This window comes from Cajanus cajan, chromosome 6 (genome assembly GCF_000230855.2).
Source record: "Cajanus cajan strain Asha chromosome 6, NIPB_CcT2T_4, whole genome shotgun sequence".
Classification (NCBI taxonomy): domain Eukaryota; kingdom Viridiplantae; phylum Streptophyta; class Magnoliopsida; order Fabales; family Fabaceae; genus Cajanus; species Cajanus cajan.
Genome location: NC_138522.1, coordinates 56,452,576 through 56,523,791, shown reverse-complemented (window position 1 = coordinate 56,523,791; position 71,216 = coordinate 56,452,576). Strand labels below are relative to the sequence as shown.

The 71,216-nt window shown below is 31.9% G+C and overlaps 7 protein-coding genes across 11 annotated transcripts; 3 read left to right on the top strand and 4 right to left on the bottom strand.

Moving 5' to 3' along the window:
- The first annotated feature begins 9,514 nt into the window (after positions 1-9,514).
- Positions 9,515-17,232, top strand: POL (Protein phosphatase 2C family protein). Of its 4 annotated transcripts, XM_020355713.3 has the most exons (4): positions 9,517-12,315; positions 13,324-13,437; positions 15,991-16,255; positions 16,957-17,232. In XM_020355713.3, the coding sequence occupies exons 1-4, from the start codon at positions 10,165-10,167 to the stop codon at positions 17,070-17,072; spliced, it is 2,646 nt and encodes an 881-aa protein (XP_020211302.1). In that variant the 5' UTR covers positions 9,517-10,164; the 3' UTR covers positions 17,073-17,232. The 4 variants fall into 4 exon arrangements, 3 of the variants coding, with proteins under 3 accessions (XP_029126955.1, XP_082933852.1, XP_020211302.1); XR_002239637.3 differs by lacking the exon at positions 16,957-17,232 and having other exon boundaries at positions 9,515-12,315; positions 13,324-13,507; positions 15,991-16,129; XM_029271122.2 differs by lacking the exon at positions 13,324-13,437 and having other exon boundaries at positions 9,515-12,315.
- Positions 17,233-17,366: 134 nt separating this feature from the next.
- On the top strand, positions 17,367-19,297 carry LOC114915859 (germin-like protein subfamily 2 member 2). Its single transcript, XM_029271196.2, has 2 exons — positions 17,367-18,531; positions 18,695-19,297. The coding sequence occupies exons 1-2, from the start codon at positions 18,414-18,416 to the stop codon at positions 19,198-19,200; spliced, it is 624 nt and encodes a 207-aa protein (XP_029127029.1). The 5' UTR covers positions 17,367-18,413; the 3' UTR covers positions 19,201-19,297.
- Positions 19,298-26,030: 6,733 nt separating this feature from the next.
- LOC109797435 (putative expansin-A17) lies at positions 26,031-28,576 on the bottom strand. The gene is made up of 3 exons (XM_020357473.3): positions 27,243-28,576; positions 26,762-27,083; positions 26,031-26,618 (listed from the first exon to the last, which is right to left on the bottom strand). Exons 1-3 carry the CDS (start codon positions 27,373-27,375, stop codon positions 26,309-26,311), a joined length of 765 nt encoding a protein of 254 aa, XP_020213062.1. The 5' UTR covers positions 27,376-28,576; the 3' UTR covers positions 26,031-26,308.
- Positions 28,577-33,620: 5,044 nt separating this feature from the next.
- On the top strand, positions 33,621-37,394 carry LOC109797032 (mannan endo-1,4-beta-mannosidase 1). Its single transcript, XM_020356920.3, has 6 exons — positions 33,621-33,779; positions 34,147-34,535; positions 34,645-34,839; positions 35,736-35,858; positions 36,221-36,426; positions 36,733-37,394. The coding sequence occupies exons 2-6, from the start codon at positions 34,158-34,160 to the stop codon at positions 37,079-37,081; spliced, it is 1,251 nt and encodes a 416-aa protein (XP_020212509.2). The 5' UTR covers positions 33,621-33,779; positions 34,147-34,157; the 3' UTR covers positions 37,082-37,394.
- A 2,575-nt stretch (positions 37,395-39,969) lies between these two features.
- On the bottom strand, positions 39,970-46,949 carry LOC109797536 (glucose-1-phosphate adenylyltransferase large subunit 1). The gene is made up of 15 exons (XM_020357597.3): positions 45,703-46,949; positions 45,069-45,191; positions 44,787-44,960; positions 44,581-44,673; positions 44,338-44,421; positions 44,201-44,256; positions 44,025-44,118; positions 43,811-43,923; positions 43,273-43,345; positions 43,032-43,112; positions 42,851-42,937; positions 42,657-42,761; positions 42,455-42,561; positions 42,133-42,193; positions 39,970-40,500 (listed from the first exon to the last, which is right to left on the bottom strand). The coding sequence occupies exons 1-15, from the start codon at positions 45,937-45,939 to the stop codon at positions 40,399-40,401; spliced, it is 1,590 nt and encodes a 529-aa protein (XP_020213186.1). The 5' UTR covers positions 45,940-46,949; the 3' UTR covers positions 39,970-40,398.
- A 688-nt stretch (positions 46,950-47,637) lies between these two features.
- Positions 47,638-59,556, bottom strand: LOC109798040 (metal ion-binding protein). Of its 2 annotated transcripts, XM_083077724.1 has the most exons (19): positions 59,167-59,548; positions 58,969-59,088; positions 58,783-58,854; positions 58,614-58,684; positions 58,420-58,519; positions 58,231-58,329; positions 57,615-57,741; positions 56,471-56,604; positions 56,332-56,391; positions 55,922-56,157; positions 54,283-54,712; positions 52,940-53,263; positions 52,217-52,819; positions 51,952-52,125; positions 50,802-51,029; positions 50,409-50,692; positions 49,553-49,825; positions 49,148-49,270; positions 47,638-48,413 (listed from the first exon to the last, which is right to left on the bottom strand). In XM_083077724.1, exons 1-19 carry the CDS (start codon positions 59,317-59,319, stop codon positions 48,281-48,283), a joined length of 3,744 nt encoding a protein of 1,247 aa, XP_082933850.1. In that variant the 5' UTR covers positions 59,320-59,548; the 3' UTR covers positions 47,638-48,280. The 2 variants fall into 2 exon arrangements, with proteins under 2 accessions (XP_082933850.1, XP_082933851.1); XM_083077725.1 differs by lacking the exons at positions 47,638-48,413; positions 49,148-49,270 and having other exon boundaries at positions 49,677-49,817; positions 59,167-59,556.
- Positions 59,557-64,083: 4,527 nt separating this feature from the next.
- LOC109797052 (cathepsin B-like protease 2) lies at positions 64,084-69,972 on the bottom strand. Its single transcript, XM_020356951.3, has 11 exons — positions 69,690-69,972; positions 69,556-69,615; positions 69,298-69,378; positions 69,036-69,192; positions 68,908-68,912; positions 68,742-68,816; positions 68,438-68,563; positions 68,012-68,230; positions 64,740-64,853; positions 64,600-64,635; positions 64,084-64,513 (listed from the first exon to the last, which is right to left on the bottom strand). Exons 1-11 carry the CDS (start codon positions 69,753-69,755, stop codon positions 64,373-64,375), a joined length of 1,080 nt encoding a protein of 359 aa, XP_020212540.1. The 5' UTR covers positions 69,756-69,972; the 3' UTR covers positions 64,084-64,372.
- Positions 69,973-71,216: the final 1,244 nt, after the last annotated feature.

The following is a 71,216-nucleotide window of genomic DNA, read 5'->3' as shown; positions in this document are numbered from 1 at the left end:
TGTTTTTCATGGAAGAATTTTATGTATTTTTTTAAAAGCTTTTTAATACAGTGAGAATCAAAGGGTTTCTGTCTAAAAAAGACGTGTGCCTCACACGTAACACAGAATCAAGTATAGGTCACGTCTTACATAAAACAAACAAATGAAACTTGAAACATGGTTGCATCAGTGACGTGAATTGTTTCATCCAAACAGCTTTGATTAGTGGATTCGTTGGGATAAAATTTAACACACGTTTGTTGGATGAAAATATTTAATTATTATTTTATTACATTTTAAAAATTGTAAACCTTTTTTTTACGTTCTGGTTGTTTAGTCTTTTAAATCCCAGCTTTGATCGGGCAAGCTAGTTTTCTATGATTTGGAATCATAGATGGATAGATATCTTGTACGCTCATAATTTTGGACTATTTTTAACATTAAATAATTCATACTAATATCATAATTAATTTTAAAAAAGAATATTATTATGTACATAAGTGAGTGAGTGTATGTTTATGGTTATAATAAGTTTGAAAGATAAAAAAGGGAGGCACTGAGGTTGTCTGATAGTAGTGGGTTTGGTTAGTCGTGGCATTGTGGAGTGGGGAATGAGTTACACTCTTTTCTTTCCATTTTAGTATCATCAAATATTTTGCATTTTAAATTGCACTCAACTCAACTCCAATGACCATGCACCGTCTGTTCATCTCATTTCTGTTCAGTTCTTTCTGCTCATTTTTGGTCGGCACGCCAATTATGTTCATCCAAATAACCCTCCAAGAACAAAAATAAATAAATAAAACATATATGTGGTTGAGTTCAATACCTCATAATTTCTCCTTTTCTCTTCCTTCCATCAATGAAAAACAAACATGACTCGACAATTCACTTCCACCGACCATGCCATTGCCTGCACCAGCAATTTCAAATTCTCCTACGGCACACAAATCTCGGATTATGCCACTTCTCATTATAATTTTCAACTTTGAATTGTCAAATTCCTAATATAAATAAGAAATAACGAATGCGAAAGGGAAGTGTTGCGAATGACTCATACATGGTCCCCTAACCTAAGAGATCAGAATGAAAGAAACCATGCAGGTGCAGTGGTTACTGGTTTCTGTTTTTGTCACTAGTGCAAAAAAAGGTATTTACGTCACCTAATTTACGTTGCAAACCACAAACACCGATGTTATAAAAACGCGGTGGCAGTTTCGTAAATAAGTGGAGACTAATTTATGTCAGACCCCTCGTAGTTCGACGTAAATTAAGTAATTTACGTCGGGCCCCTCTATTCCAACGTAAATTTACGTCGGGCCCCCTAGTCCGACGTAAATTTACGTCGGGCCCACCTTAGTCCGACGTAAATTTACGTTGGACCCCCCCAAGGCCGACGTAAATTTACGTCAGAGCAGCATAATCCGACGTAATAATTTCACTATATTCCCCCAACTTATCATTTTCCATTCCCGCGCTCACCGTTTATACGAAATCCTCTGAATTTCTGAGTCTCCCACATCGTTTATTGCTACATTCAACGTATCCAAGTCTCTAAGTGTCTGCACGTTGGTCGTTTGAGGTTAGTTTGTTGTCCACGTAATTTTTTTGTTTTTTTTTGCTATTTGTTCCTCTGGAACGGCCCGTTCTCCGTGCAGAACGGGTCGTTCTCCATGCAGAACGGGCCGTTCTGCTTAAATTACTGGCTTCGTAAATTGTTGATCTGGAATGGCCCGTTCTGATTTCGGTACGGGCTGTTCCAGATGCATTAAATATTGACTTTTTTAGGATTGACCTTTAGTTTACCATCGTATTAGTAGAAATATTTATGGATTTTATCCGAAATTATTATCGATTTTTTAGGTTTGTAGTTTAGGTTAGAAAAATTATGAATAACTGAGTTAACAGTTAATTTGTGTTAATATATAGATAATGAATCGAAGTTGGATGAATGCAAGTCGCATTAGTCAAGAGTACAGAAATGGAGTTGAAGAGTTCTTACAATTTGCAAGAGAAAATGGGAAACCCATCAAAGGGGCATATTATTGTCCATGTGTTCGATGTTTGAATCAGATACGTCAAGAAGTTGGAGAAATACGTGATCACCTGTTTATATATGATATTGTGAAGAGTTATACAGTATGAACATGGCACGGAGAAATATTAGACATTCCAACAGTGTCAACAACTGAAAATTTTGAAGGGATAAACGATAACTTAGAAGAGATGATACGTGATGTTGGTGAAGAAAAATTTGAAAGAGCACATGTGTATGATACCTTAAAGTCTGATTTTGAGCAACCATTGTACCCAGGATGCAGTATGTTTACAAGATTATCAGCAACTTTAAAATTGTTTAATTTAAAAGCAAGAAATGGCTGGACTGATAAAAGTTTCACAGAATTGTTGGAGTTATTGAAGGAGATGCTTCCAGAAGATAACACGTTACCTAATCGCAACTATGAGGCAAAAAAGATACTATGTCCAATGGGTTTGGAGTATAAGAAGATACATGCGTGCCCTAATGATTGCATATTGTATACAAATGATTTTGCTACACTGAAAGTGTGTCCCACATGTGGATTGTCGTGGTTCAAAAAGAAAACTGATGGAAGTAGTGGTGAGGAAGAAATAGAGGGTCCCCCTGCTAAGGTCTTATGGTATTTGCCAATAATATCTAGGTTTAAAAGATTGTTTGCCATTAAAGAGGATGCAAAAAATCTCACATGGCATGAAAATGGTAGAAAATGTGACAACTTTCTTCGACATCCAGCTGATTCTCCGCAATGGAAGATGATTGATGAAACATTTCCAGAATTTGGTGCAGAGTCAAAAAACTTGAGAATTGGTTTAGCTACAGATGGCATGAATCCTTATGGGAACTTAAGTAGTAAACACAGTTCATGGCTAGTTTTGTTGGTCATTTATAATTTGCCTCCTTGGCTATGCATGAAGAGAAAATATATTATGTTGTCTATGATGATGTCAGGTCCCCGACAACCAGGAAATGACATTGATGTGTATCTTAGTCCATTGATTGATGACTTGAAAATGTTGTGGGACACAGGAGTGGAGGTCTTTGATGCATATCGTGAAGAAAAATTTACCATGCGTGCAATGTTATTTTGCACAATAAATGATTTTCCAGCATATGGTAACTTGAGTGGGTATAGTGTGAAGGGTCATTATGTATGTCCTATATGTGAAGAAAACACAAGTTATACCCAATTGAAACATGGGCAAAAGACTGCGTACACTAGGCATCGTAAGTTTCTTGTTCGTAGTCATCCATAACGTAGATTGAAGAAAACATTTAATGGATGTCAGGAGGGTGAAATTAAATGCCAATTACAAGGGTAACTAAATTTTTTCATTATGTTTTAAAACTGTAATTATATATATTGGCTAACATTTGTTTTTATTTCAATTAATTAGAATCGTGTCTGGAGCTAATATTTTAAGTGGAAGAGCCAGTTCATCAAAGTCATTGCATTTCATATACCCTAAGGTTAGCAAATTAATTCATACAGTCAATAATATTTAAATTTATTGACTTTGGAAATAATAGTTATTTGTTTCTCATTTTAGTGTAATAAGCAACAAGACTCGTTTGAATGTGGCTATTACATCATGTATTTGATGAGAGCCATAGTTTTTGCGGGTATTATTGATTCTTAAGCGCAGGTAATTCATATCAAAATTTATTTAACTATATTTACCTTTAGGATAATTAACATTGCATATTAATGACACTTAAATTAATGTTTCAGGTCTTTCAAGATCCATCTTCATTGCCCGAAGATGAGTTGCTCAAGATAAGAGAACAATGAACAACTTTTTTTCTAAGTTTAGTTAGTTAGATATTATGTTTATAGTTTGATAGTTAGTTAGTTTAGTTAGTTAGATAGCATTGACAAACATATGTTTTATAGCTTTTTTAGGATAATAGGATTTACATTGTCATAATTTATGTTTTTTAAGATTTATATATTATTTTCTTTTTGTCATTCAATTTTGAAATATAATTTGAATTTCTATTCTGGACTGCCTGATTTAGATTTGGTATTTTGGACTATATTTATATGCAGGTGTTGGGTATATCAAAAATTTATAAACGTTTTAAAAAAAAACTGCCACAATTTACGTCGGACATGGCTTTGTCCGACGTAAATTCACCCAAAATTGGTACGAAATGAGAAAAAATAATCTCTCATCTTTTTTAACTTTTGTTGGGATACAAACAAGTTCTACATCAAACAAGTTCTACATCGATAAAATAAAACAAAAAAATAACAACTTATATAATACAAACATACTTCAATGATTGAGAGATTTTTTTGGTAATGACCAAAAGCAAAACCGTGAGAGTTTGAGCCCAAAACGACAATATCTCATTATTATAGAATATGCTTGTGTAATAATCTTATAAAAATAATTTTCATAAAATATCTCCTCAGATAAATACTATAAAATAACTCCATCAATGGTATCTAAGCCGCTTGGTTGGATGCGGTAACAATCCTTATAATCTCTCATAACTCATAACATAACATATAATGTAATATATAAAGACAGATTCCACTGCATGAAAGGTTAGGTCCCTTGTTTGAAGGGAGGATTGTTAAGATACAAACAAGTCCCACATCGATAAAATAAGACAAAAAAAAAAAACAAATTATATAATACAAACATACTTCTATGATTGAGAGGCCTTTTGGATAATGACCAAAAGCAAAATCGTAAGAGCTTATGCCCAAAGCGGACAATATCTCATCATTGTGAAATATGCTTGTATAATAACCTTATAAAAATAACCCTTATAAAATATCCTATTAGACAAATATCATAAAATAACCCCATCAATTTCTTAGAAAATATTTTATAATAAATAATTCTATTTATAAGAAACAACAATAAAGTACAAACTAACATATATATATATATTTATTTATTTACTTCACTCTTTATTTTACATATCGATTCAAATAAGTAATCAGAAGTTTCTATACTTTTTATTTTTCATTTCTACCGTACACATTTAACTTTTTTTTTAACTTTGTTCCCCTTTTATATTCATACATATTTATTTTCTTCATTTTTTTTTAAATTTCATTCCTAATCCATATTGAGCTTTAAACTTACCCCTACTTTTTCGCCTTTTTTCATTTAATAAACTATCTTGGTCATACAAGAAGCTATGAGTATGAATACATTTAGTTATATCCATACAACAAATGGACAGTGAAAGGGTTACCTAATCTGATAATTAGTTTAAGCATGTTATTGGATCGATTATGCAACTAAATGAATACAAGTATAGGCAACGAATTCAATCGATTTAACGTAAGTTTGTAGCGTAACATTTCATAGATAAAGTTTGCAGGTTTAAATATTATTTTTGTGAATGTAAATTAGTTTTTTTTTTTCTTGTAGTCTCTTTAAAAAAATGTTATTTCATTCTTAGCATTTTTTAACATTTTAAAAATAGTGTTTATTTTTCATTTGTTTTTTTTTTTAAATGTTTAACATGATTAATAAAGTGTATGTTTATATTCATCTTATTTCACTTAACTATTGTTATAAAAGGTATATTTTGATACTAGTTTAAAATTATGTTCAATAAAAAATACGTATTTTAATTTAAAAAAGAAGTAAAAGTCTCAGTTGAGTTTAACTTAATCAGTTCTTAAACACACTCATAATTGTATTCTTATATATATATATATATTTTTAGATAAAAATACAAAATAGACATTTTACTTTAAATAAATCAAGTTACAATTAAAATTAAAACATAAAAGAATAAAGTGAAGGGGTCATTTTGAATTATACACATGTGAATGTGAATTTGAGACATTAATTATAAACTTTGTTTTCACCTTATGTGCGAATGTGCGACAAAATGTAGTCCCGACATTGGGGTCTTGCTATTAATGACGAATACTCGTAGGGATAAAGAATTTAAAATGAAATTGAGTATGACGAAATATTCAAATAAAGGAAAGAAATATTTTCAATTTATTAGAACGGAAGATCCGAGTGTGAAGCAGAAAGCAACTTACATGATATCCATTCTCAAACTCTTTCCACTTTCTCAATTATACGAAGCCACAAGTCAAAGAAATAGAAAAATAAAAGTATGATTACATTTTCTTTTCAAAGGTCCTCGGATTCATTGGCTCATGTCCGTAATTCGGGACTATTCTCGTATTTTGTCAAAGATCGAAAAATACCATTCATAGAATTATATTTACGACACGTCGAATCAAACACGAAAGACCATTCCTTAAATAATTTTTATTACTAGAAGATATAAAATTTATTTTAAACGTATGCTTGCGTGTTCACAAAAAAATAAAATAAAATAAAGTATGATCATGTTTTTATATTGTCTTTAGCCCCTACCAATTTTGAAGTGGGAAAATAGCAAATATAATTTTGAGTTAGTTATCTTTGTGAATATTTGAAATATAAAAATGTAATTTAAAGAAATAGAAATTGTTCCTGTATGAGGATACACACTTTACTTGTCCTTGCTGTTGCGGGTCTGATATTGGATCTAGGTCTTCTCGTTCTTTTCTGGGTAGTCCGAAGTGAGGGAGGTGCCCGCAAAGACACTCCAATACTCAGGTAAGTGCTCAGCGTATTAAATGCGGTAGTTGAAAGTTAGTTACGTACCTCATTGGAAGTCTATTTATAGTGATTGTTATTAGGTCGTGATTAGAGAATGAGCTTCAAAAAATTAAGAACTAAATCAGTGTATTAGATAAATTAATCTCTCCTTAATTGTTCTGGTATAACTCCGTAACTTAGTCGACCAAACTGACTACCTCTTATTCAGACTAAACGGATCCATGTGTTCGGTAAGATCGATCGGGTCGGGTGTTCGGCCTTGGTTACCCTCCGGTATAGAAATGATGTTAAAAAATTGTGGGCGTATGGGCCAGTGGATTCCCACCCATCGAATTTGATTGATGAGAGTGATGATTGGGCATAGCTAATTTATTGACTTCAACAGCACCAAAAACCAGCAATCATTCGAATGGAAATATATATTATATAGGGGAAACTTTATATTATATAATCAAACAAGAAAAGGACCAAACCCAATATGAATATACAACACCTCACCCCGTACTCTCATTTTTTCAACGCTATTATTATTATTTATTTTATTTTAAATTTGTATTTACCCCCCCAAGCCATCTGAAAAACCTAAGGAAAGAGACCCTACTTATGGAACTCATATATTTGTTTCTTATTTCATCGTAGTCAAACCAAATCCCTACTCCTACTCCTACTCCTACTATTACCTTTTTTTTCTTCTTTTTGATGAATTAATGAAATACTCCTAGTTGTAGTTGGAGACTAAAGTTATATTTTCTTATATAATGTTATTTTAACAATTCATTTGATGCGTGACTTCTTCTTCTTCTTTTTTTTTTTTTAAATAATTACAAACAAACTTTTTATGGATGAATCACTTTTTTCTTCGAGATGAAATTTATTATGTTTGATTAAATAATAGCAACTTTTATCAATTAATTTACACACTCTTTGATAAAATAAACATGTCTTTATCTGATTTTAAAATGAAAAGTTGTGTAAAGTGAGAAGAGTATTTTTTTTCTTTTAGTTATTATTAAATATACATCCATGTAAAAGAGAAATTCATTTACTTCAATATCAATAAACTTATTTCATTTAATAACTCATTATCTATATTGAATTTCAAAGATGGAATCATTATATTAAAAAAATTTAATGTATAAATGAAGACTATGAATTTTTTTAAAAAATTTAAGAATTATATTATACATTATTTTATTAATTCAAATCAATGGATGAAATACTTTAATGATTATCCGTTAATTTGAATTACTGAAATGAAATATCAAATAATTTTTATTATTTAAAAAAAATCATAAATTTTATTTATGCATCAAGAATTTTTTATTTGACAGTTAAATTGTTAAAATTTAATATAAATAATGAATTATTAACTAAAATAAGTCAACCAAAATTTACTCTTACAATAAGAAAATTTATCCTTTCTCTATTTGTATATATTATAATTTTATTAATAATATTAAATTCACATCTTTAAGGTTATATCTAATGAGGTTTTAAGTATAGTTCTTTAAGAACAAGTTCTTACAAATTTTATCATTAGAATAAGGTGATGTGGATGTTATGTGTAAGAATTATTGTTATATAAGAACTTAAAAAAAATAATAAACAATAAAGTAGTCTTTTTTAAATGTGGAGTCTATTGTTTAAATTACATAAGGTGAATTAAGATCCAAAGTTAAATTCTTCTATCGGGAAAAAAAAAGGAAAATTCTAAATTTTTACTCAACGTTAAAAAATAGTTTTAAGAACTTAAAACTAATTATACCACTCAAGATGCTCTAGTAGTCTTTATTTTTCTTCCTGCGGCTCACTTAAAATAGTTCCAATAAAATTCATGGACCTTTGAAATAAAATATAGGATAAAATGTTTTTAATTGTTCAACAATTTTTAAAATTTGATTTTAGTTTATTAATTTTTATCTGTGCTATATTGGTCTCGTTAATTTAAAAGATACTACTTTGATCCTCAAAATAATTTAGATAATGTTTTAAAAAAATATATAAAAACATCATTTAAATCATTTTAAAAATCAAAAGTCATATATTTTATAATTAAAGAGACTAAAATAATATATATTTTTTAAATTAAAATGAAACTTAAAAAAATTTTAAAGAAAAAAATTTTTACTTTAAAATATATGATTAACTTAATCTGTTTTAGAATAAATAAATAATATGTATGCTTTTACTTAATTTTAAATTATCATATAAGACAAACTTATTAATTTTTATAACAATTATTTCAATAATCATATAAGGATTTGTACATTTTTTAATCATAAATTATTATATATGCTATTTTTTATTTATTTATTTGATAAAGAGGTAAAATTTGTTTATCTAGAAAGTCAACTCCTATAATAAGAAAGTAGTACATATTATCATGGTTTTACACCTAAAGTAAAGATCAAACATCTAAAAGAATAAAGTGATATCTCTAGTAATCACATCATATTTAACACATAAATCAAATAGTTATAAAAATAAAATAATATTTTTAGTCATAATTTTATACTTAATGTAAGAATTGAACTTCAATTTTTTCTAAGTAACACAAGTGTTATATGAACTAACAACTCTATATATAATAATAATTAGAATAAATAAATTTATTAACTTGTATATTAAGAATTAAAGAATGTACCATAAATAAATTTTACATAATTAATTAATTAAAAATTATATGTGATAAATAATAATTAAATGATGGTATAAACTTGTTTTATTAGTTGAGTAAATTATCATTAAATAATTATAAAAAGAAAATACATGCCGGTACAGAATTGGAAAATAATAAAAAAAAGAAATAATTATGGTTGCCTGTTGAACTAATAAAATGAATGATTCGAGTATTTGATGCGGAGCCATTAATATAGTGGACAGTGCAGACTGATCTTAGGTTAACGAAACGAAAGTAAAAGACTAAAATTCAAGGCAAAAACAGGAAATATAATTTTTGCATCTAATCTTAAATTGGATAGGAAAACAAAAGAAACCCCACACTCTCCCATCCTTCTCTGGTTAGTCAAACACACACTCCAATTTCACACCAATTCATCTTCATGATTCAATTCGAGCACGCTTTCCTCCATGTTCATTTGTCAGATTCCGCGCAGAAGAAGGAAAAAAACTCCCCCTTCTAGAATGCCTCTCTCTATTCCCTTCTGATGCACCGTGTTTGCCTCTCTTAGATCTGTTTGTGGCTGTGCTCGCTCCACCGCCTCAGCCACTGCCCACGAGGTTAGATCGCAACATTTCTCCGCCAAAACCGCCTTCCCTTTGCCGCTGTTTGAATTTTTTACTCACACCCACTTTGCAAGACGCTCTTTTTATGTCACTTTTGCTCCAAACGGAAAATGGGTCGCATCGCTTTCAGCCTCCGAGTTTGACGATGACGGTGCATGGTGGTGACTTGTGTAGCCATGGGGTTGTTAATAATTAGGGGTATGTTAGGTTTTCGACTGGTTTGTATTTGTATCTGGTAATGGTGCTTGGGTTCGGAAGCCTTGTGTTGGCATCTCTGTGTCAGGGGTGTTTGCATTTGTTGCAATAATGGGCAACGGCACTTCTCGTGTTGTTGGCTGTTTGGTGCCGTTTAATGTCAAAAGTGGGGTTGATTTGGAGTTTCTAGAGCCTTTAGATGAAGGGTTAGGCCACTCTTTCTGCTATGTGAGGCCATCTATTTTTGAATCTCCTGCCATTACCCCATCAAACTCTGAGAGGTTTACTGTTGATTCTAGCACCCTTGATTCCGAGACATTGAGTGGGTCGTTTAGGCATGAGAGCATTGAAGAGAGGCCTGGTAAGAATGTTCCGGAAACCACGTTCAAAACGATATCAGGGGCTTCGGTTAGTGCCAATGTTTCCACTGCCAGGACTGGTAACCAGAATGCACTGCTTGCTAGTGATGTCTTGGAGCCTGCTGCATCATTTGAGGGAACCTCTTCGTTTGCTGCAATCCCTTTGCAGCCTGTTCCCCGTGGTTCTGGACCGCTGAATGGTTTCATGTCGGGACCTCTGGAGAGATTTTCCTCCGGTCCTTTGGATAAGGGTGGTGGTTTCATGTCTGGGCCAATTGAGAAGGGAGTTATGTCAGGTCCTCTTGATGCCACTGACAAGTCCAACTTTTCAGCGCCGCTTGCACGCAGCCGCCGAAGGCCGCACCTCCAACGCCTCATGAGAAGTGTCAGTGGTCCTATGAGAAACACTTTTTCTCGGACTTTTTCGAAGCACTCCGTGGGTGGCAGTTGGGTGCAGCGGCTATTCCTCCATCCAGTGTCTCAACTGGCTTGGAATGCCAAAGAGGTGAAGTTTCGATCTGAAGTTTCTAGAAACTGTGCTGAAGTTGGATCGTCCGAATTGGAGTATACACATACACAAAATTTGCAGTGGGCTCATGGTAAGGCTGGTGAAGATAGGGTCCATGTTGTGCTTTCTGAAGAACAAGGGTGGTTGTTTATCGGCATATATGATGGTTTCAGTGGACCAGATGCACCTGATTTTCTGATGAGTCATCTTTATAAGTTTATAGACAAGGAATTAGAAGGGTTGCTCTGGGATTATGAGGATAATTCTGTTGATCCACCTAAATCTGATGTCCTTAAAAATGGAAATGATGTAATTGCTCTAGAATGTGGTAGGGAGGAAATGTCAGATGCTCTTACCATTTCTAATGAAGAAAGTTCTTGCTGTTTAGAAACTTCTTGTCCAGTAATGGTCAAGGATCAATCATCTAATAGTGAGATAGTGGAAGTAAATGTTGAACAGAAAAATTGTGGAAGTCCCAGTATTGTTCATACTGTTCCTGCATCTGTTCCAATTGGACAATTGAGTGGTCAAGGCAGAAGGAGTGTGCGACTTTATGAGCTACTTCAGATGGAATCTTGGAATGAACAGGTGACCGAACAAGGCAAGGACTCTGTAGTTTCTGGGGAAATAACACAAGGGAAGCAGATGAGATTCTGGTCACCTGATGGTAAAGAGGATAGATCTAGACATCAGGATGAAGGTCCCACTACTTCAGGGGAAAATGGAGGTTCTGGGTTTAATTCGACCAACCAGGAGCCAATAGCTCCTCTTTCTGTTTCAGGACAAAGGCAGAATACAAGAAAGTCATTTATTGCTACAAAAATCAGAAAAATGTACAGGAAGCAGAAGTCCTTACGAAAGAAACTTTTTCCCTGGAGTTATGACTGGCATAGGGAGGAAACTTGTGTTGACAAGAAATTAGTGGAATCCTCAGGACCCATTAGAATATGCAAATCTGGAGTAGATCATAATGCAGTTTTAAGAGCAATGTCTCAGGCTCTTGAAAGAACAGAAGAGGCATACATGAAAATGGTGGAGAATAATCTGGACAAAAATCCAGAGCTTGCCTTAATGGGATCATGTGTTTTAGTGATGTTGATGAAGGATCAAGATGTTTATGTTATGAACCTTGGAGATAGTCGTGTAATTTTGGCTCAAGAACGGCCAAATGATCGTCATCCTAATCCATGTCTCATCAAAGATGACATGAGGCATAGGAACCGATCTAGAGAGTCATTAGTGGGCATGGAGTTGGATAGAATTTCAGAGGAGTCCCCAGTGCACACAATAAATAAGCATGTTCACAAGATAAACAAAAACAGAGAGATAAGCATGTGCAGATTGAAAATGAGGGCTGTTCAGCTTTCCACAGATCACAGCACAAGTATCGAAGAGGTGTGTTTCCTCCTTTTTTGTGGATTGATGATCTATAAATTAATAAATTATTGTCAAATTTTCTAGTTCTAAAGTGTGATCACCCAGGCTTACATAGATTGTGAATTGTGTTCTACTTCTTGGTTCTTGCATGTATATGTTGATTTATCTTGACTCTGCATGTGTTTTTAACTATTCTTCGTTTTTACATACATGGGAGTGCTCAAATCTGAACTTTTTGCCCATTTAAGTTCACAGCTTCACGCATCTTAAATATTGATTAGTACATTTACCAAGATAGCAAAAAAATGTTTATTTACACAATTTTCTGAGTGCATTGGCCAGTACAATGGACAATAATGTGTCATTTTGGTATAAATGGAATACAATTTATATGAGAAACCCATTTATGAATAATCATTTGCTGAGAAGGTGTTTTTTTTTTTTATTTATTCACTGGCTTCTAATAAAATATGAATTAAAATATAGTTCCTAAATGGAGAAACAATGTTTCGGTGTAGTTGTCTCAATCAGATCAGGTCTGGTCAGATTTGTTGGCAACTTTATTTGAGGATTTTTCTAATTTTCAACTGAGTTATATTATCTAACAAAAAATTCAGTTGAATAGCTTCAGTTTTTCTATATTATCTATAAAATTCTAAGTACTTTATTTACAATTAATTTTTTTTAAAATCTCATTTGCCCTTATTTCATATTTCATCAGTATAAGATCTGGACTTAGCATATTTTCACCTATTTCCTTTTGTAGGCAACCTCTGCCTATTTTTACATCTAGTATTTTCATATACAAAATGCGTTGTTGTCAAGGTCCAGAGAGATTTTCTTATTTTTAGATCAGATATTTCTCTTTTGAAATTCAAGAGAAAAACTCAAGAGATCAGTAATTTGGGGGAAAAAAATTGGGTAACACCATATACAAACGTATTGAAATATTTATCTCTATTGGAAAGAAAGCTGAGTGTATTTGTTAAAATAGTTTTACACAATATTTTCCAATTTTGCTCGCAGGAAGTTTTTAGAATAAGAGAAGAACACCCTGATGATAATCAGGCCATATTTAATGATCGAGTGAAAGGACAATTAAAAGTTACCAGAGCATTTGGTGCTGGATTCCTGAAGAGGGTCAGTTGATCTTCTGACTTTGGCTATCTGAATTTTAGTTTGCTCCAGTCCTTTAGTCCATAGTTGATAGGTGGGATTCTATTTGTGTTAATACTTTTTCTTTTCTTCTTTTTCATAACATGGAAAAAAGGTATATAAAATATAATAAGCTGTGAATGTGACAGTTTCTTCATTACTATTTCAGATTTGAGCCTAAAATACATATTTTCAAATTCACCCGGTCTTCGTTTATGTGTATGTGTGTATATCCTTGAAAGAAAACTTATAAACATTTGGCTTGCAAGAACGAGTATCTACTATCAATGCATTAAGAGGGTTCCTGTTAGTTATCTATCCCATCACACCCTCTGATTTTCTTTCATTTAATTATCAAAACGCCAACCCAAAAAATGCGGGTGACTGGGTGGATAAACAGATGATGCAGTCAACGGTGACTTAGTTATATTTTGACTTGTCAGGTCTAATCTACTTTAAAGGGGAGATAAAACATGTTAGAGAAAAAAACATATTCTTGGAACCTTACATTTTAAACTTTCAGTAATTTGTTCACAGTTTTCAGTGATAGATTGGTCCCTTAAGCATAAAAAGAAAGTAGCATGTTGAATTTAGTTATAAACTTATATTGTACATTGTGCTATTCATTCATTTACTTTATGCATGTTGTGTATGACTGAATTTGAATTATTCTCCTGTATTAGTGTGATCATGCCACGGTTTATAAAGCTAGTAATTTTACTTCCAAATTGTGGCAAGATCAGCAGTTGGGTCTTCTCTATAGCATGATATTAGGGTTGCAAAGTTTAATTGTATTTGATACTATGAAGTTGAAAATGCTAGCCACACACTCTCTATTACACTCTTTTAAACACTTTTTTTCTTTAGTTGGAATTTATTGAAATTTGAAAAACACAATTTGTGGGCTCCACACCTTATTTAATGACTCTTTTCTAATTTTTTAGTTTTCAATAAATTCTAACCAATAAGAGTGAGTGTTTTAAGAGGAGTGTGTTAGAGAATGTGTTGCTAACACTCCTCTATTAAGTTTGTGATCAATGAGATGATGATTATTCACATGAACAAAAAATGTATAACTGCATTTTGGCTAATATACGTTTATACGTGAAAAAACTCAATATTCATCATTGTTGAAAAGTTTACACCAAATGCTCTGTAAACACCTACCACGTCTCACATATCAATGACTTTTGATTTAATGAGTGAAGTGTATATTTCCAACCACATCTTTCAATAAAGTTTTTACAATTTCAGTCCATTTACTCTGCTTTTGATTTATATTCTTGTAATTTACATTGCCAGTCATTGTTTTAATTTGTTTCTCTTCTCATGTTACTTTCTCTTTAAGTTTCAATTTACATTTCAAGCAACCTTACATTTCTTTTCGATTCAAGTTTCCTGCACATTTATATTTCAAGCACATTACTTTGACATGCACTCTTTCTTTTTCTTCTTTCTTTTCTTCTCTTCTTACCCAAACTCTCTTTTAAATTCAAGTTCTTTAAATTCCATTGCACATTTAACAATTGTTAATTTAAATCGCTTTCCTTCAGATTTTGACGCATTTAATCTTTGCTTCTTCCACTTTTCCTTAATTGTATGCATCTACTTTTTAACTTTCCAAGTTGACATGCTTCATTTTCATTTTCATTTGAATCTTGATTGGTCTTCAAGATATTTTTGAATATTGCATGTTATTTTCCTTAACTTTGCGTGTCTGTCAGATGCCTTTGTCCATTTGATGAATTTGAGTCATTCAACTGGAAGATAAACGTTGCTGGAATAAAAAATTTGTTCCCATGAGTTCAAATCCATTCCATTCTCTGCTACTAATCCAAACATGGCTCAAGTGAAATTTGATTTTAAGTCCTCAATACCATATCATTTAGAAATTTGAACCAAACAGTAAATAATACATTATGACTTTGAGTTGAATTTCTAATCCGAACAACACAAATTGAAAGAAATTTCATTGTCAACAATTAAAAATAAAATTTTGGTTGGGACTAATAATAATCGGCTGTAAAAGGTTTAGAAGCATACGTGCTATTGTTATTTGTTACTGAACTAACTTTCCTCCTTTCTCTTTTTTCTAGCAATACTTGGCATGTATCACTAATGACCATTCATCAATGAAAAAAATATCTGAAGTCTAACAATGACTGAATTATATAACATATGCAGAAGAATAGAAGTTAATTAATGGAAGTAGTCTATCTTTGGCATGCTGCTGCTTTTTTTGTTTAGGGATACTCTAAGAAATTCATAATATTCCAGACTAGCTTCATCAAAATCTATTTCAGATTTTTACGTTAAAATGGATGATAATTTTCCACTGCTATCTCATCTCCTTCAATCTAATGCCATAATAATCAAAGGCCTTGAACCCTTGTTAAATGTACATGTCGATAGGTAGTTAGTTTTGAGGAGCATCTTTCCTGTTTTACTAATTTTTTATGATGACAATAATCAATAATACCTCTTTCCCCCCACATTGTAATGTTTCAAACCTTTTCTAACTTAAATTGTATGATTTAGCCATCTTTTAATGAACCGCTTCTGAAGATGTTTCGAGTTGATTATGTGGGCAATGCTCCTTATCTAAGTTGCACATCTTCTGTTCTTCATCATCGACTTTCCTCAAGTGATCGGTTCCTGGTGCTCTCCTCTGATGGGCTTTACCAATATTTCAGCAATGAAGAGGTAGTTGCCCATGTCACGTGGTTCATGGAAAATGTTCCCGAAGGTGATCCTGCTCAATACCTTATTGCAGAGCTTCTCTTCCGTGCGGCTAAAAAGAATGGTCAGTTTCACCTTCCTAGTCCCTTTCATATTATTATGCCATTTGATGATAAAGTTAGATGGAAAATGCTTGCCATTTTGTGAAAAGGGAAAAACTAAAAAGGAAATGCAAGGTGTGAGTTTGTTGACTAGCTTGGGGGAGATAGGTCCTGATTTAATTAACTTCTCCAATAAAATGAATTGAGATTTTGTGATATATTAAATCAACCTACGTGTACTTAACTTTCAAGTTATTATCTATCTTTAAAAGAATCACTAGGGTGACTAGTGAGGAAGATGGGATAATATGTACAATGTTTGAAGTTTGAACTTTGTTGTTGTCATTGTAATATTTTTATGGCTAAAATAAATAACTCCTTAAAAGCTAAGATACAGTTACATGTCACGAACCAAATGATTCGCCTCATATTTCCAAGCAACTTGGTTCTCATTCAAGTTTCTAAGTAAACACTCCAACCCCTGGCATCTTTTTTAATGGAGTTCTTTTATTTTTTTTTATTACTTTGGTAGCCGTGTAATGTTGATGGTAGACAATAGATTTGAATTGTTACTCACTTGCTCTATCATATTCCTTTACAAAGAGAAAGGGGCCATTGTGGGATAGATGATGTTTGGTGTTTCTAATTCCTTTGCTTCCTGCCATTATTAGTTATGATAGTTTAATCCACATGGATATAAGTTGCGTTTGTTTTGTTTCTGCAGGAATGGATTTTCATGAATTGCTAGATATTCCTCACGGAGATCGGCGTAAATATCATGATGATGTTTCTGTTATGGTGGTTTCGTTGGAGGGAAGGATTTGGAGATCATCGGGATAATTTATTTATTTCAAATGACTCTTTAATTTTTGCCTAGCTGTCTTCAAATTTGCATGTTGCCTTCATAATGTAACAATTTTGGCCTACAAGTAAAATGATTTTAGAAATCAAAATTAGGCTCTCAAATATTTTGAAATGGAAGTTCTTTTTTTTCTTCCTATGTTGTCCTTTTACCGAAGGAGTGTTTTTTACTTTATTTTTGAAAAATTAATTAAAACGTGATAACTAAATAAAAAAATAATTCAAATCTTCAAGTCTAATAATTCAGCGGTTTGAATATTTATAAGATGGAAAATACTGCCATTTCCTCTGAATAACTTTTATAACTTTGGCAGGTTGTTTTTTTGTCGTTTTATTCCAAATTAATTTGTCAACTGTAAGATATGGACAACTTTGAAGTTGACTCTGGATTGGACAGCAATCATCTGTCGTTGCTGAACGAAACTGTTGACTGTTGTCCAGGGGATGGTGATTGGTTGTGTCTGGATATGTATTTTTAAAATGATTTTGAATTAATGTTTGATCTTATAAAATTAATTTCAAGTAAATGTGAGTTTTGTAGTAATAATGTGATTTATGTCCAGATATTTTGATATGTAATGTTTTGAAACTTGTAATAAAAAATAATTTTGATATATAATTTTTAACATGACTCGAGTCTTATATAACTAAAAATATATATGAAATAAATAATATAACTCAATTTAAATTGATGTAAAGGTTACTTTTAATAACTTAAATGGACTTGAGTCTAATTAACACTACTAAGCAGAATAATCTACAGAAAAATTGTTTGACTGTAAACCCTGTATGCTTGATGGTGAATTGGACACGTAAAAGTTGACAGCAACAACTGAATCTTCTTCTCAACTTGTTGAAGGTTGTTGAGATTTGGTACCACCCAGAATTCGTAGTTCAATTTCTTTCTTTTTACTTTACGTCTTTACCCAACCAAGAAAAGGGAAAGAAACCCTTAATACAGGATTTTGCTGGTCTTTTTTAAAACTAAATAAATAAATTTTGGTCAGGTCTTTTTAGATTTACGATTCACGAATGTGTTTGGTCAGTCTTCACTGATTTAAAATAAATGGTATGTTTGTTTTGCTTTGCAATTAAGTTGAAAGGCTTTGATTAACGAATGCTTAACCCTCACACCATTTGCTCGTAACCTCCTCCTCCTACGTACAAAATTGCATTTATATATAAAGATATGAAGCAACTAGCCTTTTGTCACCACCACCCAACTCAACATTACTCCTCCAAATTGGATCCTCTCTTCCCTTTCCTCAATTAGCCACATATCAAACTTACTTCATCTTTAAACGCGTTATCCTTACAACCATGTCGCCTACAAACATCTTTGCAATTTTGGCAATCATGATGAGCAGTGTCGTCTCCATTGCCTTAGCTTCTGATCCCGACGCACTTCAAGACCTTTGTGTAGCTTTTCCCTCCTCGGGTATACCAAATATTTGACATCGTATCTCTCATACTTTCTAATACTATTAATTAAAACTAAAATTTGCAATTTTCAATCAATTTCAACGTGTGTTAAACAAAGTATATGTATATAGTAAAGAGTTATATATGGATAGCCCTAGCAAGTTATTACGCGCATGCAGGTGTGAAGGTGAATGGATATGCATGCAAGGAGGAGGCAAATGTAACAGCAGATGATTTTTTCTATGGTGGGCTACCCAACCCTGGAGTTATCAACGATACAATGGGATCAGTAGTGACTGCAGCCAACGTGGAAAAGATTCCCGGGCTTAACACATTGGGCCTGTCTCTTTCAAGGATAGACTTGAAAGCTGGTGGGCTAAACCCACCTCACACACATCCACGTGCAACTGAGATTGTGTTCGTGTTAGAAGGAGAAGTTGACGTGGGTTTTGTGAGCACAGGCAACAAACTCATCTCGAAAACCTTGAAGGAAGGTGAGATATTTGTGTTCCCAAAAGGTTTGGTGCACTTTCAGAAGAACAAGGGGGAAAATCCTGCTGCTGTTATTTCTGCGTTTGATAGCCAACTCCCTGGCACCTTCTCTGTTGCTGCGGTTTTGTTTAGTTCCACACCAACTGTTCCTGATGATGTGCTTGTTAGGAAGTTAGTTGAAAAGAAGAGCTAAATTAGATTTTTGCCAATTTAGCTCTATAGATTGTAATGTGTATAAATACACTTCATTGTGATAATAAATCAGATTTTCTCATTTTTCAGCAATTACTTTCCAACAACTGGTATCAAGAGCAAGGTTCGATCATTGAGGACCGGGATTGTAATTGAATGTGGTGATCAATTTGCAAGATCTTCAAGATTCCACGAGGTGTTCATCATTCTTCTCATTGGTCCGAAATTCTGATTAAAGTTGGTGAAAATGGAAACTAATGGTAATGGATTTGGGGGAAATCTTCTTGGTAATCTACCCGTGTTGAATGGCAAGAACTGGGATAGATGGCAGGTGCAGATGAAGGTTCTCTTTGGGTTTCAAGATGTGCTTGAAGTCGTGGAAAATGGAACTCAAGAACTTGTGAAAGATTGTAAAGCCCTTTTCCTCATTCATCAATGTGTGGATGTGGCTCATTTTGAGAAGATCTCTTCTGCCAAAAGTGCAAAAGAAGCTTGGGATAAGCTTGTTCAAGTTTATTCAGGAAATGAAAAGGTCAAGAAAGTTAAGCTTCAGACCTTGAGAAGGCAATATGAGTTGCTCCAGATGGAAGAATCAGAATCTATCAGTCAATACTTCACAAGATTGCAGAGTTTAATCAATCTTATGAAGGGTTGTGGAGAAGAGATAACAGATCAAACAGTGGTAGAGAAGGTTTTGAGAACTCTCATCTCAAAGTTTGATCACATAGTGGTAGCGATTGAAGAGTCAAAGGATCTTGCAAAGATGAATGTCCAAGAACTGCAAGGTTCATTGGAATCTCATGAACAAAGATTAAATGAAAGAAATGGGGAAAAGAACATTATGCAAGCACTACAGACACAGGTAACAAAACAGAAGTTTGATAAAAAGAAAAATTGGAGTAATAAGGGTAAGAAGGGAAATTGGAAGAATAACAGTGATGGTTCAGTAAAGAAGGAACAAGGTGAGAGCTCGAATCAGAATGAGAAAGGGAACGATAATCAAAAGCTAGCATGGAAAAAGAAGATAGAATGTTATAATTGTGGCAAAAAGGGTCACTTCAGTAGAGAGTGCTGGTTCAACAAGAATAATAAGGGCAATCAGAAGCATGAAAAGGCTAATCTGGCAGCAGGAAGTGATGACTCTGGTGAAGAAGAAATTGTGTTGATGATCACTACTGATGTAAAGGCTTGTGATGAAGATTTCTGGTATCTTGACACAGGATGCTCTAATCATATGACAGGAAATAGAAATTGGCTGTTTGATGTTGATCCAACAGTGAAGCATAAAGTCATGTTTGCAGATGGAAGTTTTACCAAAACAGCAGGACTTGGAAAAGTTGCAATCAAGAGGAAGAATGGCAAGCCAGCTGTGATAGAAGATGTACTTTATGTTCCTGCAATGAAGAGTAACCTGATCAGTCTTGGACAATTGACTCATAAAGGTTTTGAATTTGGTACCAAGAAGAAGGTGCTGAGAGTGTATGATGAAGAACACCATCTGGTTTTCAAATCAACTCTTACAGCAAACAAGACCTTTAAAGCAAAGCTAGATGTGGCTGATTTCCAGTGCTTGATAGCAACTCATCATGATGATGCTAAGTTGTGGCATCTCAGGTATGGACATCTCAACTATGACAGTTTGAGTAGGTTGCAAAGAAATGATTTAGTAAAAGGGCTACCCATGATTAAAACAGAAACTAGAATTTGTGAAGGATGTTTGCTAGGTAAACAACCTAGAAAGAATTTTGCCAAAGCTGTAATTGAAAGAGCTACTAAGCCACTTGAAATAATCTATAGTGATGTTTGTGGTCCCATAGAGCCTGCTACTGTGGGAGGAAACAAATATTTTGTATCATTTGTTGATGAATTTACTAGAATGACTTGGATTTTTCTAATCAAGAAGAAGGAAGAAGTATTCAGTGTGTTCAGGTTATTCAAAGTGGCAGTGGAGAAACAGTATGGATATGAAATTCAAATTTTTAAAAGTGATGGAGGTGGAGAATATACATCAAAGGAGATGGCGAGTTTCTGTCAAGAAGCTGGAATCAGTCATGAGATCACTCCTCCATACACACCACAGTTAAATGGCTTGGCAGAAAGAAGAAATAGAACCCTGCTGAACATGACAAGGAGTATGTTGAAAGCAAAGAAGTTGCCCAAGGAGTTGTGGGGAGAAGCAGTAACAACTGCAGTTTACTTACTGAACAAGTCACCAACCAAAAGGCTGGTGAATAAAACACCAGAGGAAGCACTCACTGGTAGAAAGCCATATGTTGGTAACCTGAAAGTTTTTGGATCACTATGCTACAAGCATGTGCCAACAGAGAAGAGAAAGAAGCTTGATGATAGAAGTGAAGCAATGATTCTGGTAGGTTTCCATCACACAGGAACCTACAAGCTCTTTGATCCAAGAACTAGAAGGATTGCCATTAGCAGGGATGTTGTTTTTGATGAAGATGGCATATACAATTGGGAGCTGCTAGAGGAGAAAAATGTGAAGAATCAAGTTTTGCTTCCAATAGAAAACAACACTGAAAGTGAAACTGAGCAGAATTCTTATGAAGTTGAAAGAAGAACTGGAAGGCCTAAAAGAACTAAGAAGCAATCAACAAGGTTGGAGGAGTATCATGTCTTTCCAGATAGTGCTATCACTAATGAAGGAGAACTGGTTGAAGAACAATTTCTGGAAGATCAACAGCAGCAGGAAGAACAAGTTCACTATGTTTTTCTTGCTGATGTTGAGCCTATAAGTTTTGAAGAAGCTCAAGAAGATCAGGTCTGGAGAGATGCAATGAAGGAAGAGTTAGCCTCAATTGAAAGAAATGAGACTTGGGAACCTGCATGGTTACCAAAGGGGAAGAAACCAATTGATCTAAAGTGGGTGTTTAGGATAAAGAAGAATCCTGATGGTACTATAGCAAAGTACAAGGCAAGATTGGTGGCTAGGGGTTTTTTACAGAAAGAAGGAGTAGATTATGATGAGGTGTTTGCTCCTGTAGCAAGACTGGAGACTGTGAGAATCATCACTGCAGTGGCAAGTTTCAATAGCTGGCCAATGTATCAATTAGATGTGAAATCTGCTTTTTTGAATGGATTTCTAGAAGAAGAAGTGTATGTAACTCCTCCACCAGGTTTCAGTACAAGTGAAGATGGCAGAAAGGTGTACAAGTTGAAGAAGGCCTTGTATGGTCTTAAGCAGGCTCCAAGGGCCTGGAATAAAAGAATTGACAATTTCTTGCAGAAAATTGACTTTGTTAAAAGCAAAGTAGAGTATGGAGTGTACACACTGACCAAGGGAGATGATGTTGTTATCATTTGTCTATATGTAGATGATTTACTTATCACTGGTAGCAATGAAAAATTGATTCAAGAAGTAAAGAAGAAGATGATGCAGGAATTTGAAATGACTGACCTGGGAAGAATGTCATACTTCCTGGGACTTGAATTTAAAGATACTGAAGCTGGCCTGATACTTCATCAAAAGAAGTATGCTACTGAGATGTTGAAGAGATTTAACATGTTAAACTGTAATGCTGCAGTGACACCAATGGAGACTGGATTGAAGCTCGTGTCAAATTCAGAAGAAAAGCAGGTTAACCCAACTCTTTTCAAGCAGATTGTAGGGAGTTTGAGGTATTTGTGCAACAGCAGGCCAGACATTTCATTTGCTGTTGGAATGATCAGCAGATTTATGAGTGATCCAAGACTCTCACATTTGCTTGCTGCTAAGAGAGTCCTAAGATACATAAGAGGAACTCTGGAATTTGGTTTACTGTTTCCAAAGAAACATGATCAACAAAAGGTTGAGTTGGTTGGCTTCTCAGACAGTGATTGGAGTGGTGATGCAGAAGACAGGAGAAGCACTACAGGGTACTTGTTCAAGTTCCTTGGAGTACCTATCAGTTGGAGTTCAAAGAAGCAATCAGTGGTAGCCCTATCATCATGTGAGTGAGTACATAGCTGCTGCCTCAGCAGCTTGTCAAGCAGCATGGATCAGATTCTTGTTGAAGGACTTGAAGGTGAAGCTCAACTCTACTGTGAAGCTTCAGGTGGACAACAAATCTGCTATCAACTTAGCTAGTAATCCTATTGCACATGGGAGGACAAAGCACATTGAAACCAAATTCCACTACATACGAGATCAAGTTGAGAAGAAGAAAATTGAACTGCAATATTGCAGCACAGAACAGCAAGCAGGAGATGTGCTTACAAAAGCACTTGGTGGACAGAAATTTAAGATGATGAGAGAACTACTTGGAGTCATAAACATGGATAACCTGAATTAAGGAGGTGTGTTAGGAAGTTAGTTAATTCAGGTTAGTTAGAAGTTAGTTGAAAAGAAAAGCTAAATTAGATTTTTGCCAATTTAGCTCTATAGATTGTAATGTGTATAAATACACTTCATTGTGATAATAAATCAGATTTTCTCATTTTTCAGCAATTACTTTCCAACAGTGCTCACACTCGCCTTCCAGATTGACGCTGAAGACGTTGACAAGATCAAGAACAATCTTTCCTCTAACAAGAATTAGTATGCAACCAATAATACTACTGCACCACACCCCGCAATATTTTGGTCTTGTCAGACGTTTTCTTTTTCTTTCTTTTTTGCTACGATAATTCTGGAAGGGTTATTGCTGTTTTGAAATCACTTTTGATTTTTCTGTTTACCCGTTGATACGGACATTGATTCTTTGTAACGACCATACGTGCTGGGAATACTCAAATTTGATTAGATTTTTTTTATCTCTTACTTTTAAAATCATAGTCTTTTATGGGCATGGCTTTCAAGGAAAAAGCATCTATTTGTTAATTTCTGTTAATGATATATATTCATAATAGGAGATGATTAATTAGGAAGACATTAAAAGGTTGCAGAATTAATACCTATCATCAACACCCAAACCAAGGACTTTGGCTTACTCAAAAATACTTTTGGGTATTGAAGTCACTGAATCTAATTGTGGTGTTTCACTGTTTCTCAAATAAGACATTGTTAAGGAAACTGACATGTCAGACTGCTGCAAAGCCCATTATCACTCCTTACTAATGTTAAACTTCTTCCTAATCGGAGGGAGCCAGCCATTAACTGATCTAGGTAGGTATTTTTAGTTGGTAAGCTAAATCATCTTTCTATCAATCTATCACTTATATCTAGATATTTCTTTTGTTGTTTCCGTTGTGAGTCAATTCCTCTGGTGACCATGAAATACTCATTGGAATGTGGTTATTCGTATTATGAGGCACGTCAAAGTATCTTCTGGTCACAGTTTATTGTATGAAAATAAAGGTCATTTTCATGTGGTGATTGTTGAGATGCTTATTGGGTTGGATCTCTGATAAGCATTGTTCCTTGGGAGACTGTGTTCTTGTACAAGGTAATATTGTCTCCTAGAAAAGAAAGAAGCGAGAGGTTGCAGCTAGATCTAGTATTGTGGATGACTTCATGCTATCCCCTTCATCACATCACATGCAGGGATGATAAGTAAATCCATATATATCTGATCCATATTTGTAAGTAATATTTAAATTTATCCCGATTTTAATTAATATAATTTTATAATTATTATTTTATGTTAAAATTCTTATTTTTTTAAATATTTAATTAACTTTAAGATCAGGAGTACAAGTATACTTGATATTCGAAGGAGATAAAGATGAATATACAAATTCCATATCTATCGGATAAGAATAGTAAAATTTGTACACATCTTATTTCATTGTCATCCTTAATCACACGTGAGCTAATTATTTGGATCAAGCAACCAATTTATAAATTAAAATTTATAGAAATCACTCAAATGATGTTATTTTGTGATAATCATCTTGTTCTTCATATGCTTCTAACCTAATTATCAAACATATTAAAGTAAATTATCATCTTATGAAAGAAAAAGTTCTTTTCAAGTGTATTGCCACTAATTATACTAGTTCTAATAAATAATTAACTTACATTTTTTTCAAGTCTCTTTTGGGGTTATCAATATGTTTATTTGTAACAAGTTTGATGCATGTTATATACTAATAATATCAATGTACTCCAATGGATATTGAATCCAACTTGAGAGTAATATTAATAGTGAATATTGAGTCCATAAGTTCATTTGTATGCATGTGTGTTTGTAACCTTATTTTCCAATAAGAGACTATTTTAATTTTTATTTAAAAACTTTAACATTTTAATTATATACTAAGTAATTTTTTTTAACCAAAAACTTATTGCATGTGTATTCTACTCAATTTTTCGTGGCTAAATGCTGTGTTTTTCACACCATGCTACTTCTTTTTGTTGGTAATATACCTTTTGTTACTCTAAAGGGACTCCCTGCTTAAATGTATTTATTATATATTGCTATATAAAAAATAATAAAAACCATTTAAATATGTTTTTTTTAACATTCTCTTTAATTATTATGTTAAGTAAAGTTTTTTAACGATTAACGATCCTACTAATAAAAAATGGATGTTATTGAATATTGCAATGCAATGACGCAGAACAGATGAATTCAGCTAGACTGTTTCGGGATACGAGAACGCCACCATGTAATGCGGAGCTAGAACATGATATTAGCTCCATATTTGGCAACACAATATATATCACCCATAGCTAGAATTAGAAATCCGACTCCTTTTCAATGACATACCATCGATTCTCTCTCTCACTCTCTTTTTCGTTAATCCATTACGTACTGGCATCATGTGTTTGACTTTATAAATTATAGTGATCTATGTTAACAACAAAAGGATATATAGTACGATATGTAAATGACTAGATTTGCCACGGTAAATGGTTGATATCCCTTGTGAAGCAATTTGGATGTTGAATGCATTATTAATGTTCAAAATAAATGAGAAGATATCGGAAAATGCTGCGAGATATGTCAGACAATGTAAGCTGCGAATATTTCAATATTGTTTCCCGCTTATATATATGTAATTCATAAAATAGTATACCAAACTTGGTGGGCTTCATCGCAAAATGATACAATTGCTGAGCCACAACCACATAGATGATAGATCACAACATATAGTAGTAATAGTTATTAAAGGACGTACGGAATAGTAGAGTACTAAATATATATTTATATATATGCATTATTATTCCGTTCTCAGAACTGAACATTGCTTATGAAAGACTGGCCAAATCTCCAATTGGAAGGTGCTACATTATTTGCTGTGCGAGTCCTCCCATTGCTGAGTTGAACTCTGAAAGACATGCTCTGACCATTCAGATATCTCGAGCTTTGCCAGTTAGCACCCCAATTCCTTGTCATGGATTCCCAGTTACTCATTTTTGATCCTTTGATCCAAACCCGGGAAATCACCCCAGCACCACCTACGTTGCTTATAAGCACCAATTCGAAATAATCTCTCCCATTCACAGTAAATCTGATGCCTCCACTTCTTTTGCACCCAACTCTGCACACATTCACACCAAATTTGCATAACATAAACATTTGTTATCCTGATTTATCATATGATATGTCAATTTAATTTAGAGTTTAAAATGTGTCAGAAAACTCGTGATGAAAAAAGAGTTTAAGGCATATCACATAACATACTTCCTGTACAAAATTGGTACGATTCCAGCTTTGTATTTGGCTATTGTCTGAAAGGCAGGTTGAGACATGTCGAAGTGTGGTCTAGGAGGATTACACCAACCACCATTGTCATTAGGGAGTGCATAGTTTGGGGGACAGAAATTAGTGGCAGTAACAACTATGGAAGTGCCCCTAAGGCACCATTGGGGTACTTGATTTGCATCACAAACTATTCTATAGCAACCACCACATGACTTGCCATCATTGAACAAAACAGTACTCAAGGCAGCTGTCTTTGTACCATAACCATCTGTGAAGAGATTTCCATAGCCACATGCCCCTCCTACAAGTAAAAACAATTAACTGATCAGTTAATTATTCGTGATCATTTCTTCACTTGTACGTAAATTTATTGAGGGGTGCTTTAGATTTCAATTGGACTACAGATATGATGAAGGGGGAAATAAATGAGACAAAAACTAAGAAGTTGCGTTTTAATTACCCATTGTTCCTGAGGCATCACTTCCACCATAGAAAGTTGCATGAGCTCGCTGCCATACAGCGGATGCTACTCCAAGTTCTGTAGTGAGTAACGCCACAAACAATGCAAGACCACTCAAAAGGAACTTTTTCATTTTCTCTCTCTCTCTGACTAAAGGAGTAATTGCTTAATTTGCTGCTAAAGATGGCTGATTCCTATGATGAATTTATAGCTGCAGTTAAGGGGTTTTAGCCCACAGAAACAACTAGTTGTTATTCAAATTGTGGGAAAAAAGTGTTGACCAACCAATTTGTCTCCCGTCATCATGAATTAAATATTGTCTCATATTTTTTCCATACTGCCAACCAATCATAGGATAAAGGTTTGGAGCCCCATATTCTTCGGCTAATTAAGGAAATCCATGTTACACGTTTGACGGGATATCCGTAGTACGTGAATGGTACCACATGCAATTTCCGCAGCCTGCTTTCCACATACAACATGCATTGATATTATAATGATAAATAGTATAAATTATAGGCCATTTGAATGATAGGCTATCAAAGGAACAGATAGAAGGTACTTATGCTCCGTACTTATATATATATAATATTTGAAAAGTCAATTCGTACAGGGAAGAGAATGGAAGAAATGATGGATACTGTGCACGAATATTTAATTAGTTTCATAGTTGTAGTAACATGCAATACCTAACTATGTGCGATGACCTTATTTGTTTATCAAGAGATGAGCTTTGATTCACACACGTTATAATAAGTATTTTCATGGCTAGATAACATGTATCATGTCACCGCCCACATGGCACATGGCTCATGTTATCTTGTGGCTATGTAGAACCAACTACTGCTTCACACACAGGTTCAGACTTCGTTATTGAAGAACAGCATACCAATTGGTATAGAAATGAATCATAGACACTCACAAATTGGAATACAGATAGAAAAATAAAGAAATAAAAGAGAAAAAAGTAGAAAGAAAACGAGATAGAAGAGAGAAAAGTGTATGTATAATATGGTACTTGATAAGTTAAGATGAGTGTTATAATAGAGTACTTTGCACTATTGAGATCTTCATATATTATAACTTCTGTTTTAATTTTGTAAAATCGTCTTAAGATCGATCATTGAATAATAATAAAATATGAATGAAATTAGTTAAAGTTTTATAGTGCTCAAATTTATTCTTTGTTGGATTTGGATGGAATGTAAATAAGATAAAAGCTAAAAATTTTGCATAGAATATAAACCTTAATAATATATGAGTGTTGTTTGGTAATTTTCCCAATTAATTCTTATATATTTTGAATCAATTTAAAATTATTTAAATGTTTATATTTTTATTTTATATGTTTTATAATATTTTTAATATTTCAAAAAAATTATTATTACAAATTTTAAAATTAATATCAATTATTTATTATTAATATTTTAATATAATTAACATCAAATATAAACTTAAAATTATTTGTAATACTTATTTATTTATTTATAAAAATTTCACAAATATTTATGAATTTCTGTGAATATTTATAAAATTCACAAATATTCATTTAATAAGTATTCACATGGATACGGAACAAGTTTTTATTTAGTAGAACGTATAACTTATTATTTACCCTCACAAAACTTTATTATCATCCTTCATTCGATTATCGTGAAATTGTTGATTTGTATATGTATGTAAACTAAATTTGATTAAATTAATTATATTGAGAGTATATGAATTTTAAAAAAAATACCATTATACGATTACAAATGGTTATAAGATGGTTGATTTTTGTAAAAATTGTTTTAAATTTTTTTTATACTCATAGTGTATTAAAATTAAATGATATATATAAACTCATTATATTTATATTAGCAATTTAATTTTCATTAGATAGAGATGGTACTGAACAAAGGTTAATCCGACACTTAATAAATGACAAATTTTTTTATTATAATACCAAAATCAATAACGCAAAGGAAATACCAATTTATGCATGTGAACAAGGAATTCACGATCAAGGTTAACAATCCTAGAATAAAGATGGTAATTAATAGAATTGGAGAATAGTAATGATCAGTGTTTACTCCGATAAGGCGATAATATGTGTTTATATATTTAATTAATTATGATCCGATTAATATGTACATTAACATATATTATAGGGGTGAAATTTCAATTTTTATTAGATAATAATACTAATCATAATTATAATATTGTATCTAAATTTTGTTCAATTTAGATAGAATAATACTATATCTTTCTTTCTTATCAATAAAGAATATTACAGTGACAACAATAAAATAATACAAAACTTTTTTATATTAAAAAAATATTAATTAAATGTTATAAGACTTTTTAATAATAAAAAACTCTTTTAAATTTTTTTAAAATCCTAATTCAATACACTCCTTAATATTTTCATATTAGAACTCTTTTAAGTACCAAAAATACTTATACGAATTAAAATTTATCGTTACCTAAACTTTAGTTAAATAATATGTGTTTTTGCTTGAACGAGTCTTTTTCCTAACAAACTAATAAATAAAATTATTATTTTATGTAAAAAATTAAATAAAAATAAAAGTCAATAAAACAAAGAAATTTATTATATTAAATTAAAAGAAAATAAAGGATAAAAATGAAAAGTAACTCTTTTAAGATATTCTTAAAAATAACTTGATCTTCCCCATAATAAGTATATAAATATAATTAAGTATTATAAATTTATTATATTAAATTATATTATACGATAATTGCCAAACTAATGAATACTAGGTAACCATATTCATACCCATTTCAGTATTAAAAATATTTATAGCCATTTAATTTCTTGTATTCATAAAGTCCTATTGTGCTCCTAATATATGTAGTGAGAAAAATGAAGGGTACATTTTGTGTCACACTTATATTGGTTCTTATCCCAATAGTGTGAAGCACCAACTCATATAACTACACATTTAGTATATAATATTTTTATTTTTAAGTATTTGTGGGAGACATGTCGTAAATATATTTAAAATCTCTCGAAAAGATTGAAAATTGAGTAAATAATTTAATAAAAATATACTAATAATGAGTTTTTTACACGGTCATCAAATTATAGGATGTGATATATAATTTTTTTTTTATAAAAAAAATCTCAAAAGTCACTACAAAATTTTTAATTTAGTTAATAATATTATTTTTACAGTAACAATATATGATAATTAAACTAAAATAATTAATTATTTTTTTCGATATGTTGGGACCATTTTGGGTTTGTTGATAGAATTTTCCTTTTTGTTGTTGAATTGGGTTTGTTGATGGATGATTCTTGAAATTCCTTTCGGAAATGACTTCGATCGACATTATCATTCACAAGGATAATTGTAATGAATTTGTGTTTTTTCTTTTTTCTTTTTTATTTTTTGTGTGAAAAGGATAATAATGAACTATTGGTCGATGTTGTTGAATATACCAAATAATCAATGTTTACAGAAAAGACATGTTGAACAGTATAACTAAAAAGTTTTCAATAATATCTTTCTAAATTTGCATGCAAAGCTAACATCTAAATGAAATTTTATCACGTCACGTTATCTTTTTATGTATTACTTTTACGTTAAATTTTTACATGCTATAAGTATTTTGAGCAGTGTCTGTGTCTCCAGCGTAGAGAGAAAAATAAGTATATAAAAATTATAAAAGATTATAATTATATTTATAATTAGAAGGGCAAAATAAAAGGGTTATATATACTAAAAGGGTATGAAATAAGTACATAAGTGAAAGTAGAGCAAAAGTATTAAAAAAATAATCGGAAACTACATATATATCTCCATTATATTCAAGACAAATAAAATTAATATAAACGATAAAGTTATTTTTTATTTAATATTCAATCTCGATCATATAAATTAAACTAAAATAAGTTATCAAATTTTATAATATTATCTCGTGCGATCTATGCATTAATTAGGTAGTAAATAATAGTTAATTAATTGGTAATATAATTTATAAACTCATATGTAAATATTTGAATTAAACTAATAAACATTGCACATACACTATACCTTATCAAATATTTTTAATTATTTAAGAATCAATGAATAATTTTTTTAAGTATTACAACTTCTTATTTAGTTACTGTGTTTTATAAGAACACAGTCATCAGCTCTATCCCTATGACATATATGACTGTCACTATTTATCGCGTCATTTTCCGCAAAGGAATAGGAACGATGCATTCCTAAATTCCTTGAATCATATCTCATCAAACGTGATCCCTTACAGTACTCCATTACACACAAAACCTAACTAATAAAATTAATGAATGAAGATTAAAAAAAAATGTATGAAATGATATGCATTATATGAAGAGGCTTATCTCCATTATCTCTGTGGAGTGTGGAGGATGTTCATTAATTAGTTTCGTCCAATCACAAGTGGGACCAAATAACCCAGCTGTTGACAACCTGCATGTTATGTCTTCTCTCTCTCTTTCTTTCTTTTTAATTTCTTTCAATAAATGACTCGTGTGGTGGTGGGGGCGAACTCCACTCTTATCCTTCTTCCAAACCCTTGTTTCGATCTTCAGACGCAATATTTAGCTCTGGAAAAGTGTTAATCTCAGACATTTGTTCTTATTTTCTTTATCCAAAATATATATCAAATTATTTGACAAAGACAGAGAAATTAAAGAGATTCTTTTGTATTGGATATAAGGATAAGTATAAATGATGTGTGATTATTATGGATAGATATGAAAATAATTCTCATTTTTTTATACTTGTTTTACATTTTTTTTATCACATCATTGCTCATATTTATCATTTTTAATTTCTTTCTTTATTTTTTTTAAGAGTTATTAGAGACCTTAAATGGACTGAAGATAAAACTATAATATTGCATATAAACGAAGAACAATTTTACTTTATGATTTTGTAAAAGTGACTTAAGCTCCTAACTTCTTAACTATTTAAATTTCTTTATTTTTATTAGTTAAAATTTTTGAGGTCGAAAATATAAGTTTTTTATATATTATATTCTCTTATACTAGTGTTAAAGACAAGGTAAATAATTAATAATCTTACTGACAATCTTTAAAATAAATTAGTGATTAACTGTGATACTATATAAAGTCATTATTTATGTTAATTTAAGCCTTATGTTAAAATAAAATAAAAAAAATACACCGCCCATGTGTGAAAAATACCATTTATTACATGAAAATACGTTTAACTCACTCTGATGTAACACTTCCCAGCTGAGTCAGTATATGTACAAGAATAGTCTTGTACTCTCTGTCTTTCTACAGTAACAATGCTATTCAAATAAAAATAGAAAGCTCTACGTACTAACTATTCTACTCAAACTTATTTACGAAGTGGCCAATTACAAGGATGAATCGATAACTCCCAGAACTTAGCATGCATATAGCCATATAGGTCAAGACTACTTTAATCAAAATCCCGAATCTTTATTTTTTTATATTAATTTTTATTTTTATAAGCACAATTAATTGGCACAAATTGTCACCACTAGAAATTCGCTAGTGAAATATAAAGATTAAAAATTAAGCTAATTTGGAAATAAAAGGACTGACTAAAATTGAGGTAAATTGTAGAGATATAAAATTATATTTAAACAAAAATTAATAATAATAATATAAAAATATTGTATTATCTTCATGCACTCTTTGGTGACCCAAAAGAAAATAATTTGACGTACATTTCATTTGGATACGTGGGTGACTATAAACATAAATGTTAGTTTTGTCTCACACCGGTGAAAAATAAGTGAGCATATGACCGTATATAACAGTTATAAGGTAACAAAATTTTTTGTAGAGCAAGTTTTCACTCGCAAGAAAGGTGTAATAATTTGAACATTGTGTTAAAGAGAAACTATGAAATAGACATGTTTCTAAAGATGCAAAATAGCTGCATCAGGATAAAAAAATCCTAAAAAGCTTTAATATTGTTTTCTTAGATTGGCTGGATTTTTCTTGGCACATCATTATATCAACTATTAATGTGTGGTTAATAATGTGATGCGGTATTTATTGAAATTAATGTGTATAATATTGATTGATTTTGTCTCACAAATGATTGATAGTGTTACATATGTTACAAAAATATCTAAAATAATTAACCACTTATAAAATGAAAGTAAAGATATTTATAAAAGTGATTAACTAAGTGTACGCTACATATACAGTAAAACAATGTATGATAATCGGTGCAATTTTTACTTTAATCATCTTGCACTCTTTATGAAGCATGAAATGAATATGCGACAAAATATAAAATTTGAAATTGTTAACTCAAACTTGAAGGTCTTGAATAATGACATGTACCTAATTTCTTAAAACTGTTGCAATGCATATCTGGAGTATAATCGTTGCGATACCTGTGTGGCTGTGTCTATAAAAAGCAGCAAGAATCAGCCATTTTCCACAATTCTTCAGATTCTCCTTTGTAAAAAAAAAAGCATATGCTCTGCCGTCCAACCTAGTCGTGCTCGCTGTCGTCTCATTATATTCTTCGCTTTACAATATATTAATTTTTGGTAAGTTACTACGTACATTTTATCATATGTGGCATTGGTTTGGTGGTCACTGATTTTAGTGATCCACTGTCACTATTTTAATTAGTAATAATGTTATTAATATATACTTCAAGTCTTTATAACAAATACGGATTACACCAAAAAAATTATGCATAAGGGACAGCGCCCGATAGGGAAAGAAGAAAGAGAAATTGATGGTATGAAAGAGAAAGAGAAAAAAAAAAAACCTTTAACTAATTGAGTAAAATTTGATTTCCACAAATTGATATGCTATGCGTATATATGTAGTTAGTTTTGTAAAATAGTAGATATATAGAAGACATCGTTTATAGAAATTTGGTGGTGATATATTTTGTGATGTTCTCAGCACCAAGAGATATGGGTTGGAATGGATGTCTCAAGAACCTGGTCATCATGACTTCTTTGATGGTGGCCATGATTGTTGTTCAACATGTGGAGTGTGAGGAAGGTGATCATGTTCATGAGTCAGCCAGCATGTTAGTTCAGCATGGTGGCTTCGTTCAACGAAGTGGCACCAATTTCGTTCTGAATAACAAGCGTTTCTACTTCAACGGATTCAACGCCTACTGGTTAATGGTTATGGCTTCTGACCCATCCACAAGGCCCAAGGTCACTACCATTTTGCAACAAGCTTCAAGCCATGGTTTAACTGTTGCAAGAACTTGGGCTTTCAATGATGCAGGTTACAGAGCCCTTCAGGTCTCTCCCGGTTCCTACGACGAGCAAGTATTCAGGGTAATGCATCTTCAATTAATATATTATTTTCGATTGTTGCAGTTTAGAACTATGTCATGTTTGATATTTAGTTATACCGTACATATATGTTACGTGGTTGCATGTGTAGGGATTAGACTTTGTAGTATCAGAAGCGGGAAAACATGGGGTGCGTTTGATACTGAGTTTGGTCAACAACTGGAAAGATTTTGGTGGGAAAAATCAGTACGTGGAATGGGTAAAGCAACATGGTGCGTACGTGAACAACGAAGACGATTTCTTTACGCATCCTGTTGTTAAGACACTTTACAAAAACCATATTCAGGTGAGTCAATCCAATATGTAACCATGCATGGCCATAAAAGGACCTCTCGTGGAAAAATTATTAGGTGGTATCTTTATATCATGTGTAATTAATTATTATTAATTTTTTTATAAATTCAAAAATTTAAATATATATGATATAGTTATTGATTGATACTATAATTCTAAATTATCTAATAAATTTTCCTCTGGTATACCTAACTATTTGCGTAGTTTATGCTGATAGCACATCTCAAAAGTGTCACTTCTAAGTAATTTTTTTTTGTCTAAAATAAATCTTATGAGTAATAATTAAATTTAAAGTTCTCACGTACGCATTGAATTTTCAAAATTAATTCAATATATCTAAAATCAATTAATTGATATTTTATGATATTTTACTTTATATTAATATATAAATATAAATAACTAATAATTATTTAATTCTATATCTAAATGTCATATAGCTTGGGTGTAAAAAATCATTTTGGATGTCTAAGTCATATAAAAATCCATATATAGATATTTTTTACGAAGAGGATGTAAGAAGAAAAAAATAAATAAAGGTAGTGTGTATATACCCTTACTTTTAAATATATCAATGACAAAGAACTTAATTAATTTCTCTATAAAAAAAAAAAGAACTTAAATAATTTAATATTCTGCAAATTCTATGTTTCTTTAATTAAAAAGGATAAAAAAAATTATATCAAACAAGATTTCCCAAAATAATAGTATAACAAGAGGTCCATTAATTAAAACGTTGGTGATTAATTTTTCGTGTTTATAAATATGGATATTATTTCCTTGTCATAAATCTTCATTATTTTCATTACTACAATATGGATATTATTTCCCTGTCCAAAATTCAGAAATTAAAACATTGGTGATTAATTTTTCTTGTTTATAAATATGCAGACTGTGCTGACAAGAAAAAACACCATAACTGGGGTGGCATATAAGGACGATCCTGCCATATTTGCTTGGGAACTTATGAATGAACCTCGTTCCCAACACGACAACTCCGGAAAAGCTATTCAGGTTCTTGCTCTCACTCACACTACCACCTACATAATATTATCAAACATTACATACATAACTGGCCGCACACGCAACACACATATATGTCATTGTTTTTGGCTTTCTTTCTTCACAAGTTGACAGCATTGCATGTTATTAATTACCCATGTCGTATTATTCCTTTAATTTCCTTCACTTTAAGATTCCTAAAAGAAACAGGGGCCACCCAATTTTTATAAGAGCCAAAAACAATATTATCGCAGAGATGTGAACATTAATTGATTAAATCGCATAAAATTATTTAAACTTGGTCATTAATTTTCGAAATATAGATATAGATAATTAAATGATAATATTAAAATTTGTATCTTTTCTTTTTGCAGGAATGGGTGACTGAGATGGCTGCCCATGTCAAATCCATCGATAGGAACCATTTGCTGGAAATAGGACTAGAAGGGTTCTACGGTGAAACAGTGCCGGAAAAAAAACAATTCAATCCTGGTTACCAACTTATTGGTACCGATTTCATTTCAAACAACCTAGTTCACCAAGTCGATTTTGCTACCATACATCTCTACCCTGAACAGTGGTATATACTTTTTTTTTCACTATAAATATCAATCAATTATCACATGCAAAATTAATTAAGAAAAGTACATGAATAAACTTCTTAACCAATAGTTGTAATGTCTGTTTTGGAATATGAGATCAATTTGATCTATTCAAGATCAATTCTTATCAATATTAAAATGTTTGATTAGGAGAAGTTATGTTTAGCTAGTCTAAATTAATTTGAAGTTATTAATTTTAAGATACTGCATGAATCATATTTATGTATAAAAAAAAATTAAGTATATTATAAGGTAAGTTAATAATTACACATGGGTACATGCAGGTTGCCAGGCTCAAACGAAGCTGCTCAGGTTGCATTTGTTGACAAATGGGTAGAATCACATATTCATGACGCCAAAAATGTTCTTGGAAAACCTATTGTTATTGGTGAATTTGGCAAGTCTTCGAAGTTATCAAGCATGGTTGAAAGGGACAGTTACATGAATAAAATGTATAGTGCAATATACAATAGTGCTAGTAGTGGGGGACCCTGTGCGGGTGGGCTATTTTGGCAGCTCATGGCTCAAGGAATGGATAGTTTCCGTGATGGTTATGAAGTTATCTTTGAAGAGAGTCCTTCAACTACCAGAATTATAGAACAGCAATCCCACAAAATGTCTAGTATTGCTTAGTGGAGAAGCATTTCGTCTAAATATGTTTGTAACATTTTTTGTTCCCTGTGTGTTTTCATTATTACAAGCATTATGCGTGGTGTGAACAAATTAAGCAAATAACGTCATCAAGAAGACAATTTTCAAAACAGTTTTTAATGTTTAATTATTTCTTGTATACGAAAATAAAAGTGAAAAACAATGTCTTAGAAGGTGTGTTTTGGACCTAATGCAATCTTGCAAAACCAGCTGTGAGAATTGTTCAACTTATATACACTACTTAAGTCATATCATCAGCTGATGTGAAATATTGAATACCATGTTCATTTCTTAATTAGTAGCTGTTTGGATAACATTCATAATTTTGAATTATGTTATACCAAAGAAAATATTGAATACAAGTGTTTTCTTGCGATATTCCTTGGTGGATAAAATTATTCAACAGAAATGATTATAGATCAATGATATAAAAAAATTGAGTTTGTCATCGGGTAGAATTGATTTCGGGTGTAAGTGAATAATGTCTCCACGATTCATTTTAATGTCATACTTAAATACAAATTAGTTTTCTTATAAGGAATACTACAAAAATCAATTCTATCAAAATTTAAAACAAATGGACCCTTAATTAATAAATGAGGTAGCTAAACTGAGTTTTGATGCATAAATAATTCAATACATGATAAAGCAGAAAGCAAAATAAAGTGGTTGCAAGTGGGTGATGAGTATCACAAATTAAATACATAGAAGGAGCAATTGTGGATATAAATGAGATATATCCAGAAGAAATTAGGGAAGGAGTCCGATGATGGTTTTTACTGAAAAGTTTTCAGGAGGAAGATGGTGTAGAAGATGAAGCTTGGGAAAATTGGAGTTTTAAAATATTAGTAACGAGGACAAATATTGTAGCCTTGTCTCAAAGTTTGAAGAAGAAGAACCATATTCTGTTTGGTGCAAGGTACTACTACCACACACTTGGAAATGGTAAGAAGTTGTTAGCATGGGGTGGAAAGAGATTATGATCTTTGATTGCAATTGGACGATTATTGAAAAAGTAGTTGGGAAGTGGTGAAAATAGCTAACTTTAATTTTGTTTGTTGCATGGACAAGGTGATTCGTGGCCCTGGAATGGATAAGGCTCAGGTCAGGTCAGTCAGGTGTATATCAGCTTCTCAACCAATCACAACATGTTCCAAGCTATTCATCATTTCATTCTATGAAAAAGTACTGAGAGACTCCTCTTGTATAGATACACGCGCACACAACAGAAATTCATTTATTCTAAATATAATTAGCAAATTTATCAATATTTATTTTATTTAATAATTTATAATTTATATCAAATTTTAATAATTTAATCGTTAATTTAAAAAAAATTTAATACATTTTTTTTAAATCATTAAAATTTGATCTATACATACATGCATGTGCGCGCGCGCACACATATATATATATATATATATATATATATATATATATATATATATATTAATGTTTACAAATTTTAAAAAGATAAAAAATAAAAAAAACAATTTAATGGACAAAAATTAAAACTAAAAGACTAAAAACATATTCAAACCTTAAAATTAATGGTTGAGATTAAAACTCTATTATAAATATCTCTCATAAGATAATTACTACTATCACCTTTATACCTATCATTGTCTATTGATATTATCATTGTTACAATGATCATCACTATACCCATCATTTTCACCCCACATGACGATGATAACAATGATAATAGTGGCAACGATGATGATGATGAAAATAATAGTAATTGTAATGGTGATAATGATAGTGATAGTTGTAGATAAAGGTAAATATATGGACTAGCCTAACTTATTTAAGGTTTGACTCGCGAAGTCCACATTTTTAAAGAGTCAAATAAGTTCAACAATTCCCTCCAATAAATTTGAATTTGATTTTGGGCTAGACTAGAATTTAAATTTTAAAAAAATTTGATTTGGTAGCAAATATAATTAAAGAAATTAAAAGAATTTTTTTATTTTGAATTTGATTTTTAAGATTGATAAAGCAGTTTAAAAAATATCCTAATATTTTAATATGCACATTTTATAGGTCAAATATTTATTATAAATAACTAAATTTTATAATAAATTCAACATAAATAAGTATTATATTTAAATATATAAATTATATTATAAATTACTATACATAGATATTTTTAAATATATAAATTATATTTTAAATTTAAGATAAATAAATAAATTATTTAAAAAACATTTTTATACAAGATAACTCCTTGGATTTTAATATATAGGACTTGATTCGATTTTTTATTTATTATAATTAGATGAATTAAACTTTAATATTTTAAAAATAAATTATCAATAAAAAAAACTTATATTATAATATAAATTATTTATCATCAATATAAGATATAATTTATATATTTAAAAATATTTATTTATTCAATTTTTAAATATAATTTATATATTCGAATATACTTCCTCCAATTTTAATTATAAAACACAATTTAGAAGAATTAATTAGTTTTTTTGTTAAAGTACTTTACAATTTTTATAAAAAAAAAATAATTATAATTTTCAAGTATGTCCCTATTAAAGATTGTGTGAATAAGTGTTATTCTTTCACCTCTTAAAATTTTTAATTATCATTTACCATTTTTATTAATATTAATAATTTCTTTACCTCTTTCATAAAAATTTAATGATAAATAAAAAAGATAAAATTGATAAATCATATTATTATTTTTAAATCTAATAAAATCAATTAATATAACTATTTATGTTGATTTGTATGATTTGATTTAAAGTATTTTATAATAAAAATTGAAAATATATATATGTATATATATAATTTAAAAAAAAAATAGTTATATATAATAAATATTTAAGTTATATTCTCTCACTCTCACATGGTGTCATGCGAGAGACTAAATCAATAATTTTTCTCTTCCATTATAGTTCATTTCTTGTGATGTGAGTCATGGTGATGACTCTTGAACAATGGATCATACCTAACACTCAAGGGTAAACAACAATGATATATGCTTTTATTCTTGCAACTGATGGCAAAATTTCTCTTATTCCAAAGGTAATATTCAATCTTGCAAATAATCTCAACTAATTTGTGACCGTTTCGGCATGTAACAGCAGCGATACAAAGAATTTGATTGGCCGCACAATTTTGTAGCCCGATGAGCCAACAAAAATGTTCTATCAAATGAATGTGTACCCTTGATTGAAGATTCAAAAATTGATACTTGAGCCCTTATTTTCCAGGACCGTAAAATTTATTCTTAGTGAAAATTTTGAGTGATGCTGCATTTTGTGACCACCTTGCACCCTTCATTAAATGATTGTACCATTGTTAATTACAGAGTCTTTTAACACGACAGTGATTCCTGATCGAATATAAAACCCATCTGATGCTCTGTCTGCCTCTTGCACATTCTGCATTACAAGTACAATTCTTAATTTCTCTCTTAACTCTAATCAAAATACAATGCTTATGTAAATTAAACGGGTAAAGTGCTCTCAATGGATATGTCAAACATTTATTAGTTACTTTTAAATATTTTATTAATGATTGAAAGTATGGGAGAAATAGGGTTAGTGAAATTAAATTTTGTTCAAATAATTTTAATGTATATATATATATATATATATATTTTTTTTTTTTAAAAAAAAAAGTCTTACTAGCTATCCTTATAACACTGCTTAAGAAATCGATATGTAATTCTTTTTTATTAAAAATTACATGAAAATCATACCAGAGAGTATTCTTTTTTAGGTGTATTATATCAGAGAGTATTCTAATACACTTTTAAATAATAAAAAAAATCTATTTTAAATTTTTAATCAATGATTTTAGATTTTTCCTTAAAAATTTAAGATCTAAGTTTACTCTATTGTTTGTCACAGACTTATTTTTTTTATGAGATAAGCTTTTGAAAAGTCTACTTACTTAAATCTTATCTCTAAATAGGCTCCTCGGTTAATATACCAATAATGAGAAGAAAAAATTGTATGTAAAACAAACTATAAACTATATAAAAAACAAAAAACAAAAAAAAAAAAACTAGTGTGACTCAGGAGATAGTACAAGAATGAAAATAAATATGCTAGACTTTATAAAAAAGCAAGTCTAATTTATTTATACAATATACACTTATTTTTAAGCTTTAATCCAACTTTCATGATAATTATTTAAAAATATGTTTTACAATAAGGCATTAGTAAATTTTTAATAGACTTATAAGTTTAACTTTTATGGTGTTCAACGTGTTTAACATTTTAAAAAATAATATGTTTCTTTAAAACATTATAATAAACTTAATATAATAATACTAATAAAAAATGATTATATTTACTCCAGTATACTTACTTTTTAGGTCTTAAAAGATTATTTTTTATAACTTAAAAGTCTAACCTTTTTAATCAAATAAATTTTTATAAAATTTTAAACGTAACTTATTTCTTAAAAAAGTTTAAATTGACATAAATTTAATATATTTTAGGTCATATGTCATGATCAAACAATTTGACTTATTTTCATTCCTAAAGCAAGACTTTAAAAGATTAAATTATTTTTAAATTTTCTTATTATTAGTTTTAAAATTTTATTAAAAAATCATTATTTTATCTTTAATATCCCAATTTTAATAAAAATAAATAAATTAGTTGCTAATGATTTGAGAATTGTAGACAGAAAAATATTTAAAATGTTAGTTAAAATTTAAATATATTAAAGTATAACACATTAATTTATCAAGAATGAGAATGTGATTTTTTGAAAATAAATAACAAGACAAAATAATGTAAGCATCCATTAAAAGAAAAAAAAATAGCTCTTTTATTCCTTTATGATGATTTACACAGTACTAATGACAATTTCTTTTGCCAACAAAAGTATAATCTTAATAATCCTTACTCTATCGCATACTGTACTTGTGTCTATGGTTAAGTCAAGATGAGGCGATAGTGGAAGAATTTTCAAAAGTATGATATTAATCTACGCACACATACTGTTGAACAAAATGGCTGGAGAAAGCACAGAACTTGAACAACTAAATCATTACTTACGTCTTTGTTTGCAATAATTACATTGTTTCCAATTCTTGCGTTTTTGTCAATTATACAATTCCTGCATATAAAATTCGTACAAGAGTCATAAAAGATAGTGTAACAAAAAAGACATAACAGGAAAGATTGAAACAGTTGTAAAACTCCCCATAGAATGTTATACGAATCCTTCTTATTATATTTCTACTTTAGAAGAAACAGTTGTAAAACTACGCAAAGAATATGATGCGAATCCTTCTTGTTATACCATATAGATTTGTTCATCCATTATCCTGTATAATGTTAAATTACGACAAAACATTTTTTTTCCCAGAATTCTTACACAATTTTGGTATTTTTCCCAATGCCTATTGGAACATTTCCCGCTGCTAAAAGAGATGCTATTTCAGCCTCCGTTTGGTAATAATCAGCACCCATTATCATGGTATCCTGTGAAGTGTGAAGTGATTGTGAATATGACTAATATGGCTTCATGTCAGGTTAAGAAACACTCATGCCAAACCATTCACAAGAAGAAATGTTACCTTTATCTGCACCCCAGAATCAAGTCTTGAGCGAATTCCCACAATGGAATGTTCAATTGTGCACTCTTTTAAAAAGCAGCCATCTGAAATCAAAGAGTTAATTACCTACAATTCACGTTATTGCACAATCCCATTAGGCTCTGTTAGAATCACACAAGTCAGTTACATGGACTAAACTTATTTTACATTTTTACCTCACACTTCTCCATTTTAGTTGGAGGTAGGAACCGAGGACACGTAAAAATAGGCTTGGTCTGATCATACAATTGAAACTTGGGCGGCTTCAACATGGAAGAACAATAAATTGCAGCTTGTATAAACTCACTGGATTCGGTTTTCTCATTGAGACCTATATCTTAAATACTAAAAACCTACCTGGTCCATGAGAGCCAAGTTCGCATCAAAGAAAGATTTTATAGTCCCAATATCTTCCCAATAACCATTGAAAAGACATGCCTGTGATGAAATACCATGACCAACCTTGATTATTTTACAATAAAAACCGAATATGATAGCTTAATGCCCTCATCAAAAACTACATTGACAGAATATTTGGAAAAACCCTTCAGCTAGGACAATTTGTATGACTTTTAGTATTTTTACTTTGAGCAACTACCTGGACATTAAAATCTTTTGCAGCCATTGGAATGACTTCAGATCCAAAATCATTTGCAGTAGGATAACAGCCCCTGAAAATTTGTCATCATAGAAAAATGAAAATCACACCATATATAATTGGTCTATGTTTATCCAGAGTTTTATATAATTGACAGTTAACTTATGAAACGATGAAAATCCAACCAATATTAAGAGCATCGACCACAAGTTAATTTTTCATATCAAGTTTGTCTTGCATAGACCCTAATAAGGTAAGGTAACCAACCTTTCCTAGTAGAACAAGACAACTATTGTTTTTGTTCTAAATTATAATAATTAACAGGAGTCGCAAGGAAGTGAGCAAAACCATAATTGTGTAATAGTGCACAATAGATCATATCACCTCCATTAATTATATCACCGAGGGAAGACACGGTTACTTCATTACCTTAATAGAATCACCCCCAAGTACAAAAGTGATATCTCTACTAAAAATGGGGGAATAAGAAGCAACAGGGAAAATAATGTACCAATTGCAGAAAAGTAAATTAAATTACCTGAGAACTTTTAGCAGAACATCTATTTTAAACACATATATACCCATTGATGCAATGTATGGAAATTTCCTTGCTTCTTGAGCTGATAGTCCAAAAATACTCGTATCTACATGCTATGAGAACAAGTACTTCAATCAGAGACAGGTGATATTGACAACTGCAGTAGATTATTACTCAGTCATTCTAAGAGGAAATTAATTGGAAAAGTAACAACCATAGATCTTAACAATTCGCCTTTTGGTTTTTCAAGAAACTGGCGTATCTGTCCTCTTTCATCAACCTTCACTAATCCAAAATCAGAGGCCCGACTACAGGCAAAAGAGAAGAAAATGTAAATATTTAAGAAACACAATATGTAGAATGGAAAAGAGGAAACTATACATAGAATACCTGCCATCCACTGGGAGACAAGATACAGATATATCAGCACATGAATTAATGTGCTTCTGCATGAATGGGATCAGTAGTCATGTGAATTATCTCAAGTGAATCAGCAAAAAATCATCAAACTAAGAGCCAATACCAACCTGCACAATTTCCATGTAATCCATTCGATAGAGCTGATCACCACACAATATCAGAATGTTCTCTATATTTTTATGATCAGCATCCTGTTCGAGTCCAACAAACTCAATCATTGTTGTAAATGTAAGAATGACATAAGTCCCAATATGTTTGCATTGTGTGGTAATCCTATCAGCTTGTTGAAAAATGGACTATTCTTTCCAAATCTACAATTTTAAGAACTGGAAAAAAGAATTATACAATACCTCAAACAACCAAAGAAATTGTCTAACAGCATCAGCTGTACCCTGAAACCACTTCTTTCCTGATTCCCCGGGTGTTTGAGTTGCTGCCAACACCTATCATAACAAAGTTTTAGTTTGTGTATACCATCATGTCATTAAGTTTTAGCCTGAGACCAAACTTCAAGGATGGTAAAAAATAATAATAATAATAATATAAGACTGAGTACCTCAACAAAACCACCTCCAAAGTTAATGCAACCTCCCAAATTATATGTTCGAGCAATGTGGCGGTTGAGGGACTGGGAATTAAATTGTGTAAGGACGTAAATTTTGTTAATTCCACTGTTAATACAATTACTCATTGGTATGTCCACCAGCCTATAGCATCCTCCAAATGGCACCTAAGTATCACATAAAATGTAGAACATAAAAAGACAGATGAATGAATTTAAGCCTAGGCCTGGAATAACATAAATGATACCCACTGATTAGTGAGATTAATAACTTACAGCAGGTTTAGCCCTTTTTTGAGTAAGAGGAAATAAACGAGTTCCAGCTCCACCACCTAATATGATCGATGCAACAGTCTTCGGGTTGGCTTCTTTTCCTGTAAGTATTGGTGATTGAAGGGCCTGAAATGCAATATTATCAAGGTAAATTCATATTCATTGTACAAGTCTTCGTATCCTAATTAAAAAAAAAAAGAGAAAATTACACAATTTTCCTCCATACCCTTCCTTTTTTACCTTCACAAACCTCCCTTAAGTTATCTAATATAATATCATAGATCCTTCTCGTTAACACAGACCTCTCTTGAGTAATTATATGGATCAAGGGAGGTCAAAGTAATGTCAAAAAAGGGAGGGGTATCAAGTTTTATTAAACATTGGGATGTGAGTGTAATTTGTCCAAAAGAATATAACTTAATTATGGTAGCTCTCCATGACTATGAATAATTTTTGTTCTCAATAAACCAGGAAAAAAACTAAGTCAATAATCAATGATCAAGTTCAAAGTCAACATCAGGATAAGCAAGTCCAAGGCTTTCAATGGAGCCGAAATTGATAATGGAAACCTGAAGTATGTCATAACATTAACACAAACTAAGACATCATTCAGGAAACGAAATAAAAAGTAAGTTACCATAAAATCATTCGCAACGTCTGCAAGAGTAGAAGTAGTCAAAAATCTTCTGGTTGTATTTTTCTGTGTAACACTAAAGAATTTTCGTGGAGGAAATCCAGATGGTACATTCTTTGAATGAAGCAAGTTCACTCTGCTGCCAGAGAATGAGGAATAGAGATTCCTGTCACGGTGGAAGGATGTCTTCTTTGAACCGAGGGACATGGAAAATCCATGAAGCTCACTTGCCACCATCATTTCTAAATTGCTATACACCGTGACAACCGTCGTATTTGATTCCTCCCAAACGCGGTTGAACAATCCGATTATTATTTAAAGCCCAAGTTTAACAGCACTAGACATAACTAATTCAGCTATATTATCTAAAATATATATAAAAAAACAAGTGAAGGAACGTGTATAAATGGAAATAGAAATGTGGGAAAAACACGAGAGCCTTTGCTCCAAACTACCTAATGATCTATAAACAGAAGCAATGTGTATTAAATGGAAATAGAAAGTTAGATACCCTTCCGTTTAAGCAATGTAGAGGGAAGAGGAAAAGGGGGGAAATTAAAGCAGCAGCATATATGTCTTGTTGGGTATCATGTTTTATGAAATATTTAAAAAGAATTAAAGCAAGGTGGGTTTCCCTCGAGGTAGAGCAAGGAATGGCTTAATAGTAATAGCTTTTCTGTTTGTTTTTGTTTTTTCATTCGGATCAGAAAATCTCATATACAACTCAAACCGGGTTATAAGTTTCTAAAGATTCTCAGCAGCTTCTACCACACTAAAAGCTAAAATGGCATCCTTATTCCTAAATGCACGCTGTTTTTGTCAGATCATGTAGCTGTTTCCCTCCTCTTTTGAGGTTTTGTTCTAATAAATCTAACCGTTAATTAAGGCAGATGTCTTTTGAATCAATACATACCAATTAACGACTTCCTTTTATCGTCAACATCGTAATATTAATAATGTGTTCTCTACCAGGAATCCAATTTCTCACTAGCTGGCTAGAGAAAGTTACATACATACAGCTAGGCGCATTGCATTGTTTGTTGGTCATTAAGCGTCATTACTAAAACACAAGAAATCATAATGTCCATTATGCCTATTTCTAATTTAGCTTCCATTATCCAAGAAAAACCGAGAAAGTGGATTCAATTTTAACCCCGTCGATGCTCGTTGCTGATTGGGTCGCTAGGCAAAACGAGCTGCTACGGATAAGTTGAGGAGCCTGAAGACAGACATGGACAAATACTTGCCTTCATAATTCTGACCGCAAAAAGTGAGCACTGTTAGCAGGAGGCTCGCGGGCATTACGTGATCCGTCATTTTAAAAATACTAGTATATAACATGCCAACACGATGCAAGGAGTGCATTTTTCTGACATGCTTTGTTATGTAAAAATTACTTTTATACTAATCATATTTTTTTTAACGCTCATCTTTTTATACTTTTCTAAAGACAATAAAAATCATTAAGTAACCCTCATTTTTTTCATAGAATAATCTTTAAAAAAATAAAAAAAAAAGAACTTGGAAACATAAATGAAGCTCATCTTATTCTATAACCCAACGCTTCCTTTTTTCCTTTAACCATGGCAACGAAATTCTACCCAATTGTAGAATGGTTTTCTGTGTCTGACTCAGTTAGTCGGGATGATGAGAGAATTTAGTAACTATAGGAATGATCAAGCCATTGGATGTTATTGATATATTATATAATGTTTCCCTCATACACACACACAGATCGCGTATACAAGATTGATTAAAGTTAGCCTTGCTAGACTACTCGTGAGGTGATGAGAGAGATGGATGAGGTGCACCAAGCATTTTCCTTTCCATTAAAAGGCTTCACAGTCACAGAAATTCAAATAAAAGGCTCCAATTAAATGAACTGATATAACAGAATGCGAGAACTGACAAGTGAAAGTTAGTGGGAAGAACACAGGATAAACAGAAAAATATAATTGGTGTGAGACAGTTAACCGGCTAATGGGCATAACCGGCATGGATATTCTCCTTAACTATATTAAGCCATGTGAGAATTTACTTCTTCGATAAAGGGAAAAAAAATACAAAAATACAATTGAGTTTGACTGAAATAACTAAGATTCTTAAGGATACTAATGAAACTTGGGTTTACAGAAATAAAGAACCTTCCTCCCGCCCTTTCACTAGAATTATATCTCTTCCCATCCTATTGAAGCACTACATTTCATCCTTTACAAAACTCCCAAACAAACACTGAAAATAAATACAATCTTTGGAAGAGATATTATAACATTCCTCGGTAGTGTAATCTACTGCCCTACAGGTCTCCAATGAACACTTCTGTTCACCAATATTCATGCCTTATGTCACAGCCAGCCACTCGTGACATACCTGCTAGACAGAAACTGAGTGCAGGATGCTGCTCTGCCTGAGATGGCAGTTTAGTTTACAAAGTAGCATGCGTGCCTAGTGTAATACATCTGAGGGCTTTTTAGCAAAAATGTATTGCACAGCATGAGGAGAGGCTATAGGTGGCGCAAACTGTAACTGTAACAGCAAATGCCCACGGAACATTAACAATGTGGTTATAAGCATTTCCATATCATTTATCAATTCTTAGATTGTTACATAGATGACCAAGCTCCGGTCTTGCTTTCATCCATGCTTCAAATTTCATAATGGCAGGAGAGGTGCAGTAGAGATAAGATCTGAATGTGATGAGGAAAAAATATCGCCTGCAGGTGGAGGGAAAAAACAGAAATGGTTACACATCACAATGTTACATGTCCGACACATAATCACCAACACTCACCAGTGACATAAAAGCAATTGTACATGATGAATAATTTTTTTATGCAATGACTGCGTTGCAAAATTCAATAATTATGTATTTATCTATTTATTTTCCCTTTAAAAATTTGATGTGCAAGAGTAAGATCAAAATGATAGATATTAATGATTGGGAGGTTAAATGGAAGATGCATGTGCGAAAAAGAGATTTAAATCAAAGGGAAACTTACACCAATGAGTAACTTCTCGCGACATAAAGTTTCTTATAAATTCATCGTTGAATAGAAAGTTGTACAATGTAACTTTATTTCATGCTCGGTTAAAATGTATTTCACCAAATTAACATATAAATTACTTTGCAAAGAAATTAAATTATCGATGAACACTAACAGTATTTTAAAACTCAAATTTAGCATGCAAAATCTACATAATAATTAGCTATAATTCTATAATTGGGTTGATCAAAATCTTCTTCTATAAATTAATTAGTGGTGTAAATGATTAACTGCATTAATTCTTGTACTCGTGTCAATACACCCCCCACCCCCTGACTACATACACAAGCACCAGCATCCATGAGGATATGATCCATTCTCCACATATTTTTTAGAGAAAATATAATCATATCCTTCTGCAGGTACCAAGAAAACATTCCTATAGGTGAGACACGTAAATTTACCTCAAAGCCTTGATACCCATGTCCATAAGATATGCACGTTCCTCATCACCATCATCAGTACACTTTTCAAATTCTCTATTGTAATAAAGAATATCATCTCGTATATGCCCTGCACCTGCACATCTATTTTAAAAATAGAAAAATTCAGTATCTACAATTAAAAGCCAATAACTAAAGCTAAATTGTCAGATCAAATTCTCGAATGGTTAAATGATGCAAAAGCTATTTCAGAACTACAAAAGTGAAAAAATAATATATATGCAAAGGTAACCCCCTCTCACCCCACAGTATGCATTACTGCACCAAAGAGAACATAATTTATTCACATTGGTGGTGAACACTTTCTTATAAAGGTAATAATAACATATGGTTAGTAAAGCTTCTAATAAAAAATTGCCTAATAACCTTTCAATGACAATGTCAACGTCTGCTTTGCTCTGGGGACCATGTATGAGGACCCTTGTAAGGTTCAAAATGTCACGATAGTCACCCATACTAAGTGTCGTTTCATTAGAAGTTCGAGAGGGCAAGCTCTCTTCAGTCACTGCATATATATGAGGACCAAATAATGGCTGTGAGACTTTGGATCGGGCATCAAGTCTGATACAGATGATGGCCATTGCATATGCGACTCCACCAAAACCTGTGTGTGATACAAAAAGGTAACTACCTGCAGAGCTACAATAAAGTAAGAGGTAAGAAAATAAAAATACATTGCCATATTTGAATGAAGTATGACTTCGAAGATTAAAACAGTGGGATTACAGTTTCTATTTTCTAGACAGTATGGATATGGATACAAAAAGACAGGGAACAAATGAAGAACACATTGGGCAGGAATCAAAATGATGAGCAGTTGACACATTGATTAGCCAGACAGATTTATGCAAGTATGACCAGGTATGCAACCTGTGCCTTGAATGGAACTATTTTACATATTTATTTAATAGTATGAATCTTTTATGTTTTTAAAAATTCTTAGCAAAATATATGATTCCACTTCAGAGATCTAAAGAATCAACTTTTAACAAAAGATAGTATAGTGCTATAAGCCAAACTGTCCAATGACTGCCTTTCAGAGACAAAGCAATACCCTCATTAGGAATCATGTGTTGGTTATGATTCTAAATACAAATTGATGTATTGAAAATTCTAGGTACATATTATAAACCCCCAAATTATAATTGATGCAAACAGAACAAGAAAAAAAAAGTCAGCAAGCATTACAAGACCCATATACTGCAAAGTAGAGGATACTTACTCATCTTGACAACACTGTATTGCATCAACATCAGAGGCCAAAGCATCTCTCTCTCTTGTTAAAGGTATCCTTTGGTAGACAATATCATATCCATCGTCTTTTAGAGCAGAATAAACTTCCGCAGGTGTCTTCACGTCATCTGCCCGAATGTTTTCCCAGTATCCAACCACACCAGACTGATTTGTTGAGGGGTTATATTCTTCACGGTGTAATAGCATTCGCCCACCAGACTGTCTAATCTCAGCTAGTATATCTTCTTTTAGCCGTGCTTCCATGTGTTCCACCTGCATTGTAGTTACCATGAGTTGTGCAACACAATGAATTTTGTGAAATCTACCAACTGCTTCTTACCACAGGTACATATTATAAACAAACAAACTAAAGATGACTTACCACAGGACCAGTGATTCCCACGTACTTGAGTGTATTAACTGGTTTGTTTAACTCCCTCAAGACAAAGGGTGTATAATTGATATAAACAACTGCTTCTTCTCTCAGATCAGTCAATATAACTTTTTGAGCTGTTAAGGAAGGTTTAGGCTTAGCACCCAAATAGTCTAGCATCTCCTTGGCACCAGAGATAGTTGGAGTTGCCATGCAATACACAGGGTATTCATCAACCTGAAAAGGTAAAATATTAGATAATGATATTCTAGGTCAACCACATTACTATACTTACATTGATAAAACATGAGATGAAACTTTTTCATTTATTAAAAAAAAAGAAAAGAATTGGAATATAATTATAAAAAAAAAGTTCTGAAAGCCATTGAACACCAATATAATAAAGCAGGATACTGTAAGCATGATGTTTCATCATTTAGATCCTTTGCTGTTCTTGCAACAGTCAATAGGTCATTGGTCACTTTTATATATTGTCAGCAGTCCCAAATAACAAAACATGATGTCATACTTGCATAAAAAAAATTTAATTAAAACTATGGTAATATAAATTATAATATATTTTTATTTTAAAAATTATAAATATATTCTAAAATTAGTTATATTACAACTATTGCTATGTGTTATGTGTATGAAAAGTGTAAGAAAAAATGAGTGGAAACAAAAAATTAAAGAGAAATGTTGGCACCATTTTGTCTAACAGTCTTTCTAATAGTCTCTCTGCTATTAGCTGAAGTTTATTGAGAATCACAAATTTTAGTGAGTACTAAGGAGAGATATTCATTAAATGATACTTGAGATCCACAAAATTTGTGATATCAAATAAATTTCAACTAATAATAAAGAGTATAAGAAAAAAAATGTTTAGAATTCCTATAAACTAAATAAAAAGTAAATTATCTACTAATGGTAACAATGTACTCTACATGAAAAACTACAAGGTAACAAAATTGATCATGCAATCAAGGTCCGCAGACAATAGTTTTCTTCAAATAAACTCACCAAAAAACATGTTAAAGATGCTAATTCTACCTACAATTGGATGATCCTGTAGGTCACCACTGGACGAGTAGCCCTACCCTCTGGCATCACAAATTTGATGAGTTAGTTTCGTTAGTAGTACTTGCATAAGTAAAAATACCTTGTAAACATGAGGTGCACCATGTATTTGTATGTGACTGGAAGTTCTCTGTCCAGGAAAGAAATACATTTTCAGTATAGAGCCTTTCCCCAAAACAGAACCGTTTCTGGCCTTGACAATGGCCTCCATCACTGCATCTCCATGCTGAGACTCTTGTGGTTGTCTCAACTCTTCCTACAATTTAAATTGACATTTTATTGAATCAATCTTACTTCAAATGAGGGGGAAAATAATACAGCAAGAAGAAAGCAAGAAAGACATTTACAGGAACAGTGAAAAATCGCCCTGGCCTCAATCTGATGCTCCATTTCATAGCCTGCACCTCTGGCCTCCGATGCAACCAAACCTTAAATGTCATTTTGGATTCTCCTTGTCCACAAAATCCATCAAATGCTTCACTTCCAAGATATGCTGCAAAAGCAATTAGACGAAAGTACCGCTCCAAGTACTCAGCACCACGATTTAATGCCACCCTCCTTACCCTAGGTTCAACATGCTGTTGATTGAATACTTTTCTGTACCGCAAGACAGCCTGACGAATGTTTTGAAGTGCAGAACATCTATCAATAATAGCATCTAAGGCCTCTCGGCATTCAACACCATTATCAAATAATGTTGTTATCTTCCACAACAAAAGGATGTCATTTATACCAAAAACACGATTTTGTTTCTCGTCTATCTTTCTTTGCAAAGTATTGGAGGTTAATGGAGTGACATAACTCCCAGCTTCATCTCCGCTTGAAGAACCACCATCTGATTCTTCATGGGTCACATCATCGCCCAGTATTTTAATGGGCCTACCATAATCAATTCTAAGTTTCACAAGGCAAGCTATGACAGTACCAGTGGTTGTCCTGCCCCTGCCCATCTGTTATATCAATAGCAGCAGTAAGAAATGAATAGGGGGAAAAAAGGGAAGAACTAATAGACAAACACAAAATGAACAAGGTCATACTATACAGCATAAGATATAAAATTAACAAATTACCTGACAATTGAAAACAAAAGCAGTGTCCTTTGCAGCAGAAGAAATATTAATTGCTAAAGTATCAAAATCAGAGCTTTTAGGAGCTTTTCCATCAGTGATAGGCACACGCGCATACTTAATGGGGAATCCCTCAGCTTCCAGACTTTTGAAAACTTCAAGTGGAGTTTGAACATTGTCAGCGGTAACATTCTCCCAAGCATCAAATATATGCTTATCATCTGTTTCATGAATAACCATTATGGCACCGTCATAGTGTTTAGCTTCCCGTAGGATATCTTCTTTTAATCGAGCTTCCATTTTCTCCACTCTTTCACGATCAATGCCCTGAAAGAACAAATTGCAATTTTTAATTCACCAACAATTAGGGACAAATTTTCAAATTAACATGAAATTCAAAGGGGCCCTTAATGGTATTTTAATTTTAACATATTACATAAGCTTCATTTTATATCTACTTCAGCATCTGTTGATCATGTATACATTAGCACATTCCCTGACACCAGACAAAATACAGGGGCATGGACCAGATAATTTGCACTGACTTTCAAAGGATCAAATATTTATTAGACATAAAAATATTCCTTGGTCTCCAGACTCTCCACTTAACAGCTTAAGGTTTTAGAAGAGTTAATCCTTGACAATACTCATCCAATAGATTATGAGCTTTGTGGCTTTAATATTCATTTGATAGGTAACCCCCAGAGTTACATAGTAGAACAATTAGAGAGTTAGTTAGCTGGGGGTTAAGATAATTAGAGAAACAAGGCATGTTGCCTATAAATAAGAAAAAGGGGTGAGAAGGAGATTTTATCTAGTGATTTTTGAGAGGGAATTCAGATTGTTGTGGCAGAGTCGAGGCCTCTCAAAAGCCCTAGGAATCATTTGTTCTCTTTTCTGTTCATAGAAGCTTGTCTTTCTATTATTCTGATCCAGTTTCTATCATTATCTCAAGTAATATATACTTCAGAGTGAGAAGTCTCTCTCTTTGCTACCCTAGAAGACACTACAACTACAGCAATAGCCTTATCCCAATAGGTAAGGTTGACTTCATGGATCACATTTTGTGCAAAGAACAAAAAAAAGCACTGTAAACACAGATCCCATTGCCTGTCTCACACTGTTCATCTAGATACACCTTTTTCACAATTAGAGTGCTACATTCTTTTTGGAGTATGGTTCCTGCTACCAATTACAACTAATGTATTAAATAAAAAACCAATTGACAGACTATGGGAAAAATTGGGAAAGCCAAAAGCCAATCATTCTAATATCAACATCTAGTTTACAATCCCCCTTCCTTAACTCAAAATTGATTAAAAAGATATGTTAAAAGTGATGTTTACCGTGTACTCCAGCATGTTTTTGTATGGCCTCTCAACTTCACGAAGAACGAATGGCTTCCCATTGATGTAAATAACAGGCTCTTCTCTCATATTATGCCAAAGTATTGGGCGTCCACCTTTAGAGCTACCAATCCTGCGAATGACAGATCGGATACCATCAATGGTTGGATTTGCCACTCCATAAACTGGAAATCCAGGAACTTCTCGGAAATTAGGAGCACCATCCACTCTCTCAGGTAAACTCGGGTTTTCACATGCAGGACAATGGTCACTTTTGAGAACAGTCTGACTGCCAAGAACCTCCCCATTTCTCAAGGCAGCAACCACACCCATCTCAGAAGGGCGACCATCAGTAGATTCATCTATCTTCTTTAGAGATGGTTCCAAACTTGAATATCCAAGTGCACCCATTGGATCTCTCCTGAGTAACCTGCAATTCTAAGCTAATTGTTATGAGTCACACCAAATGTTAATAGACATAAGATCAAGCAAGTTAACCAATTAGATTTCGTCAAAAATCTCTTGAATTTGGACTAGGCCTAACTCAACCTCAAAAGCTAGTTCATGAAGTGAGGATTGCTCAAGCCTTTATAATCTCTACTTTGCCCACATCTATAGTCGATGTGGGATCTCAACAAAACCCAATTAGTAAAAATGGTCCAATTATATGATGAAAAAAAAAATTTAAGTATGCCAAGAATGAATATTAGATCAACAAAAATATCCGGCATCTTCAGGTGAAAATTAGCCAAGAAAATTGCTATAAACTGCAAGCATAGCAGATATCTCAGATGTAGTCAAGTCCTTGGTGTTTCTTTCCAGATTACTGACATAAAGACAAAATAAGAATGGGGTGGGACAAAAGATATAAGATTTTCAAGGTAAAAAGTTAAAAGGTAGAATGCAATCACAGCATAATGCCAAAATCAACAATGAAGTTAACCACCACGTGTGGTTTTATTTTGAGAATTAAAGACTAATTTAAATCAGCTGTCTTAAAGATTCTGTCTTGACCAACAAGGTATGACATGATTGGTAGATAACCTTATCCCTTAAATACGTGGTCATGAGTTCGATCCTAATCAATGTGTATGAAAAATATTTGTTGGGAGAGGCCAATTCCTTATATAAATCTTAATACTTGAGGGATTATTCCTTAGCTTTTGGCTAAGGAATACCTTGGTTTACCAAAAAAAAAAAAAGAATCTTTCTTGGAACCACACAAGAAGCTTTTCTACTTACCTAAGCATCACCATAATTCAAAACAGAGATAGTCACTGCCAGAAATTGATGCAAATCTTGTGTCCCAACTAATTGTGTAAATAAACCTTATTGGAAACTAAAGAGAAGTGATTAAATAAATGCAAGGATTTCTTTCATACCAGTACCAAGGTACAAGGGCAATCAGGACCTTAGATCATACAAGTGAAGATTATACTTGAAAGTAGAAGCAAGCTCAGTTCAGTAAAATTTACAAACATAAACATTTCATTGCTAGAGATACTTGGCCCAAAATAATTTTCACTAGTTAAAATCAATTTGACCCAATAAATATGGGACCATACTCCATAGAACTAATAAAGAGAAAATAAAAAAAAATTAAAAAACACAGGCTTCACACAATCATTAAAATTTTAACCTGCGAATGATGCTGTAGAGTTCAGGCCTTGCTCTCATCCAATCAGCAAAACCACGGTGATCAGTAGTATTAGAACAGAGTGCAGCCCATTCTGAATGAATGTACACAGCAAAACATATTAAAAAGTAGTATCTCTCCAGGTACTCCACAAAAAAAGATAGTGATGCCTCCCTTTTCATCTCATCTGGCTGTCGCAAAATGCTATTGCGATAGGTGGCAATTGCTTCACGTAGATTCTAATTCAAGCAAGACAAGGAATGAATGAGGCATTTTTGGAGAAAATATGAAAAATAAACCCACAGAATACAAGTATTATAAAAAATTCTAAACATTGAAGTAGTAGTACAAACAACCAACTTGAAATTTATTTTTGAATAATACAATAACAGAATCAATAGAAGCAGATATACCTGCATTGAAGCACATTTGTCAATGACTTTGTCCACTTGTCTTTTCCCCTCAACACCACCCTAAAACATGTATGATAATTAGGACAACAAGAACATATTTTTTATTTTATAAAAGAAACATTAAGTTTAATTCCAATACCTCTAACACCCGAATCAAGCTTCTTATGACTGCATATTCTCCTCTGCGAATTGCCTCTTCTGAGTTAGGCAAATGATCAGCAACATTGGCCATACTCTGAGAAATTCTACCAATTGAATTGCTTCTTGGAAACCCTATCATGTAATAGCATATATGCAATACCTTATTGATGGCAATTCCACTAGTACACTTTATGATTTGAACTTGACAACAAGGGAGTAAGAATAAATTAAAGGAAAATATTGAAGAAATTCAATAATGCTAGGCATCATTCAATTTTCTTTCCAAGTCACTCACAATAATTTTAAATAAGGGTTACTCAGTATATAAATTAGTAATACCATATGCATGTAACAAAATTCTGATGCATGCATATATATCCAATGAAAGTAGTGATCTGTTGTGTGAGCAGAAAGAAACTAATCATGGTCATTGAATTAATTATGGATGGCAAGGATTGAAAACAAATAGTCATGACCTTCATTCACCTACTATTATGATTAAAGGCATTAAATCTCAATTCAATAGGTGCATTGAGTTTCCCTCACTCCCATTAATAGGTCAGTGCGTGCATGTCACATGTTAGACTCATTTGCACATGCATACCAATATGCAACATCCCCATGATCACTAGCTGGACAAAAGCCCTGTAAGGCTGTAACCTAGCAATAATATGAAGAAAAAAAATGCAACCTTTGGAGTTGTATTTCCATAAAATATATTTTCTTCTTCAAGAAGCTAGTGAAATAACCACGCCATAAAAATAAGCAACCAGCTCCGACTCCATTAAACTCATTACTGACATCATAACCTAGGTAGATGCAAACAATCACAGAAACGAAGGGTATAGCCATCTGCCTTAATCCATATGTTGCCTTGGTATAAAAATGCAGAATTTATGAAAAATATGTGCAGACTTTTTATTTTAACCAAATGCTGGAATGTGTATTCACATGCTCCAGAATCTTTGTAGCAAAATAGTGCATTTTAAAGAAAATAAAATTCTTGTTTTTTCATTAAACAGCAAAATAAATAGCCACATGAAGTCACAGTCTTACATTCAAATTTCTTGGATGAACAACATAAATAAAAGAAAATAAGCAATAAAATCAGAAAAAATAATGAATAAATAAATAAAGAGTACCAGAGGCCCCAATTCGGTTGAGGTAGACCAAAGTTGCAATGACCATTCCAGTTGTAGTTCGTCCACGCCCCATTTGACAATTAAAAATTATCTCTGTATTTATATCGGCTTGAGAAATTTTACGAACCTAAAATCAAAGATGAAGAGTAGATAAGATACGGGAAATCATTGTTTTCAAGAGACTCAACAAGTGAGTGGGTTTTCTACATTAATAACTACTCAGAGTCCTAGGCAATAAAGCATCACTCATCAGAAGTTCAATACGTGGAAATAGAGAAGGAAACTACACCACCCAACCCCTTGATTGTACCAAAAGAATGTGTTGGAAAGCCCCCTTAAATGCGCCCACCCTTAGCCTGCCTTAGTTGAGGCCTCTTTGGGGGCTCCCTTAATTGTAGTCTCAAAGGTGGTGGTTTAGTCTCATATCAACTACATATGTGACTACATATGTGACTTGAGTAAAGCTTGGATAGTCTTCACTATACAAACTGATTTTGTGAGATAGAGTTAAATCCTAAATCCAAATTCTAAGAGAATATGTATCCAGAGAGTGATATTAAATGTGAAAGAGTATGTCAAATACATGCAAAGAACTGAAAGAAGTGAAAGAACTAACCAAAATATCAAAATCTAATTCCTTTGGTGATTTTTCATCTGTTATAGGAACACGTTCATAATCAACAAGATATCCCTCCACTTGCAATTCCTCATACACCTACAGCAAAGAAAACAACCTTGATGCATTTCTATCAGAAAATTGATTGAGAATTATCACACTCCCAAAGCAAACAAGTTTCAGCCATACCTCTAGTGGTGTCTTCACAGAATTACTTGACACGGGCTCCCATTGGTCCACCATCTGCCCATCTGGCAGTTCATCAGTCACAAGGATCTTATTTCCATATCTGTTGCATCCATATGCAAATAAGATAAACATTAATGAGTAAAGACAAGCACAAATTCAAAGGACAAGCTGCAGTTAACACAGCACAGAAATACCTTGCAGCTTCCACCAGAATGTCTTCTTTCAAACGAGCTTCCATTTGCTCAACCCTCTCCCTGTTAATTCCCTAATTAAGCACAGAATGCCACACAACTCAACAAACTCAATCATTCAACCAAATTGTAAGCAAAGCATCCGACTAAATTGACAGCCAGCGCAACACACCGTATACTCAAGGTTGGAGAAGGGCCTCTCCACATCTCGCAAAACAAAGGGACGGCCATTAATGTACGCAAGCTGATTCCAACAAAGGAAGAAAACAAAAAAGTTAGGAAAGAACGAGTTAAAGTATTAAAGCTGAAGTAACAAGTAAGAAGAAAGGAGAATTAGTTTCGAAAAAGCGGAACACACGGGCTCCTCGCGAAGGCTAATCCAGAGAACTTTGAATCGAGCGCCAATGTGGTTGAGAACGTTCCGGATTCCATGAATCGTGGGAATGGCAACGCCGTGAACATGCAAGGAGTCGGATGCCTAAGAATAAGGGCATTGAAATTAAATCAAGAGCAGAATTGGATTAAGGAAAGAAAAAAAGCGAAGAAGAAGACCTACCTGGCGATAATTGGGAGCGCCTTCGATCTGAGGAGAGAGACGCTTGTTCTGGCAACCAGGGAAATGGTCGCTCTTGAGAATGGTTTTCTTCCCCAACACACAACCGCCTCTCATCTTCATCACCTGCTCCGGCTCCTTCGGTATCATCGACATCTCTTCTTACTTGTTAGTTACAGACTTACAGACACAGTTGCAGGTGATTTTATCACCTCCTCAGTCCTCCCGCGAATTTCTTCAATTATTATTTTCTTTTACTTTCCCACTGCAACCAACGCCAACAACGTGAAAGACGTGACTGAGCGAGTGAGTGTGTGATCACGAAAGCCGCGTCAGCTCAGTTCAGCGTGATCCAACTTAAAACATAAAACACACACACACCGATCTTCGCTGATTTTATTTCATAATAAAAATAAAAACGTGTTTATTTAATTATTATTATTATAAATATAAATGTTTCTCTAACAGCGAAAAACAATGAGGCAATCTTTTCTTTTCCCCTCGCTTCCGCTTAATCTTAATCTTATGCTGTGAATATTCTCTGTCTTCGCCCAAGATGCGCTTTGCCCATCCACCCTACCACCTTTTTTTCCTTCTCAACGCCAATTATATACATTTTTTAACAATGAAAAGAGAATTTAATAAATACATATTCTTTTAAACTTTTTAATTAATATTTATCATTCATTTTCATTGACAATGATGCATAAATTTTGAAATTAAGTAGTATCTTCACTTCTCTCATGACAATTTCATAATAAATAAATATAAATAAAATTGATATATAAAAATTTTATTTTATATAATTAACTAAAATAATTAGTATAATTATCTTATATCAACGAGTGATTGGTCCAAGTTATATTAAACTTAATTCTTTAAACAAAATTTTAAATTCAAGTTTTATATATTAAAAAAACATTATTTAAAAGAAAATTTTAACTAAAAGTAAATAACCAAATACTCCGATAAAAATCAGTTATAAACAAAGTCAATAAAACTTTATATTAATAACATAATTTAAAATATATATATAATTATCTCATAAATGTCTTATAATGAAGATCAAAGTCAATAATTAAATCATTTATTTAATGAAGTCATTATAATTATGTTAATTTTTTTATCTAAATATTATGACATGATAATTAATTTTATTTATCATTATTATTATGCTAAAATGGTATCTAATGTAATAATTATTTTTTTTTATTTTGTACGGTTTTTTTTACATCATTTTGTAAGGATTTTTCAATCCTTAATATCATGTATAGGTGGAAACATGCATATATTTTTCTGAACTCAAGATCCTCTCTCACAGAATTTTTCTAGCAGATGTTTTAACTGTTTGAAACATTCAAATTAAGGTTCGAATTTTAATATATATATATATATATACGTTAAATTGATATATACATTAAATTTGAACGTAAAAGAAATCCTAATTACAATAGAAACCCAATTGAAAATTATTATAAAAAAAAGATATAGGCAATTAAAAAAAATAATAATGCGATTTAATACGGTTTAATACTTTATGATCATTCTTAAAATGTCTACCGTGAAACAAGAATTTTTATAAGGTACGATATGACCTTATTCATAGAGACGAACGAAGAAATAATAAATATTTATTTCCACATAAAAACATATTAATACAATAAGATTTTGTATAAATAATTGCGTGTATTTAGAAAGAAGAAAAAAAGTATGACTATTGACGTAGTCGTATAACTCTTTTTAATAATGCATTCTTACAGCAATAATTTGGTGTAATTAGAAGAAAAAAAATAGTAAATAGGATTGAAATTCAAATAAGCAGATAAAAACAAAGGAAATAAAGAAACGTGGAAGAAATGGCAATTAGTGGGCCCAAGGCTGATTAATTCGTCATAATAATTCCTCATTTCTATATAAATTTTGTCTCAAGTTACTTTATAAATGTTATGGTTAATTTTTTGTTTCTAAAAAATATAAATAAAAAGAGATAATTAATTTGTTTTTTACACATAATACTTATTGTAAAACAAGGAACTAATTTGCAGGTTTCTCCCTTAAACAACTATGTTTTGAGTCTTTGAGAGGAAACTGAACGGATATTTAGATAAAGTTAATCAACAATAGTATTATTTTTTCTTTCGAAATAAATTAATTGGTTGTCTTTATGCATCTTAAAGTTGCACACTTGATATGACCAACATAACTGAATTAAATAATGAGCATGTGAACGGCTAATGGAAGTAAAATTAATTAATGGAATATTTATTTTCAAAGGAACGTGAATGACATGGTGGAAGGACAAGTGGTTTTATAATTACTAATATTACTTGTTTGAACTGTTTTCACTAAAAAGAATCTTGACACAGAAATGAGGGTGTTTTCTTTTATAGCTGGAATTCAGTTTTAAGTTTTAGTTGCAATTAATTAATGGCATAACAACCCATTTTTGTTCTTTTAAGAAACCAAAACGTGGTATCGATGCAGCACATAGATTCTCTCACCACCTTTTAGGAGCATCGTTCCATCACTTTCATTCTTTATTTGAGAAAGCAACATGTTTCGAAGAAAAAAACAGGTGTCACGTTACTCTCGTTCTTTCAGAGGTATTGTGTATTATTATCTCGATTCATGGCAATTAACGAAAATTCATGATGCTTTGTCAAAGGTTGCGTAACGGAGAAGATATATAGTCAACCCATTGTTGAGACTTGAGAGTGCGTTATCGACAGAAAAGCAATTTATATTCCCAGTTTCCCTTTTGTTATGTTGTCAACTTCATTTACCATTTACATCTGCATGCATTCACATACCAACCACACCATGTTCTTATATTAATTATATTAAAATACTTCACATATTTTATTATACTTTCATTATTCAGTATTCACCTTTTTATTTATTCTCATTCATCATTTTATTACACTTCATCATACACGCATCCATCTAATCTAATATTTGATATTTCATTCATGTATACTTATGAAGTATCAAAAATAAGAATCCGACCTTTAATCTCTTTGAAATGAGGTAAATTTATTTTTTCCCTTACATTTAAAATTAATTTTTTAATCGTGTAATTTAAAAAATAAAATATTTTAGTTCTTATTCGGGTTGAAAAAAAAAATCATCCGCGAATACTCGGTTAAAATTTGCGGTAGATAATAAATAGATATCACAAATAATTTAAATGGATATATTTTTACCTGTTAATATATAAAAATAAAAATGAATATTAAGATACATATAGTGTAGATATATGTTAAATATTAATTATAATAAAATTACTTTAAATTTTTTTTAAACACTTGACATTTATTATGTTATTACTTAATTTCTTTTATTTAGACTTGTGAGATTGAAATATTATAATTTTTTTAACTCGTATTTTAAACTTATAGAAAGTTGAACTATCATTAAAACTTATTTATTACTAAATTTATATCACGATGTTGACTTAATATAGTATATTTGTTAGAAAAACATCACAATAATTCTAACTTTTTTATTATTCACCGGAAACATGAGAAAAAGCAACTATCCGAATACAAAAGGAGAGGCCCATTTTCCATTATTATTATTATTATTATTATTATTATTATTATTATTATTATTATTATTATTATTATTATTATTATTTATATAAACTTTATAAAAAAAAACTACATTTTATCAGTCCAAAGATTGGCTTGCTTAGTTTAAAAAAAAAATTCATTTCTATCGTCCAAAAATAGTTTTTATTTTTAAATTTGAGGACTTATCTTTTGTTTTTAAAAGATACAAAAACTAGAAAATTATTTATAAAATCATTATTGTCATACTTTTAAAAATCGGATCGATCATCAAATCGATTGATCATCAAATCGATTAATGTACTGGACTAGTGAATCAAAGGTTGAATTAGTGAATTACTAATTGAATCGCATGACCCGATTTTTATTAATTCTTTTAAAAAATGTTCATATTAAATATATTTTATACTTACAAATTTTAATAAATTCATATCTTATCTTAAAATTCAATTTTCATTTTACTTAAAATTATCTTTATTTTTATTTTGTATAAAGAAATACATAAAATAATTACATGTTAAATTGTATATTAATGCAAATTAATATATATATATATATATATATATATATATATAATATACTTATAATTAATGTCACAAAATAATATATATAATATTTATATAGAAATTATATTATTAAATATATAATTTAAAATTAATAATATACTATAAAAGTTATTTAAGTTACATATATTATAAATAAATATATTAGGATAAATGATCATCCTTATGTTTAATAAAACTCTCTACTCTTCATGAGTAGAATTCAATTCCCCGGTCTGAACCGGTTTTAAAAATTCTGATTATTATTTTTATTATATTTCACAAATAATTTGTAATAATCAAAAATACATTTTATTTATATACGTTAATTTTATATATATATATAATAAAAGACATTTATGTTTATGTACTTGTAAACTATTTTACATGTTTAGCAATAATAAAAAAACTACTTTATATGTTTAGCATAAACTTTGAAGAGACAATGAATGATGGAATTCATAATGGAAAAAGAAAATGTATTATAATTACTGTTTATGTCATTACGATTTATACCATCGCATTTTATTTTTGTTTTTCTAGTCAATGTTACTCTTTTTTTTTGGCACATGCATTTTATTTTGTAGGAAAGAGTTGGGAAAAAATAAAGCTTTTTTACTTTGTCTTTAATTTTTGCCTACATTTTAAAAATGTTCCACATAAAATATTTTTTAAAACTTAAATGTATTCTTATCGGTATTTTCCATTTTCATTGAAAATGAAAACATAAGATAGACATATCAAAGAACAGCTTATAATATCAAATGCAGGAATTTGAAAATCAATATCACACACTAAAAAAGGGAGGATTTTGTGAATCAAGCCAAAGCATTATCAGCATTAATATTACAAAGACATTAATATTACAAAGACGACATGACTTACTCCAACTGCTGATTAGTAATTACAACAATTATTCTTTTATCTCGTGTAAGAGATAAATAACAAAAGCTTAACGTCTTTGAACTGAAGATCGTAATCATGATTTATATTGTTTTCCTTGAAAGAGAGGTTCAGATTCAGACTACAGACAACCTTTAGCACTGATTTTCAATTCAATACCCATACAATATTAATCGGTAAGGTATATATCTACATTCAAAATGAAGCATCAGCATCAGCGTCAGCGTCCATATCAGTCACCTCTCTTACGAGATTTTTGGTGGAAGGCAAACCAGCAGTTACATCATCTTCAATCCCACATTCATTTGTTCCTCTTCTGATCTTGAAGTAACCATCCTGCGATTAAGATCAAATTAGTCCAATAGCTAAGGCATATCTCAAGTAACAGACATTCAAGTTGAAGAATAATTCAAGAAACATACATCTCCCCATTCTCTGTTCCACTGATTTGCAAGAAGCTGAAACAAAGAAAAATACCCAATAATCAGTTTAAAACTCTGAATTTCAGATGGTATATATGTCCCGGAGGATTGAATTCTCGATCAAGAACATGTCAACATACCCAATAGTCCTCCCCATCATCAGTTGTTCCCCACCCAATTAGCTTTACTGCATGACCGCCTAGTTCATAACCTGTGACGTGTTTGTAAACTCCTGATTTGTAGTGAGCAAAATCCTGTGAAGAGGTCAAAATTAGTAAAAGGTAATCTTGTCTTATACTCAATTTTCTTTAGGAAATCTGTCAAAAAATATCATATAAAATCAACTCACTAGTGTCTTCATTAGTGAACACATAACATTAAATTTAGTTGATGTTGCATAACTGTCTCAATTTGTGACTTTTAAATATATTATTAGTGATCTAAGGGACTAAAATAAAAGTTTAGAAAATTACATAGACCTAAAAAAAAGTTTTAAAAGTGAGAGACCAAAAACATGTTAAGCCAAATTATTATTTTCCATCCTAACTCCTAATGTCAATCCACAACCTTAAAAGTATAAAAGATGACAATTGCATCCATTTTGTTCTGATAAAAGGAGCACATAAACAAAGGGGAGAAAATAAAAGGAAAATCAACGAGAGGAGAACCAAAAAAAAAAAAAAAAAAGCCTCTTTAAAACTCTTTCAAGTGTTGGACCAATTTTTTTTTTTGTAAACGACAATGTAATTCCACTCACTCTGATTTAGTTACTGAATGCTAAGAAAAATATCCTAATTCCAAAACCCTTCCATACAACCCTTGCACTAATGATCCCTTAACGAGCAGAATATACATCCTTGAAAAGACAATTACTGTTATTTTGGTCCTAGACCTTTTCTATCTGATCCATATAAACTTATGCATTTTATTCTAATTTTTCTCATTAGACATCTGATCTTCTTTTTTTATTTTATTTTTACTTGTAAACATTAACCTTAAAATAGCACCAAAAGTCATTAAACCCTCCATGAAGGCCAGTAGCTTCCAACATTTGCAAGTTAGAACCAGCCACAATGAAACATTAAGGAGTGAACATAATAAATCACATAAGATGAGAGCAATGAGACACAAAGGACTACCTATAATAATAAAATAAAAAGTAATAAAAATTGATAAAGACTTTAGAGGCACCATTACAACAAGAAGACAAGTGCCCAACCTAATTAAAAGAGAAGAATTGAGCATAACACAACAGGAATATTTGAAGATCTATGGAATATGATCAAATGGAGTAAATGGAACAACGTTAAGACAATAAGAGACTGTCGGTTATGTATCAAAAACCCAAGAAGCAAGAGTAACTAGAAGAAATATTAAGAGGACTGACCAATTGTCTCTGACATTTATCAAAGAAATTAGGCAACAAGGAAGAACGCATAATTGCAGCATTATTTAATTTTAAATCGTAATCACAGTTTTTCCTTTCCTAATTCTTCTCAGCTTTCTAGCATGATAAGAGTACTGGTTTCTCTTTCAAATGAGTTTCAAATTTCATTTAGATCAATTCCCATAGTAGTCTAATCAATCAGTGCATCCCAATGCAAGTATATAATGAAGTTGGAGAATTCAATAGTAAATGTTTGGCTGGTCTTGTACAATTCTTAAAGCATCACTGCTCAAGAAAGGCAATCAAAAAACAGGGAAAAGAAAAGGTTCACTGCTGGTGACTTGTGGGGGAGGAAGGTTAATTGTAATGGATCACAGGCCCGCTAAAAGCAAGAACTTGTGCCAATATGACAAATAAGGGGGAAACTTAATTAGAAGAGTTCTTAATACTAATTGAAACCCACCATTTTCTAAAATAATTTTTTAAAATTACTATAATTTTTCTCAACCCAACAGCTTTGTCACCTACTATTCCTCCAGTTCATTTATCACATCCCCAAACCATTCTCCCGTCAAATATTCTGTTTAACTTCTATCATATTCAATTTGCACTCTCATTATATGCCAATACCATAATGAAAAAGTATAATTAATTGTTTGGCATATATATTAATGAAAAAGTATGTTAGCATAAATATATCATAAGAGCTATTTTGTTTTGCACAATATTGTTTGAGGCTTTGAGCAACATTTCTGTTATTAGCCAGGAATATATAGAATACTTCCCAGATTAACCTTAAAACCTGGAAATCCAAAAACTCATTTTGAAATTCTAGACTTGTTGAAGGGAAAAAAAAATTGTTTGAACAAAAATTTGCAGCTTTAAAATCAGTCTCCTCTTACAATATATTTCTTTAAATTCTTCCAACCAATTAGCAACATAGCTTTGTAGACTGTTTTTCTGGGTCAAATGTAATAGAATCTCTTCATCCACTACTTTGCCTCATTTAGTTCTGATTTTATTGATGCAAAGTCTCATGTAGTTAAAAATTACTGAATTTGTTTAGCATGAATTTCCTCTCTTAATTTTTGTGGCGACTGCAATCAAGCTTGTAGAAATTTCTACCTTTGCCTGATTTAGCTGTTGGGATTTAAAAGATATCACAAGTCAGTGAAATCTCTATATTCAAAGCATGCACTCTATCATTGTTTTGACCATAACTACTCGTATTGCTAACCTAAAATGAATTTTCAATTTCATGATTCATAGTTCATTAATTACAAATGCAACTTAGAAAAGTGCACATCCTAATTCTAGCAATCACTATCCCAACATCGCAATCACATACAATAAGGCAAGTCCTTTCAGAATGATAAAAATAATGAACTTTATCTTTAGCTTAAACAATAATTTCATGAGAAAAAGACAAATTTTGAAAGCAATAGCCTAGGGTTGAAGGATGGTTCCACTGACTCCAACATCCACTTGTACAGCTTTGCCAAACCACTCTTTATTTTTCAACTCTTACCAGTACTACTTATATGGAATTTCAGTCCTCCTTCACGCAAAACATACTTATTTTCAATATTCCAACATAAAGTCAATCAACAATTAGTTTTGGAATCCAATATAATCTGCCAAAAGAATGCAACATAGATATTTATTCTGATGAGGCTTATAGTCAAGCAGACTGAAAAGCCTCAAATGGTCAAAGTCACACCGAGATCTGAAGCTCCAATAATTGAATATTCACTTCAACTTCCCTACTAATTATTCTCCTAAACCATGAAAACCTAGTAGAGATTTCCCATTTATCTCAACACCTATCCATAAGTTTCAATTGTATAACATGTTTTGCATGTCAATTCACATGACACCCAATCTCAATCACTCTCTATCAATTGTCTCCACATCATTATTGTATAATTATAATTTTAATTATCGATGATTTTGAGTTTTCAGAAATTGACCATGAAAGTTGCAGAAAAATTAATTGCAAAAGTGTGAGTAAGAGTTTTCATTTACCTCATAAACAGTGAATGCAACTTCAACTGGCCCATTCTTATAAACTTCTGCCATGATATCATGGGGATCAGAGTTGACCCTGTATGCATTGACACTGTAGTGCTTTGACTTCTTCCAAAGCTGGTTCCCACTTACACACTTTTTAACACACTTGGGAGTCCGATAAGCTGGTTCACAACCAGGATGAGAACAGCCAATTTGATCAAAATAAGGGTCACACTGCCACATAAGAAAATGCTGACTTTAAGAAATTTGGGTGATGACAGATAGAGGGATAAGTTGTGAAATGTAAGTCTTAGCCACAAAGTTAGCATCAACTGAAGGGAAGATCTAAGGGAAAAGGAGCCTTGGATCATTGTCTCTGAACAATAACCATTTTCACAATTACCAAGTGGAAACTGCCAAAGCAAAATGGAAATGTATTACCTCTTCAGTGACAACACCGTGGTGGGCTAAGTATCGCCATGCATATATGGGGTATCCCCCATCACATCCAGATCCACACAGAAAGCCACAGCATGCAAGAAGATCATTAACAGATAGAGATACATTCTGCAATTAAACAGATAGGATATAAATTCCTCTTTCAAGCAATCCAGCCTCTCAAGTAAGTGTGTGTCCAGAGAGAAAAGGAGAGGAAAAAAAGACTAAAAATTGTCGTGAATATTCACAATCACACGCAATAAGCAAGACAAATTTCATCGTTGCTTCAGTAAGATGTTTTACTCACAACGTCAAAATGAATGCAAAAGCGATCTGACAATGATTCAACAGCGCCAAATGCCCAACAAGAACCACAGTGACCCTGAATCATCAATAAGCACAAGGATCAGCTAAAATCTCTTTGAACCTTGAATGTCTTAGAAGTTGATAATGTGAGAAAATAAGAGGATTACCTGATCTTTAATAAGGAAATTGGTTTAGCAATCCATGTGATTATCAACAATAAAAACAAAAGTCAACACCTCCTTCCAAATGCACTATTTAATTTAATTAGAAAAATAAGGAGCAAATAAGTGGTTACCTAGAATTCTTCCAATAGTGCTACACTGCGACCAAGCTGTCCTTGCATCAAAATCCTTCGGCAATTTCAACGACTTTGGATGAGATATAGCGGGTACACTTCTCAGTTCCTTCCTAGGAGTTGGTTTAACTCCAAGAAGGCGCTTAAATTGTTCAACCTGAGAATCAAAGCATATTATGTAACTAACCATGTGCAAGTGAAATCCACACTTTTTAAAGAGCACTAATAACTAAGAAAAAGAAGAAGAAGAAAAAAGGCTAACCGTATAATTAGAGAAACGAGGATTTATTGCAGCCTCCCATCCTGCCTCAGGATTTTCGTTAATCTGTTTAGCAATAGACTCCTGCCTCATAATGTTAAATAAAAAGATTCATCAATCACATGACCAAATAGCACTTACACAAACGAAACAAAAAATATAAGCATAGCCACTAACATCTAGTAATTATGTTTTCCCCCAATTTCATGTGACCAAGTAGTAATAAACAAACCCTAGTGATTTGAGAGTTAACGAAATCACCTGAAGAATATGAGAGTTGAGCTTGAGAGTAGTCAAGCGGTGCGTTTCCGCCCCAGCAATCTGCAACGAACAAAGTGATTTGAGAACTAAACGAGGTACTAATCATTATTAGGGATAAAGAGGTGAGAAAATACCTTGAAATAAGAAGCGGTGAAGAGTAAGAAGAAGAAGGTTGCTAGGTGGAGCAGAGTTGAAGCCATTGTTAGATGGAAATGAATTGTGGAGAGTGGGAGAATTTTATAGACACGCGCAACGCAACAGAGAAAGAGAATCTCTCGCGCTTAATTTATAAAATAATTGAGTTGCGTGTGTCTTGCGGCATTGGTGTTCGTGCCCAAGAAGCTTGGGATTGGTGATTGGGGACTTATCAAAGGACTAATGGCACCACGCGACAAAAATTACCACACCCAAACATTTCCGAGACCGCAGATTTTTCTGCTCTTTTTATACAAATATCTATGGTTCATGCTCAAATTCTCCAATCAAATTTCGCCTCCAGTATGGGCTTCCTGCTACTGGATCCGCACACGTTCTTATACCTACATGATCCAAACACATTTTATTGCTACACATGTTTAAATAAATAAATATATATATATATATATATATATATAATAATTCACATATTACATCAAATTTTTTAAAATACAACTAAAAATTCTTAATCATCAAAGTCTATAAATTTTTAAATTTTAAAAATTATTTAATATTACATTTTATTAATTTATACTATTAATTGTTACTTAGCTAACAAAATTAAGCAACCGATATATCTGTAAGGTATTTTGTTGTGGCAAAAAGGAACCCAATTCGTACTGTTATCCTATGCAACTAGGAAAAAAAATGAAAGGAAACTACAACGAAACAGATGAAACAATGAATAGTGGACAAACAAATGGACCATCCGTGAATAAAAAAAATTAATTGCTTTCCGAAATTTGGGAAATTGAGCATTTCTATACATAATGAACAGTGGACTAGTAAGTGGATTATCCAATGATAGAAACAAATAATTAGTGGAAGAAAATACGAGAAGATAAAAATGGAAAGAAAAAAAATAAACAAAGCTTTAGTTAACCATGTTAAAAAATCAGGACATATAGTGATTCAAACAATTTACTAGTCTTATAATAAATATATTACTTTTTCATTGGATTTTGTAACATATGATGAGAAATGCAAGTCAATATTGATTGTCAACATGTTTTTTAGAGGATATCATCAGATGAGATGGTTAAAAAAAACACACACAACGTAATATTATAATATTTAGTTCTGACATTTTCAAGTTACAATTTTATTTTTTTTACTGCAAGTTACAATTATTCTTAATAACACGCTATTCTTTTCTATTTGCTAGTGTCTTGGACCAAAAGAAAAAGAAAGTGCCTTGCATTGTGACCAGAATTTTAAGATACAAAACTAAATGATTCAATAAATGAAGGATAAAATTCTACGTCAAAGACGGATACACGTACGCTAATTAAAGTTGGACAATACTTTCTCCGGAACATAATTAGAATTAATTATTTGTTTTATATTATGTAAACTTTTAATGTAGAATTAATTATTTTTTCTATTTATATTGTTCATAAATTATTTAGAAAGTGATTATTCTGTTGTATTGTTTTTAGTAAAGAAAAATGATTATAAAATTAATT

What these genes read in the sequence shown, in the direction of transcription:
- POL (XM_020355713.3), top strand. Translation starts at nt 10,165, where the DNA reads ATGGGCAACGGCACTTCTCGTGTTGTTGGCTGTTTGGTGCCGTTTAAT. An exon ending in GTGCTGGATTCCTGAAGAGG is followed by an intron (nt 13,438 to 15,990) that starts GTCAGTTGATCT and finishes TGTATGATTTAG; the next exon opens with CCATCTTTTAATGAACCGCT. An exon ending in CCGTGCGGCTAAAAAGAATG is followed by an intron (nt 16,256 to 16,956) that starts GTCAGTTTCACC and finishes TTGTTTCTGCAG; the next exon opens with GAATGGATTTTCATGAATTG.
- LOC114915859 (XM_029271196.2), top strand. Translation starts at nt 18,414, where the DNA reads ATGTCGCCTACAAACATCTTTGCAATTTTGGCAATCATGATGAGCAGT. An exon ending in TGTAGCTTTTCCCTCCTCGG is followed by an intron (nt 18,532 to 18,694) that starts GTATACCAAATA and finishes ACGCGCATGCAG; the next exon opens with GTGTGAAGGTGAATGGATAT.
- LOC109797435 (XM_020357473.3), bottom strand. Translation starts at nt 27,375, where the DNA reads ATGAAAAAGTTCCTTTTGAGTGGTCTTGCATTGTTTGTGGCGTTACTC. An exon ending in TGATGCCTCAGGAACAATGG is followed by an intron (nt 27,084 to 27,242) that starts GTAATTAAAACG and finishes TTTTACTTGTAG; the next exon opens with GAGGGGCATGTGGCTATGGA. An exon ending in GTACCAATTTTGTACAGGAA is followed by an intron (nt 26,619 to 26,761) that starts GTATGTTATGTG and finishes GAATGTGTGCAG; the next exon opens with AGTTGGGTGCAAAAGAAGTG.
- LOC109797032 (XM_020356920.3), top strand. Translation starts at nt 34,158, where the DNA reads ATGGGTTGGAATGGATGTCTCAAGAACCTGGTCATCATGACTTCTTTG. An exon ending in TTTACAAAAACCATATTCAG is followed by an intron (nt 34,840 to 35,735) that starts GTGAGTCAATCC and finishes ATAAATATGCAG; the next exon opens with ACTGTGCTGACAAGAAAAAA. An exon ending in ACTCCGGAAAAGCTATTCAG is followed by an intron (nt 35,859 to 36,220) that starts GTTCTTGCTCTC and finishes TTCTTTTTGCAG; the next exon opens with GAATGGGTGACTGAGATGGC.
- LOC109797536 (XM_020357597.3), bottom strand. Translation starts at nt 45,939, where the DNA reads ATGATGGTGGCAAGTGAGCTTCATGGATTTTCCATGTCCCTCGGTTCA. An exon ending in TGTCTCCCAGTGGATGGCAG is followed by an intron (nt 44,119 to 44,200) that starts GTATTCTATGTA and finishes TTTTGCCTGTAG; the next exon opens with TCGGGCCTCTGATTTTGGAT. An exon ending in GCGAATTGTTAAGATCTATG is followed by an intron (nt 43,924 to 44,024) that starts GTTGTTACTTTT and finishes TTGTTCTCATAG; the next exon opens with CATGTAGATACGAGTATTTT.
- LOC109798040 (XM_083077724.1), bottom strand. Translation starts at nt 59,319, where the DNA reads ATGTCGATGATACCGAAGGAGCCGGAGCAGGTGATGAAGATGAGAGGC. An exon ending in GCGCTCCCAATTATCGCCAG is followed by an intron (nt 59,089 to 59,166) that starts GTAGGTCTTCTT and finishes CCTTATTCTTAG; the next exon opens with GCATCCGACTCCTTGCATGT. An exon ending in TCTCCAACCTTGAGTATACG is followed by an intron (nt 58,685 to 58,782) that starts GTGTGTTGCGCT and finishes GTGCTTAATTAG; the next exon opens with GGAATTAACAGGGAGAGGGT.
- LOC109797052 (XM_020356951.3), bottom strand. Translation starts at nt 69,755, where the DNA reads ATGGCTTCAACTCTGCTCCACCTAGCAACCTTCTTCTTCTTACTCTTC. An exon ending in TCACCGCTTCTTATTTCAAG is followed by an intron (nt 69,616 to 69,689) that starts GTATTTTCTCAC and finishes TGTTCGTTGCAG; the next exon opens with ATTGCTGGGGCGGAAACGCA. An exon ending in ATGATGGGGAGGACTATTGG is followed by an intron (nt 64,636 to 64,739) that starts GTATGTTGACAT and finishes TCTTTGTTTCAG; the next exon opens with CTTCTTGCAAATCAGTGGAA.